Source organism: Rhea pennata, chromosome 3 (genome assembly GCF_028389875.1).
Source record: "Rhea pennata isolate bPtePen1 chromosome 3, bPtePen1.pri, whole genome shotgun sequence".
NCBI classification, from domain to species: domain Eukaryota; kingdom Metazoa; phylum Chordata; class Aves; order Rheiformes; family Rheidae; genus Rhea; species Rhea pennata.
Genome location: NC_084665.1, coordinates 29,152,992 through 29,225,080, shown reverse-complemented (window position 1 = coordinate 29,225,080; position 72,089 = coordinate 29,152,992).

The window sequence follows — 72,089 nt, the reverse complement described above, 5'->3', positions numbered from 1 at the left end:
CATTCAATATGCTACATTGCTCTTTATCTAACTTGCGAACTTATGTGGCTAGGAGGAATTTCCTACTTTGGATAAGTGTCTGGCTACCAGTATTAATTCGTATAAAGTTCATTCGTTCATCAGACTGAAAGGTGGTGCTTAACTTACTGCTTAGGCCCTATAGAAACACAGATATACACTTATCAGAGGGGGATTAAAGTAGAATAGCTAGAGCATATAGGCAGCTCTTTCTGGATTCACATCCATCAATTAGATTTAGAATTAATGTAAGTAAGTAAGTTTTTTTATATAGATGAGAAAATGCTAGAAATTTTATACCACACTTTGAAGAAAGACTAGTGGGCCTGGAAGTTTTTTCTGGCTATATCAGCTGACTGAAAAAGCTAATCTCTTATCTTGCAAACACTGCCTCAGAAATAGATTATCACAGATTTCCAAATTCTCTTTTCAGTGTAGCACATGCATTTCAATATTATTTAGCCCCGGAAAGACTCAGTTTTGAGTGGGATCCATAATCAACACTACTGCTACCAAATCTCAGCAGCTTTCTGCATCAGGGAATCCAACCACTGTCTTCAGTTCGCTCTTGATCCCTGTGCCTAAATCATTGGCTAACATTAATTCAGATCTAGACTGGACACTCTTATGTTACCCTCATCAATAAATTCCCAACAATAACTGGTCTGCTTTACTTTCCTGGGCAACCTTACCTACAGCCTTCATATTAATTTATCATTTGTCTCAGAAACATAAGAGGAAGAAGTTAAACAGGGTTCTATGCAGTCTGAAGCACTGCGCTCCAAGTGATAAAACAGGTTGTCTATTTGTGGTGTGAGCTTGAAAAGTGTTATCTGTATGGTTTATTTATAAAAAGCAGGTCAGACTACAGATGTGTTACCTGGAAGAAACATAAAGTTCTGAAAAGGTGCAAAGGCTGCCCATAAAGTGCTTGTTCTAAAGTAACAGATCTGGGATCTTCAGAGGCAGTATGTTCTAGCATTTTTTTGTGTATTTTGTAGATTTCTTTGTTCAATTAAAGGAAATTATTTAGCTAATTGCAGTTTTTCTTACTATTAGAGCTGCAGCTATCACACAAGAATTGCTATGTAATGGTTATTTTAAGCAGGTGTTGAATTATATTGTGTTCTTAATGCCCTTACTTCAGGGTAGGAGGGCTTTTTCTTTTGGTTGTTTTTTTAGGAGTAATTAGACCAGTGGTAGCATTGTATTTATCACTACTTTAAAAATTTGTGTTAATTGAATTATCATAATCTCATAGGAATTATCACAGTGATTTACACTGCTTTATATCCTGTAACTAGTAACAAACTCTGGCATCCATCTCCCTTTTGCGCTCTGACCATTTGATATGTGATGCTCTTTTAGTTGGCTCAGTTCTGTAATGTCCTGAACAGATAGTTCCACAAAGTTATTTATCACTGGAATTAATACCAGCAGTGTAGAACCTGACGTTCTCCTGATTTGCAAGGATCACTTTCAAGGCTTAGAGTTTCTGAATGTTGTGCTCTCACTGCTGGCCATTTTTGTGATATAGGCCCTGAAAACTAGTCTGGAACCATCAAGTTATTTTCAGACACTTTTGTAGTCACAGCAATGAGACATCACATTGTGCAATAGAAAATTTGTCCAGAAGGTCCATCTGAAAAAATGAGTATTTTAAAGAACCCTTTCTCCTGTGCCCTGGTCATATCAGATTGGCTACACCACCGTAATCTAATGAAAATATATTGAGTGTTTGCAATGAATAATCCATGCCTCTCTGAATTCCCCAGCTCTGTACTTCCCCACAAATTTCAAAGTGTTTTAAAGAAATAGATTTACCCCACTGTAGTGCTTAACAATATAGATCCAGCAATTTAAAGTTGAAGTGATCATGTTTTGGGAGGAATGTAACTTCTGGAAGTACACTATTCATCCTTTAAGTAAGCATCCTTATTTCATTCAGGATGAAGAGATTAAATTTGGGCCTATATTTTGACTTATCTATAAGCCTTATAAGTTAGCAGGGAAGGCTGGGAGTCCGGTTAGTATCATAGTTTCTAAAATCTCTTTATCAGGATTTTTTCAAGCTAGTCATTGCTAATATTACTGTGATGTTCATTACCCTTCTCTTCTAGCTTTGCTATATCTTTGAGCATAATAATAATAGGTTAACAACTGCATGCCATTTTGCATTGCGTTTCCTCATCGCCTAATGTCTGCCACTTTCTGCTTCCCTTAAAAGATATGTGAAAGAATTTTTGGTCTGTTTATGTAACTTAATAAACACGTTTCATCACCAAAAACTCTTTCCTGTTTACAGATCTAAGGCATACAACACAGCACACAAATTGCTACCCATAAAATAAATTTAGGCATGTATGTTGTATAATTAACTCTGAGAGTTCCATATTATGTGTTATACTAATTACTTATAAAGAAACTAATTACATGGTAGACCTACTGGTTGCCACTTGTGCAAGTTCTCAAAGCACAGAAGCTCTTTTATCTGCAATTCGGTTCTTCAGCTATCAAGCCCCTGAGGTTTCATGATTCAGAAGCAACTTTTCCTCAGGTCAAAAGAGGTCATTGGAGTATCCTCTGAGATTTAAGTTGTGGCTTTCTTATATCCTGACTCAGCTAGCTTTCTGCTGAAAGATCATACTCACGACCTCCCTTTGTTTTCCTGATTAGACCACGGAAGTTGCAAAACCCTAATACAGAGTATACATGGGAGGACCACATTTTCTATATAATATTACAGCAGTTGCTAAGATTGTCTTAGCACTTGTTCATCTAATTAAAAGAGGTGTGTATATTTTCTGATAATAAAATAATGGAGTGATATGAATGCAATGAGAAGAAAATCATTATTTTCAACAGGAAATCTTGATGAAACTGAAAAAAAAATTTACGCAATATTTCAGGTGGTAACTTATCCTATTTATTTTCTAACGAACACTTAGCCAAGTTGCAGTCTGGAGTCTGGATATCACAACACCTGAAGGGAGACAGCAAACAACTCTACAGGAATGTCCAGATGAAAGAACAAAAGCAAAAATAATATAAATGTATGCATATCTTCTTGGTCTTAAAGCCACAGAATTTAAATATTTCATATAACCTAAAGCACAACGCCTTTCCAAGGTTTGCCCCAAAGTTGGAGATATTGCAAAAGAATGAACTGCAGAAGATTCTTTCCTTATGTTGTCATTTGCAATCCTGTTCGTTGCAAACTTTGGGCATTTTCCTCAAGGGGAAAGATACTTTGATGTAATGTACCTGTATGCAGCAGAAGATAGATATAGAGCAAAGAAAATCACAGTAAACTGAATATCAGTCTTATATTTTCTTCAAGCAAACAGTAGCACTTTTGGTGGAAAATGAGCAGTATGTAAAGAAGTAATAGGTTGGATAGATGTACATAAAAGAAGAAATCTTCCTGCAATCTTCAACCTGCATTCAAGTCAATCTTCCTAAGCCATTAAACATATGTATGTAATGTATGTGTGAATTTTAGACTATAGTCCAACAATGATCCAAGTCCTCGCTTCTGAAAAAGCCAGCATTATCGTGTTTACATTAGAATATCTCTTCTGTGATTGAAAACACTCATAAGGCGATGCCAGCATGTTGCTGTGTGCATCCAAACAATAATCAAGATCTCACACAGTGATGATTTGTTGTCAGCTATTTTTCCTACGCTAAACAAGTCTGACACTAGCAGCCCACAAGCTAATTAACTCAAGTATCTGGCATGGGAATCTACAATACAGCTATCAGCAGAATATCCACAGAACTGAAATAAACAGCCAGTTGGACAGATGCTCCAGCGAGCTGAAGAGTGTCTCCTTGAGGTAAAGGAGAAGAAAGATGAATATTCATAAACAAGATTTTCTTTTTCCCCAGCAGAAACCTTTTTCTTTAGAAGTTTTGTTAAAAAACTAAGATTGTTTTTTCCGTACTCACTGAGCTGAATGCTTCAAACATGTTATTGGTCACTTGCCCTTTTAACTCCTTCCTACTTTATATTTCCTTTTTCAACCTTTCTTTTAACCTTTAGTCCATTCTTAACACATAGAGCTGGGTTCTGGCATCAGTCTGCTTTTAATACATGTCAAGGTTCCTTAATGAGACAAGACTGTGGGGTGCCTCGCTCTTCAGAAACATTTTATTGCTCTCTAAAGGTACTACGGACATCAGATGCTCATGGGGCAATTAGTATTCACAAATAGCAAAAGTTTTAGGAATTCAGTACTGCTACTGAAGGGTTGCAGGAGGCTGGAAGAGGCAAACTGTCAAAGAGGAAAACAGAAACAAACTGGGAGAACAGGACATAAGTGTTTTGATATCTTGTCGTGTGGCCCATAGATAATATTCTTTTGTACTCCAACACTGAATGTGAAGTTTTCAGTTAAAAAAAAAGCACAGTAATGTGCTTCATAATATATATAAGGACTATACTGAAAACCTTAGTTAGTAACTGTAGACAGAACCTAGGAGAGCCGATGGAGACATATATATTTTTAATTAAAGCAGATTAGATCCCTTCTGAGCAGAGAGACAAGAGTAGTTGGCTGGGTTAATATCCATTAAAGGAGCTAAGCACTTGGCTCACAGGATCATATTTACACACCAAAATTAAATACTTATGAGCACTATTCGATAGAGAGTTGTTTCACTCAGTAGGAGGCTCTTGAGAATCACAGGTCAGCCAGAAAATATGCAGACAAGAGAGCTACTTCTGAAAACTTGCCACTTTGCTAAATGTGTCTATGCAAAGTCAGGGGTTTCAGCCTATATTCACTCCACTGTGGCACAGTGACCTGTTCCCAGCTGTACAGACAATGGGTGAGCACTTGCCTGAGGAACTGGATAGCTTTATTGAATTCATTCCAAACATAAGAGAATTCAAACATACATTTCTTACCTTCCTAGACAGAAGAGCTAGAGGTGAGCCCTTCTATTAAAACTGAGTTTATCATGTAGAAAAAGCTTATAAGATTCATTAATTTCCAAAAGAGTGTGAGAAGAGAGATCATAGAATCATAGAATCAGTAAGGTTGGAAGGGACCTCTGGAGATCATCTAGTCCAACCTCCGTGCTCAGCAGGGTCACCTAGAGCATGTTAGACAGGGTTGCAGCCAGGTGGGCCTTGAAGATCTCCAGAGAAGGAGAATTCACAACCTCTCTGGGCAACCTGTGCCAGGGCTCCGTCACTCCCACAGGGAAGAAATTCCCCCTCACGGTCAGGCGGAACTTCCTGTGCTTCAGTTTCTGCCCATTGCCTCTTGTCCTGTCACATGGGACAACTGAAAAGAGTTTGTCCCCGTCCCCTTCACACCCTCCCTTCAGGTACTTATTCACACTGATAATCATGACTCCCTCATCCTGTAAGGAACATACTCCCTTGGAGCAGAGGGAGCCTGAGTTCTTGCTATTTCAATCATTAACAAGCATCTCCACAATTATAATACTATTGACTGGGATAAGAATTCTGTTTTGAGGCTCGAGCCAGTCTTCAGTTACTAAAGAGGAACTCTACACTGTGTTCAAAAGCACCTACAGCAAATCAGCTGTCAATTAAACTAACTCCACTCTCAGTAATAATGTAACTGCAGTAGCATTAATCTCATCTCAAGACCTGAGCATGTTTTGCTGAAACTGGCACTGCACTGGGCTGGAAGGAAAGAGAATTCATACCTGTTCAACTTATTGCTTAATTCTTAAACCTCTTTGAATGGCCTGGTATTGATAGCCCCAGGAATCTGGTGATAAACTCTCTGTATTTTAGGTCTGCTCTGTATGGCAAGTCCAGTGTTCCTTCAAAAGCAGCTGGCAGTGAATGGGAATACTCTTTAGGCTGCGTTACCTTGCACCTTTTGCAAGGCGGAAGGAAACACAGAGCAGGCTTTACCGATTTGCCCCATCTAGATTCAAAACCATCTCAGCTTCTTAGCCAATTTCAAACAATGACTAAACAAAGAAAACAAAACAGAACAAACCACCATAAACTTGAACTCTTGTTGTCTTGCTACTGTTTAATTGGGGGTTGACATGAAAATTTAGCTGTACATCTGTGGCAGTGTTAAATTACATTTATTAAGAAATAACTTGCAGCAATGTGTACCCTTTCTCTTCTGCACTGTGCTATAAGGTTTCACTGCAGCATTCTTTCCAGGTTGCCTCTGTGCTCTCTCAGCATTAAGCGCTGAGTGAATTTCTGCTTCTACTGGTCTTTCCATGGTATTTTCATTTTTTTTTTTTGTTTTTATTTCCCAAGCATTGCTTTCATCCTGCCTTGGGTCATTTACTATTATTCAGTTAATCCAGTCTAGCAGAGTGGCAAATGAGACTGGCACCATAGGTATTCCTGCTGATTCCAAGCATTTTTTTATGTCATAACTGTGCCAGAGGACATTGTGAAAATATAGTTGGTCCTTGTAACATAGTGTGTTTGCGAGCTATGTGACAAAATGATCACAAATGAGCCTGTATCTCTTTGCAACTTGTATGATGTGGATTAAATTAAAGGAAATAAGTGAAAGGAAGGGAATTTATATAGAGTCTGTTAGTTACATGTGTCAAAACTAAAATGATCATGTTCGACAAAGGCTGGTACTCTGCTACATTTTTATAGTTAATTTTCATTATAGGAAAATTTCTGAAAACAACATATGCAAGAAATGCTGTGAACAACAGTGATTTTAGAAGTTAAATTGATTCCTATTTGCACTTGCTCTTGTTCTCTCCTTTATATACCATAGTCTACACATTTTAAAGTTCCTAACTAAATTCTGCAAGCCCAGCTGGAGGGAAAGCAAAGGCAAATGATTATAGGTGCAAGTGTCCTAAAACTCAGAGGCATAAAATCCTCCAAAAGACATGCCACATATGGTAACTATTCAGGCTAAGTCTATTAAAGCCTCCAAAAAAATGTCTTCGTGAATTGCACATCCTGATTGCAGTGTGGACGTACCGCGAGCCATTCATGAGCCACTCTCCTTGTCTTGTGAAACTACACAAAGATTCAGAGCAGCATGCACATCCCTATTTGAAAACAGACTAGTAAGTGCAATCGTGCCTTGATGTATGGCTGCACATTGAGTTGTGTTCTGAAGTGTCATCAACAGAAAGACCACACCAGTATATTTACAGCTTACGTTAAGTTGTCTGACTGGCTGATGAGTGATTTAATGAAGTTTTTTAACGTGACATAAGCATTCTGCAGACTAAGTGCCAGGTACTTGATAGTGAAACATTAAGGAGGGCAAGATGACAAGAGCTTCCCCTTTTATTTTGGTTTAACATTGATTCCCTTTGAGTGGTGTGTTCTGGTAATAAGCTGAAAGCATACTTCTGTCAGAAAGGTTCCCCTTAATTTCCAGAAAAGGCACTTTGTTAGATATCATTTAACTTCACCCAGAGAGAGAGAAACAAAGCCAGTTAGAGCCAGTATGAAACATCGGTATTCTTCTGTGTACTTATGATTGTCATTTTATTTATTGTGTGCCATCATATTCATACAAATACTGATTTGTAGTAATTCCCAGAGGAGAGAGATCAAGGTCTTACATGTGTTGTCATCTGTTATATGTCTACAGGCAGGTTTCTACAAATGCAAGACTCCAGATAGGTGAGCTCCATCAATCTGTTTATTCATGAAAAACAAAGTCAACACTTTTTCAAGAATAGTACTCTGTAGTTGTCCAGTAGCTGTACAGACAAATAGAAATGCCTCTGTCTTGCTAACTTGTTTGTATATAGTACTTATAAACATTTTAAACATGGTATCTTAAAATGAGCAGAAGGTATAGTTCTTCATGTTAACTGCTGCTCAGGAGTAGAGGACTGTGCTCAGCATAGGTAATTTTCATATGGCCCAGTGAGTGAGAGGTGTTGCAATCTCAGCATCAGCTTGCCATACAGGGAAGTCAGTGGGAGCGCAAGCAACTTAAGAATAGTAAAGATCTAAGTGCCAGTAATCATATGATTACTTACAATTACTTAATATAGCTGTGAAATTAAAATTTAAAAATATATTACATTCAGGTACGGATATATAACTCTGGCATAAGGATGTGTGCTTGGCAGTAGTACACTGTAAACATATAGTAAATGGAAAGCCACTGCCGTAAGGAGCAGTCTTGGGTTTATTATAAGATGCAATCAGAGAAGGAAATAAACAAATGGATAGGAGCTGAAACAGAGAAGGATGTGGGAAGAATAGTGCAAGCATGCTTTTTCATAGACTTGCTGCATGCATAGTATCACAGTGAGCAAAGAGGGGACCTGGGAGCCTCCTGCAGCAAGTTGTCGCTTCTTTGGGCTCAACTCCCATAGAAAGGAGAAATTATAGCTCATCACAAAATGATGATCAGCTATGTACAAATGAATCAATGTGCTGGGTTAGTATTGCAAAGAAAAACAAACATAACATAAAAGGAACATAAAGCAGCTTTTTATAATTAGGGTTCTTTTTGAGTTAGCTTGAGCCCTCCCCTTTCCTTCCTTTACCTTCCCCTTCTCCTCCCAAAATAATAGAACATTTTGCCAGTAATTTGGAGCAAGTCTCGGTGGGCCAGATGGAATTTAGAGAGAGGGATGTAACATAGTTTCATTTCATTCTTCTTTCTCCTTCTTTTCCCTCCCCTTCCCCCCCCCGCCCCTGATTTTCTACTCACAAGTTTCTTTCTTCAGCTTATTCCACAACATGGAGGTGGTGAGGCAAAAATAGAAGTTAATGGTACTACCACTGTTTGTTTCTATTAGCGTTTACATGTGAAATGAAGGCATTTTGGAAGAGAACCAGACTGGCCAGTAAAGCCTTTCACCCTCATAAACTGTACATTTGGTTCGACTTTGGCTTAGGTCCCAGAATTTGTCACAAGCTTTATTATAAAGCTGTAGTTCAGCTAGAGTTTTGTTAGTTCTATTACAATGGCTCCTCTCCTTAAAAAAAAAAAAGAAAAAAGAAAAAAAAGAGAAAAAGAAAAGAAAAAGAATAAATTAAAAAAAAAAAGAAGGACAGAAAGAAGGAAAGCTTTTCTTCATTCTGAATGCTCTTAGAATTCTGGAAGAAATGTACTAGAAAATGCAATTAGCCAGATAACTGGTCAGCATCAATCATCAGAAAATAAATGAAGTTTATCTAAAATTTCCAAAAATGATACATCACCTCCTTAAAATAGTCCAAGAGTGACTAATCATATAAACAGTAAGGCAGCCACCAACACTCAAGCATGTTACAACTTCTGAGAAAACACAGGCCTACACTGCCAAAGAAGAGTCTATGGAGCAACTGGAGAATGATAGGACATCTGGAGGGAAGATGCATGCTACACTTCAAGAGATTTTTTTTTTTTTTTTTTTTTTTTTTGTAATAAGCTTTCCCAAAGGGGCAATTTAGCTCTGCGTAAATTCCATCATGGAATATATAAGCAAGAAAAAAAAAAAAAAGAAGCAGAGGAAGAGGAATGTGTTACACAATACCCAGTTATAAAACTATTGGTCTCATCCTGCTTTCATGCATCCTCTGACTTTCATGCACAAGCCCCCTTTCTCCCCTTCCCTTCCCGCAGTGCAGGACCAAGTACAAGTGAAGCTGTGTAGTATTTACCACTGATTTAATGGGACAGCTTTGTCCCGTAAGCAGTAATGAGTTATTAAAACCTGGAGATTACTGGAGATTGAACAGTTACTGAAAGGATATGTAGAACTGCACTTAAAGATCAGTTAGGTCATAGCACTTTGCTGGGATTTGAAATATGGTCTTGTTACCAAGTTACATTGAGGGTCTGATTTGAGGCATAGAAGACAAGTTTATCTCTTGCTCCTGTCATTAAATTTCCATGGGATCTTTGAGCGAGTGACTTAAACAGCCTGTTCTGATTCCCTACTGAGAAACAGAAATTAGTCTGTTTTAGACTAGTGTGAAAAGTTTAGTCTGTTCTTCTAGTGTAGAAATTCTTATTTTGGTCTACTTTGACTGTAAAACTCTTTGGTCAGGAAATTTTAATTTGCTATGAGGCCCTAGATTGAGTTCTATAGGAACCAGATTTTTAAAAAGTCCTAGGATGCCCAAAAATGCAAGCAGGTACATCAACTGGATTTTTTCAAAGCATTTCAAAGCATTTACAACCTTTTCATATTTCAGTGTAACACCACACTGCTGGAGATTCCTTAGTCTTCCCTTGGAAATTACAAATTCACAAAATCTAAATGCTCCCTGAGCACATAGTGATTTGAGTCCCTTGGCTCCTACAGTAGTTGCTTTCCGGGGCTATCTAGAATCTGGAATTGCTACTCTTGGACAGCAAGCAGATTTGGCTCATCAGCAGTTAAGTATGGCTCCTGTGTCAAGGCCGTGGTTGGTGCTGGCTGCAGGCTGCCCTGCTATGATCCGCATCCTCTCTGTGGAGCTTGGCTGAAAACTTTACGTTGCCCAGGACCAAAGGTGGTACATCTTTAGGGGTCTGGGAGAATCATTGTCATTAAATCACTGCCAAAACTTGCCCTCCGCTTCTGGGAGGAGGAAATTCTCTAATAGAGCCTTGCTATGAAAATCTTTAAATGCAGAATGTTAGCCACCTCTGCTACACTAGTGCATTAATGATGTACCACATCAACCATTTGCCATGGTTGATGTACCATGATGTCCCATAGCAACCTATTTAAGCAAGTATTTGTGTAGCAGAGAAATACTGTACGAAAATGATCATTAGTTTTAGTCACAGATGAAAATCAATTATGTAAGCAATGTTGTGTAACATAGTGATACTGGATTTCACAAGAAAGGTGTGTGACTCTCAAAGAGTCTTTGAACATTGATTTAGGAATTTGAATTTGGTAATTGGGAATTACCAAACCTTACTTGAAAGTTTACTTGAACTACATTTAAAATAACTAAAAATGAAATTATAGAGGACATGCGTGTGTCAGTAAGAGGAAATCAAAACGCAGCATGAAACAAAGGGCCCCCTGCTATATGGAGTTGCACATATTCCATGAAGTGTTGAGGACGAGATAGTTTTAAGAATCAGCAGGAGTCACAGCCTCAATACCTTTAAAAATCTGCCTCTTTTTGCTTTACGTTCTTATTGCTTTCTTTGTGGGGGAGGGAGGTTTGAAGGTCACAGAACTGGGGTATTTACATAATCAGAACCAGATGATTAATTACATTTATAGAGGTTTTGTTCCTCTGAAAATTTTGTCCCAGAAAAGCAAGAGGACGCACAAAGTCTGTGGTTGAAAGAAAATTATATTAAGATTGCAGAAGTATTGTACGTCACAGTTCTGTGGGAAGTGGCTTTTCATTGTTTAACATAAGAAAGAGAAATCTAGCAACTCAGGCTATGCAGCTGGGGTCTGTGCTGTGTAATAAATTCCAAATAAAGGAGTTCTATAACAAACCCTTATATATTACACCCAAGTTGAAAGTATACATATCGTAAAGTCTCAGACTGAAAAGAAATCAGTTAGCACAATGAACATTCTAACCAGATTAGCTGTCATTTTAGCTTAAAAAAAACCTACCACCCCAATTCTTTCATGCCCTCCTCTCCAAAAAATTTGGAACTCATCAGTGGAAATATCGCCTCAAAAATCTTTTGTGCTTTCTATTATTTAAACCAGAGACATATGCACTCATTTGGGCAAAATAAGAATGAATCTAATTTTTTCTTAAATCAGAAACAGACACAGATGAGGGTTTCAAAATTATGAGAACACTTTTTTGTTTAGATTTCTGTGTGTTTAAGTGGTATGTTCTAGGGAAAATGCTGATTATTCTCAAATGTTGAAGACTGGGTCTCAAAGCCCCTCAAAACCACTGGGAAAACTGAAAACAATTTTGATGTGCTTTGAATCAGTCCCTCTCTGGAACAATCCCCAAACATAACACGTGGGATGGGAAACATGTCTCATGATGCTGCTTCAAAGACTATGTTTATCATAGGAAATTAAATTGCTTGGGGTGCAGGTTTGAGCACTCTCATGCAGTCATCTGTTTCCTTCCTTGCACTTTCTGGGGACAGTTTTGGCCTGGCTGACCACCTTCTCCCAGACAATGACTGGACATCGTTTGAGGAACTCTTACAGATCACAGACCCTTCTGAAGAGGTGGCATGGACGTGATAACTTGTTTTAAGGACAAAGAGGAGGGCTTGTTGTGTGGGCCCAGGCTGTGCTATATTGTTCACCCTCAGGGCCAGAGAATGGGTCTGAACACCCATTCACAGGGCAAAGGTTTAGCACATGGGAGACCTCTTTGTCAACTCCTATCTGAAAATCACTTTTTTTTTTTTTTTTTTTTTTTTTTTTCCTAAAGAGGTTTCATTGTATTCAGCTTGGTTTACTCTAGAAAACTATTTCTATAAATTCTCCTTTCTCTTCTCATTTGCACTGACCTTCTTAGGCATGAGAGTTGATCACAGCAGTAAATGGGTATGGAGAGAGTGAAACAATATATCGACATAAAAAATTAAGAGTATAAAGAGTTCATGCCAGGCCCTTTTCTGTATCTGCAAAGTCTTATACCCATCAGTGGTACTGCAGGAATATGATCTCAGGTGTCAGCCATGCTGAGTCTGTATGAGGAGCTGGTGCTACACTAGGCTTTTATTTCTCCAGAGCTTGGCTGGCCTGTGTCAAGTGCTGCTTTGCAGTTTACCAACAGGGTTTAGGGGAGAAGAGAGGAGTAGCAGGGCCAGCTCTTCCAGGCTGAACCATTCCAGACTCCCTCATGAGGAAGGAAATCCTCAGCTACCTTTTTTTCTGGCTGTTTTGTCTTGCCTTTCCTCAGCATGAGGAGCTGACTGAGCCCAGTAGGTCTAATAGCCACATTCTTGATGAATGCACCTGAATGGGCCTTTTACAAGGTAAAGTTGGACCTATCACTTTTGATATTCTGAATGAAATTTCTTTTACCATGATGTTACATTGAAAGGCCAGTTACGTTCTCTCACTGGAATAAGTGAGATCTGAATTTGGCCTTCTGCAATTTTCTGTCAGTTGTAGCTGAACTGTAGCTTTGATATACCACAACCCCCCTGATATTTTTGGTGTTGATAAATGTAAGTATTTTTATGTTGTGCTCTTACATTCTTGGTATTAACTGAGGAAACAGAACAATAACATACTCTTGTCAATACAAGCAGTGCCCTGGGAATTGGCTAATTAACATAAAACTCAGCCCTGCAGGGGCATTTCCAGGTTCATTTTTTGCTGCCTCAGCAAACTATAGGGTTTGAGCTGTTAACTACTTTCAGATGCTCTTTGTCTTTCAAGAAAGAAATAAAGTACATCCATGTTGCTTTAGGCAAGTTAATGATTCTGTAGAACACTTACCTTTTTACCATATGCTTCACCGTGGATCGAAATCTGGAAGGAGCTAAGGATTATATACAACATACAGTCTTTTGGCAGAAAAATATTTTTTCTAAACTAAAGGTGAATGGCTAAATGTGGCATTAATGTTCGTTGTTTTTACAGAACTGTATACTGAGGATGTTTAATTTTACTCAAAATAATTCTTCCAGTAATCTCAAAGTAGAGGGTATGTAGGTGCTTTGATTTCTCATGGTCTCTTAAGGTCATTACAAACAGTAATGTTACTAGGAAAACTGGAGAGACTTGCATAACCACCTCTGTTAAGTTAGAAGGAAATCTGGCCTAACTTGCAAAGGGGACACGTCTGTAAAATTTTGAGGAACTCCAAATAATTGGGTTTTGTGTGTGGGAATGTGTGTTTGTGTGAATTACTTACTTTTCATTCACATTCTTTCCTTTAGAAAACAAAATAAAAGTTTCATGTTCACAGGGGAAAAAATGATAGAAAAGTGAAAGAAATTCAAGTCAAATGAAATTTTCTCTAACTGTGAGATTCAGATTTTACTGCCTGGATTCGTTTTGCTACATATATTCGTTGCTATAACTCTGGATGTTATAGCAAATTGTCTCTCCTTGTCGTGTTTGCCTATAATACGTATTACTGTTACTTATGAATGAACACAATCACATTCTGCAGTTCACAGAAATCATCTGTAGAAAGTAACAATAGAATAATTTTCAGCTGAAATGTTGAAAACTATTTGACAGGTCCTCAAGTGCTAATGAATAGGACTTAGCAGTTACATTTTGAATGAGCATAGCTACTCTCAAAGTATTTTGTAAGAGCAGAAAAATAAGCACACGTGCAAAGTGCAAATTTGAGAAAGCCCACGTCACAGCACATGCAAATACATGTACTATTCATAGTTCTGTTTTGTACACACATTTTCTTGTTCATGCATGTATTTGCTTATTTTGTGAGGGCACTTTAGGAGTGATTATCAAAAGACTGTGTGTGTATATGTGACTGTGTGCCTATCAGCATAGTTTGTTAAGATTGCCCAACCCTCTCTATTCTTGCTCAAATATATAATCTTCTCAAACTATACCCCTCTGGAATAAGACTTTACATATTGTGTGTCTGCCTGCATTTTTGGTGCAGTTTTGGTGCAGTTCAACGTTTGCTAGGAAAGGAAATAAAAAAAAAGGGAAAGACATAGTTTTACCCTTAATCAGACATCTTGGAAAGATTTCAGTGTCACTGTATCTCTGATTTGAGAACTGCAAAATGGGATTGAGGGCTTAGGCTGAGGGGAGCTTCAAACTGCACTAGGAGAACTTAGAGAAATCAGGAAGAAGGGAGAAGGTGATATCTGCTAAGGAGTGCTCAGGTACCCAGGATTATCTGGACAGGGTGACTCCTAAGAAAAGAAAAAGATTCATTGCAAGGGAGGAGTGGCCATGGGATGAGGAGCCAGTGTTAGGGGAAAAGAAAGATTGCTACAGCAGTATTTTGAAGGAGATTTGGCAGCAAGCATCAGGCTTGGGGTGATCAGACAGAAAACAGCTTTTGCTCCTGTCTAGTGCTTGGACTGGAGCCAAGTGCCTGTCAAACTCACTGACAAGATTTTCAATTCCCCTTATCCTCATCCACATCAATACTGACAATTTATTACTGCCATCATTTACTGTAACAACTGTCATGCCAATTGCAGAGACCCGTGCAATGGATTTCAGTATTTTCAATGTTACTGATTCTTGGAGTTAGTAATTGGAAAGATGCTAGAAATATCCCAGTGAAATTTTAGTATTCTTGTTTATTTGCATGCATTAGATGATCAGTATCATAAATTATGATATTAGATGAATTAGATGATCAGTATCATAACTTTTCATTAGTTTAGTATAGTATACCTTTAGTGTCCTGAAAGGCTTAAGGAAAGCTAGGCATCTAGGCAACTAGGTTTTATTTAATCTTTCCCTGGAGATTTCTTCCCTGTGAATAGCAACACTGGCTGTCTATCATACATCTACAGTATGCTGAAACAGAGGGAACATTGCATTTTGCCTTTATTTTCAGGAAGTGTCAAAAGTATTAATAGCATAAATTCTGCTAGCTAGCTAGAATTCTCACACTGCAATCTTATGCATCAGCACTTTTTTTTTTTTTTTTTTTTTAACCACAGATGGCCATTTATGTAACACTGTTGGAAATTGTGGCTGTGTTCCACAGCAACAGGAAAATGGGATACATCTGCACTGTGTGGGGAAAAATACAAATGAACTAGAAGCCATGCAAACATTTAAATTACAGGGAAACAGGACTGCGATAAGCCCTGAACTGCATGAGCAGGAAGAGAGTGTCAGCCTCACCCATGCCCTGAAAAAATGGCCACATTTACGGGCTACTCTATTGTACTAAGTGGAAGTTTGTTTATGCGGGACCTTCCTTCCCTCAGGACTTCCTCTGAGAGGAAATGTCGTCACTGTTCGGTAGGGGTCAATTGTTATGCATTCAAAACTCAAACATAAAATAGTATCCTGGAATGCAAAAAAGTGGAAAGGAAGAAATAAGATTTCTCCATTTGTATCTTTAGAAACATTTGCTACAGTTATTCTTGATCACTAATACTTTCAGAGAGCTGAGTAAAATCAAACAAGACTCAAATAGCTAATATAGTATTGTTTTTGAGGTATCACAAAACACTCCTCATTATTTGAAGCAGCCCATCACTTTTGTCAGCTCTAGTATGGGTAAGGTGGGAATATATTTAAACAGAAAAAGACTAAAAACTAGTTTGCAGCTTTATAACCAGGGCCATGCTCTTGTGGGAATACCTGGCTAGGTCTGGTCTGTGCTTTTGTCTGGACTGTCCTGGATCCACTGGATACGCACTTTTCTGAGACCGTATTTGTGGCTTGGATGTCCTGAGTTTTGTTTTGTTTTGGTTTGTTTTTTTTACCCCACTGGTAAAACAGGAATATTGTTTGAGATGAAAAGTGCTATGGAAGAGCTAATATCATTACTGTTTGATCAGACTATTGCTGTTGTCTTTTTGTTGTCAGTCAAATGAAATAAACTGGAGGATCCTCATCGGGGGGAATTCACTGAGCTCTTGGAAACACAGAATCACAGAATAGTTGAGGCTGGAAGGCACCTCTGGAGGTCATCTAGTTCAAACCCCTAGGCAATACCCTAGGGCAGGTTACTTAGGGCCATGCTTAGTTGGATTTTGAATATCTCTGTGAATGGAGATTCCAAAACCCCTGTGGGCAACCTGTTCTGATGTTTAACGACCCTCATAGTAAAAAACAAGTTTCTTCCTATGTTTAAACGGAATTTTTATATTTCAATTTGTGGCCATTGTCCATATGCTTTTGTCGTGCTATTTGGACGTCAACCATGCTGGAATGCTATCGACCACTGACTGGATAAATGCACAGCTGAAGACTTTTGTTTTCTCCACTTGTAAGAGGCAGTTAATGAACTCTCTCTGGCAAATGGACTTTGCCTCTCTACATTTACCAATTTTGATTTTAAAAGTTCCTACTGAGTGGATTACACTTTTATATCCACTTTGCATTAGGCTGTGGAATACCTGGCAGCAAAGAAATGTGGAAAACTGACAGGGGCCCACATTAGTCTGCAGGGGACATTTGTGTCCCAAAGAGGCAGCGCAGCCATGAATAATGTTGACTCAGGAGGCACTATGGGAAGTCTCCTCACTATCTGTCTCTTGAAGATTCAGCATCAATGGAGGTCTTGCTTCTTCCCCATTGCATGATCTATACCAAAAATATGTTGCTCATCTTTTCCCAGACTAACGTTCCTTGGGATACAGTAAGCTAATCAAGGGGGCAAGAAGATGTGGTTTGATCTTTCCTGTGGAACACTAATCAATAATTTTTCTCCAAGGACAATATATTAAATAAAGCACAGCACAAGATCATAAACTGTTGTAAATCTGATTAAAGCACTGTTAGGCAAAGCACCACAGCCTACAAGCTGATTTTCTCCTGACTAGACATCTGGTCCAACATGCTTGGACACCAGTCCTCCCTCCCTTCTTTCTTTCCTTCCTGCTTTCTTTCATTTTCCTCTTTCACTTACTTTTTCTCTTTTTTTCTCTCTCCTTTTCTCTCTCTCTCTCTCTCACACACACACACACACATACATATACACGCTGGGATTATTCAAATTTTCAGTCTCTCAGTTAAGAAATAAGTGGAAGACTTTCATTTTCTATACGTATATGTCACTTTTCTAAGAAGCAATGCAGTATTTTCCAGGCTCAGTTTCTCGCTCCCTGCCTGGGCCGTTAGCAAGTTGCCTCACATCTGAAAGAATGCCGCTTGTGCGGCAGAAATTCCCACCGTTAGAATCACCCCTCTGTGTTACACAACAAAGGCCAATGTATTGTCTCAATGTTAAGCGGGTGTTAAAATGTGCATATGTTGCCAGGGCTATTGCATCTGAGGGTCCATTTAGGAAGCAGTGGTTTTTCGCTACTGTTGGCTGCTCTGAATCCCCTCATATTAGCACATTAGCACACATGCAGGCCTTCTTATCAGATTAGCTACAGTTGTCACAGATTAGTTCACTCTGTAAAGGAGCCGCAAAGGTACCTTTGACCAGTCATTCAAAAGAGCTAGATTTTTTTTTTTTTATGTCTACCCTTCAAGCATCAGAGTGCAAAGCAAATTAAAGAGAAAGTCAGCTTCTCTCTCTCTCTCTCTTTTTGGTACCAGGATAACTGAAGGATAGATGTTAGGGTAGAATAAATGGATAGAAGTTAATGGATATTTAATATTCACCTAGAAAATTAAATCTTTTAACCTGTTAAAAGTATTGTGTATTTTCTTTCTTCACAAATGGCAACACTTTCTTGTTGAGATATAACCTTTCTGAAGCTCAGAAGTAGCTCTTTTATATTTTATTCGTAGAATCATAGAATCAGTAAGGTTGGAAGGGACCTCTGGAGATCATCTAGTCCAACCCCCCTGCTCAGCAGGGTCACCTACAGCATGTTAGACAGGGTTGCAGCCAGGCGGGCCTTGAAGATCTCCAGGGAAGGAGACTCCACAACCTCTCTGGGCAACCTGTGCCAGTGCTCCGTCACTCTCACAGGGAAGAAATTCCCCCTCACGGTCAGGCAGAACTTCCTGTGCTTCAGTTTCTGCCCATTGCCTCTTGTCCTGTCACACGGGACAACTGAAAAGAGCTTGTCCCCATCCCATTGACACCCTCCCTTCAGGTACTTGTACACATTGATAAGATCCCCCCTCAGGCTTCTCTTCCCCAGGCTGAACAGGCCCAGCTCTCGCAGCCGTTCCTCACAGGGCAGGTGCTCCAGCCCTCTGATCATCTTCGTAGCCCTGCGCTGGACTCTCTCCAGTAGCACCATGTCTCTCTTGTAGTGGGGAGCCCAGAACTGGACACAGCACTCCAGATGAGGCCTCCCCAGGGCTGAGTAGAGGGGCAGGATCACCTCCCTCGACCTACTGGCAACACTCTTCCCAATGCACCCCAGGATACCATTGGCCTTCCTGGCCACAAGGGCACATTGCTGGCTCATGGTCAACTTGTCATCCACCAGCACTCCCAGGTCCTTCTCTGCAGAGCTGCTCTCCAGAAGGTCAGCCCCCAACCTGTACTGGTGCATGGGGTTATTTTTCCGTAGGTGCAGGACTCTGCACTTGCCCTTGTTGAACCTCATGAGGTTCCTCTCCGCTCAGCTCTCCAGCCTGTCCAGGTCTCTCTGTATGGCAGCACAGCCCTGAGGTGTGTCAGCCACTCCTCCCAGCTTGGTATCATCAGCAAACCTGCTGAGGAGGCACTCTGTCCCTTCATCCAGGTCATTGATGAAGAAGTTGAACAGGATGGGACCCAGTACTGAGCCCTGGGGGACTCCACTAGCCACAGGCCTCCAGCTAGACTCCATGTCACTGATGACGACCCTCTGAGCTCTGCCTTTCAGCCAGTTCTCAATCCACCTCACTGTCCACTCGTCTAACCCACACTTCCTGAGCTTCTCTAGGAGGATGTTATGGGAGCCAGTCAAAAGCCTTGCTGAAGTCAAGGTACACAATGTCCACTGCTCTCCCCTCATCTACCCAGCCAGTCATTCCATCACAGAAGGCTATCAGATTGGTTAAGCAGGATTTCCCCCTGGTGAATCCATGCTGGCTACTCCTGATCACCTTCTTTTCCTCCATATGCCTGGAGATGACATCCAGAATGAGCTGTTCCATCACCTTTCCAGGGATAGAGGTGAGGCTGACCAGCCTATAGTTGCCTGGGTCCTCCTTCTTGCCGTATTGGAAGACTGGAGTGACATTGGCTTTCTTCCAGTCCTCAGGCACCTCTCCAGTTCTCCACGACTTTTCAGAGATGATGGAGAGCGGCCTGGCAACAACATCCGCCAGCTCCCTCAGTACCCATGGGTGCATCCCATCCGGGCCCATGGATTCGTGGATGTCTAGCCTGCCCAGAAGGTCTCTAATCCTTTCCTCCTCAACTAAAGGAAAGTCTTCCCTTCTCCAGACTTTCTCCCTTACGTCCAGGTTCCAGGATTCCTGAGGACTGCCCTTAGGAGTGAAGACTTCTAATCCTGCCTTCTCTGTATCCCTTGTCACCAGGGCCCCTGCCCCATTCAGTAGCTGGCCCACATTTTCCCTAGACCTCCTCTTGCTTCTCTTGCTTATTCTCTTCTTTCTCTTTCTGTTTCCTTCACCCCCAACTAATTTATAGTATGATTTGATTGGCAGTGTTCTGAAGATTGAGGTGAGGAAAAGTTTTCCTAGTACCCTTTTTACATTATTTCTTTATCTTATCTTGCTCCTTAAAAATTGTGATAGCTAAGTTAAACAATATCTCAAAACACCTTCAGTGCAGCTTGCAGTCTATGCAGACATCAAGACTGAACCTAGAGAAGAACCTAACACTTTGGAAATGCTGTCTTCTTCATTCACATTAGTTATGTGCCAAGTTTGGTGAATGCTGCCCAATGGCTAAGCCACTCCAAACAGGGTTTGGTGAACCTGATTCAAAGGAAACAATGTTCAGTTCAAGTTTTTGGTTACTGCCTTGATTGATCTTAAAGCACTGGACATTAGATAAAGCTTAGTTACTGTTTACTCCATTCTGATAGCATTTTTCAGTACTTGTCTCTGACTTAACATGGTTATTAAGACAGGCTAGAAAGGTATAAAAACATATTGCTGTAACTACTGGTTCATATTCGCTCCTTTGGCACAAAAAAAAAAAAAAAAAAAAAAAAAAAAAACCGGAGAGGGAACCTCTGGCTGGGAAGCAGAAATTCCATACAACTTGGTGCTTTCTAGGGGAGGTGTTCTTGCACATCCTCACTGCTGGGAACAGCATTACTATGCTCAATTTGAACTTGTCTATGGGGCAAAGAAAAAGAATCAGAGGGCTGTTTTGCTCTTTAATGTCCTCTTTAGGTTAGCTATGGTGCCAGCATATGGAAGACAGAGCGGACAAACCCAAGGTAAAATCATGACTTCGGAACTGATGGTCCCTTTGCTGTATAGCTGGGCTATGAGAGTAGAACATAGTGCAGAATATTTTCTCTGTACAATGAAGAAGAAATCAAGGACTGGACTGAGACCTTTTCTAATTGCATCATCATCACTTTAATTGGTAGTTCTTCATTCAGCTTCTCCTAGGAACACAATCAGAGGAATATTGTTCACCAGTCTGTTTCTCCACATGAGCTTAAACCTGGCTCATTTGCAATGTGCTCTATTGGCAAAAAGGTAGAAAGTACAATAGATCATTTGTAAAGGAACTAGCGCATTGACAGAGGCTAGAGTGAGTTTGGTGCTTCTAAACAAACAGCTTGACTGCGTATTCTCAAAGGCATGCAATTCTGGAATTGAGTCTAATAATGAAAATATGAAATATTCCCAACTTAGTTCTGGCCCACTTCATAGATTCTGTTAAAATACGACAGTGTTTCTACTGCAGTTCTTTTTTCAGAAGTCAATATTTTATTGTTTCAAATCTTAGTGCCACATCTGTAACAGAAGACTGGGAAGTGATGTAGCAAAATCATTCCTTAGAGCCCAGTGAGAAGACAGCTTATATCACTGATGGTTGTTACCAGCTGTAAGTTATAAACAACTTCAATTTATGATCAAGATAGTGAGGCAAGAGCAGTAGTAGCAAAGCAAGGCATATAAAGAAGAAATCAAGTAATTGCACCTTGCTTTTGCCTTAAGTGATTGCCTTGTTCTAATCAACGAAACAGCTTCAATACTGTAAGGCTATCAGAAGAGTTCATTATAGCATCTGCTTCTTCTTTTGTCACATTGGATAGTAAACCATTTACATTATTAATTTCTGGTGTTGGTTTGTGCATCCAGTGTTTACATTTTTATATCTCCACATGTAGCTCAGTATGGTCATTTAAAGAGTCTATATTTTGTGATACACATACATATCTGATGTAAACTGATCTGCTCCAGGTTTGAATTTATTTTTTAAAGGGACATACCATGAAAAGTGGTTGTGAAAGTAGAACTGTAGTTTTCCAGTTGATTATTTCCCTATTAATCCAGAAATGATTTTCTACATTTATGTTCTGTGAACAACGGATTTTTCACTCACCACTACGAGACTTCAAATGCACTCTGTAACCTTAACTGTGTGTCTGTGTGGCTTATGCATCAACTTCAGTCATTAGTCTCAATTTAGTGAAGCCATTTTGTTGATGATACTTCTTTCTTTATCCCAAAGCAGGGAAAAAGCTGCAGAGCTAAAGGCCTACATACGGAGTATTTACATTTTTGTTTCTCTCTTAAATAAGCACATAGGAGTCTGGGTCAGAGTGTGAATCTTCTGTTTCCATAACTTACTGTTGTTATATTGTCTCAAGCATCACCTGCCTCATTGTAGGGGTAGAGAGTCTCAACCCAAGAGACCTTGTTGAGTATGAAAGTGCTAATTTTTACAGTCACCCTTCACTTGAGGAGGAAAATTAATGAAGCTAGGTGAATGTTGTCTGCAGCAATGCATTTTGGTTCTGAGGATGTAAATGAACATTTTCCAGAACCCTGATTTTAAATCCAAACGCTAATCTTCCATGCCCAAAGCAAAATTTGGCTCTAGTCTACTCAATGATTGATTTTGAATATAAACAATGAAACAGTCTATTTGGTTTGCTTTAGGCAATAGAAACTAGAATTTAGGCATGTGACATTCCATACTTTGAGAGTGAGATTCACAAAACGCACATAATCCCGGCAGCTAAACATGCCACATGACACTATAGCTTTCTCCTGTTCTGTAATGCCAGGCAGTGGGGCTGCACGATCTGTGAGCTGCTGATGGGGTCACAGCAAAGAGCACACGGGGCCAGAGGGTGGAGGGGAGGCAATGCCACTGCACTGGGGAAGGGCTGCTGCCTGCTGCGATCTGTGCATGAAGAAAGAGCAGAGACTCGCAGCACGCACCCTAGCAGGAGCGGAGCATCGCTGCCTCCCTCCCCTGGTTCTGTGACCTGCAAGCAGGCTCACACAGCAGGAGAGAAGCAACATGAGATGTTTGCATGACATATAGCTTTGACCTTTCTTCAGTTCATTGATGCAGGATGGGAACTCAGTTTTATTGAACTTCTTGGCTTTGGTCATTTTACGATCAAGTCACAAACAAAATGCATTTTTTTCATGAACTTTCCTAAACTCATTTCCATCAAAATAGCAACAACATGTTATTCAATATTTGAAGTTGCACTTGTTTATTTGGTCAAGCATTTTTTTTATTATTTTAACATATTGGATTAAACTTGAGCTTGATCAGGCATGAACAGTAAGTCAATTATTTCAAATACAGGGGAGTTGGTTCTGTTACACCAATTCTTTCGCATGCTTATGAACTCTTGCAAACTCCATGATTGCTGCGGTAGTCTGGGGAGCCTTGTTCTGATTTACAAAGTTGCTTTTTGTAAGAATACTGGATGTGCAACTTCTGACGCTTGATGTGCAGAATCTCTGAATGCTCTGTAAGGGTGCACAGGGCTGGTATGCGTGTTCTGGGAACACAATGGGAATTATGGATATGTGTCTCTGTGCCAGCAATTATTTCCATGTGCTTGCTAAATGAGCTCAGAAGAGGGAAGATTTTCCTCTTGTTTAGTCTCTGTCACTGACTTTGGTGCTTTGTTGAATTTTAACATAACCTCCTCCCACCCCACAAACTCAGCCCTGTTAGATATTTGCCTGAATTTCATTAAAACACTAGTGCATAAATAGCTCTAAGTTTGCAAGCCTGGAGGGTATTTTTGCTGAAGCTGGAATCTTTGGTAAATAACTTGCTACAGTTTTGGAAGTGTTAGAAGTAACTAAGCACCTAATGAACGAATATCTAAACAATAGAGTTAGTCAAACTACTCCCAGTATTCTATTTTTGCTAGTAGAAATAAATAAATAGTGAACTACTTTTCAAACACTATATATTGTTGGCAGTGGAGACTCACTGTCATGCACTGTGTAGGTTGACAGAGCCACAGAATATCATCCTAGTGTACGGTACAGCGTCTAGCATCAAAAGGAACAAGTATACTTAGTTTTTTCCTTCTATATGAGAAGATTAGACTACAGAAACAGCAGTATCAGCGCAACAGCTGGCTTTGTCACATAATGCTCTACTATACAGTCTGGACTTCTTGTTTTCATTTCACTTTCCTTTGTTTTAGAGACAAAAAAGGAAACCCTTGGGGGAAAAAGGCTTCCAAGTTTATTGCTTGACCAAAGTTAGCTGGCTTCAACATCAGCGGCCTTTATTAACTGGAGCATTATTATTTTTTTTTTCTGTCTGAATGCAACATTGACACTGGCACCTATGAAGTCATCTGTTCAGCCACAGAACCAGTACCAAATAGGCCTGCCAATGGGTTTGAGTGCCGTCCACCATGCACTCCCGCTAGAGTTAATAGATAAATCACTCTGTATAGTCATAAAAATCTTACACTCTGCCCTTAGACTGCACAATTAAACACTCTGTGCTGTGTGGGTTCTATTTTTAGGAAAGGATTTGAGCTCACCAAACTATACTTCATGTGTGAGTAACAAGTATTTGCCATTGCCAGCTCTACCATAATTTGAAATCTATGCTCTATATCAGGGCCTGATGCAGCTGTAGTATTAACGGGGAAAGGGAAGAGCTGCACTGTGCCATGGCAGCTCATCTATCAAGTGATAAGTACTCCTACTTCTCCAGCTATTACACTGGACCGTGCTAGTGAGGCCAGTCTAGTTACTGATCCAGCTGTACCAATCATCTAATTTCAGAGCATGGTTATTATAAGAAAGTAACACTTAGAGTAACTTAAAACCATTTTTTAGTTAATAGCAGTTGCCCCAAATTAGGCAACTTATTCTTATTCTTATTTTTGCTAACAGGTCCAATTCTATAATTGCTGTCCTTTGGTGGAAGATCATGTAAAAATGGAGTAGAACGGAGTACAGAGTAACACCAGAAATTTTATTCATTGTGTCCATAGTAATGTAAGTTGGTGATGAATGACTAAATAAGTTTGATATAAGTCTTCACAGCATTAGGCAGCTCAGTAGAGTGCAATTTGATGTCTTTTTTTCTGTTGCTTTTTATGTTGAGCTATATGAGCAACTGTCTGGGTTCCTGAAGCAGGAAGTTAAATACTTTGTCTATAGGGTCACTTTTGCTATCACGTGTGGCATTGCAAGAAAATTTCCAACTTAGTTTCAAAATAGTTTAGGCAGAGTCTAAGATTCAAGCCAAGAAAATCTCCTCCTCCTTTTCCCAGTTTCTGTCAACACCCGATCAAGGGTCGGCAATATAAAGCCAGCTCATGTGATGTGAGGTTGGCTTGCTCATTTTTTTGTTTCTCCAGGGACAAAAGCAGACTTCAACACTAAGATAATGGCCCTTCCTTCCTTCAGTGATTGAGGACTAAAAATACTTCTACTTAGGTGCATCTCATAATCTACATTTTTGCTTTCAGTACCTGGGTTAGGCATGCAGCATATATTTCAGTTAAAATAAACACTACTCGCAACATGTCTAGCCTGTTCTTTTGACACAGTTTCTTGAGCAGGATTGTACTTGCCAGCTAGTTGTCAAAAGGCTGGAGAAAACATAAACCTTTATTTGAACAAGCTATGTACTTATAATGGAGCTCGCCTTTTGTAATAACCAGTCTTTCTCATATTATCGCATATGTTTTGCTATAAATTTGTCCTTATAGGTTTTATGTGTCTGAGTCTGTGTCAAAAATAGAAACAGAGATATAAATTGTGTTCTGTGTCCTGTTTTCTGCGTTGAAGAATTGTTACAGAATGAAGGGTCAGTAATATTTAGAAACTGATGGAGAGATACTGTCTGTTCCATCTGTGGGTCTGATAACCAACAAACTGCAGGTAGGACTTCATGCAGAGAAGTCACCCACCACAGGTCAGGCTCCTCTTCCCCTCTCAGTGGACAGCTGTATTTGGATCCAAATACTGATCCATGAGCCTCAAAGTTCCCGTGGGTCTGGGCAGGTTCAGCCAGCTGACTCTGGCCTTTTAGAGATTTCTTGATTTCTACTTGCTAAGTGTTTCTTCTTTTCTCTTGGAAATTTTCCACCATTCCTTCGGCAGACAAGCTGGGAAGATCTGCTCTCTCCACTCCTCCAACATCAGTCAAGCTCCTTTTTAAGATGTTCTCTTTTGAGAGGAGGGTTGTTTAGTGATTTTCAGTTTTTCTCTCCTCTGAGAGAAATATGAAATGAGCTCTAATACGAATGGGCTGATTAATTTTACTCTGACACCTTCAGTAATACAGCACTTTCATCATATGAATTTTATATATTTTGTAGAGTACATCCTTTTCATCCACAACTGTGCTACCAATCAGCTAAGGGGTTGAAAAGTCAAAGTTTAATTTTCAGAGAAACTGACTATCAAAGTGATCCAGAAGAACCCAGGATTTTTTAATTTGACAATTTACTGCTATTGCAATATAAAGAGCTCCAGGTTCCTGCCTTTGCTCAGTACTGTCAAAACAACTGCATATACAAACTAAAGTGCAGAAACCAAACACTGCATAAAACTGAACTGAAATAGGCTGGAATAGTGGGGAAGGTTTAGGAAGAAAACAGAATAGAAGGTGCTTGGGAAGATAATACAAAGTGGCAGAGCTAAATTAGAAAGCTTTTTTTCTTTTTTTCTTTTTTCTTTTCTTCTTCTTCCTTTTTTTTTTTTTTTTTTTTTTTTTTTTTAGAAAAAAGGATTGGTGTGGAGAGAGTTGCTATAGTGAGAGTAATCTTATGACCTAATGTGTGAGTGCTCTCAAAAGACTGGATGTTCCAGTTCAGTGAAGCAAGATGGCCCCCTGCAGTATTGTTAGCCCCCTCACAAAGAAATTTTGCCTCTAATCTTGGAACATCACTGTACAATGCACCAACAAATCTGTTGGTGGTTTACCATTAGTTTCCCTCAAAATGCAAGGTAAACATTCTTTACTTTAAAATAGCAGTCAAAAATAAAGCCCTCATTTACCAGCTTTGTCCCCTCTGCTTCCAAACACTATCTGCACGATTCTGATGACAAAATTGATTTTAAGAGTCATATCTCTGAACCTTCAGGAAAAAAAAAAGAAAAAACAGTCTCTCAAGATCCCTTAGTAAAGGTTGCAATAGGCTAATAGTAAAAGCTGAAAAAAAAGTCTTGCCATAAAGTTGTGAAGCCCGGAGAGAAGTAGAACTTTTTCATGAATGAGAAAGTAAAGCACTGTGCCCTAAATGCATTCTGAATAGGAACTTTGAAGTGTATTGTGTGCATACAAAGCTTTTTATTTCTCCCACCCTATTACATTTCCCTGACAGTAGTGAGAACAGGATAGTATACATTTTGGGGGGAAAAAAAATAAGGCTTGATATTATATTGGTCTTTTAGCAACATCTGGGGCTTTCAGCATATCACAATTTTGACACAGAAATCACTGTAAATTATGGGCCTTGTAACAGCAGGACAATTTCATGCTTTTAGTACTTATACGTATACACACATTAGATATACATACATATTAGACATATATATCACGCACTTACATGTGTATAATCAATATACATGTGTAACCTGCACATGTTGAACTTGCTTATTTAGTAATTATTCAAGAATATGCAATTAGCTTTCTGCTAAAGTCCATGATACTTCCCTGAGTGGCATTTGCAACTTAAAGCATTCTTCCAGGTCTCACCCAGCAAAAGGAGAAGAGCAACAGATAAAATAGGATTCAAATATTTTCTTAGCAATTAAATACAACGGTGCATAAGGTACATGAAGTCAAATATATTCCCTTCCTCTTTCTATTTCTCCTTCTTCCCTTCTCTTCACTTTGTATAGCTCTATGTTTGCTATTAATCTTACTTGCAAGGAACTAACACTAGAGTCGATGCGTGATGGAGACATGTGCCAGATGACCAGAAGTGAAAGCATTAGAAAGGAAAGCTGTCTCATAGTATTTTTAACTCATGCTTTAGCTTGTTCCCACAAGATTTCCAGCACAACTTAGAAAATCAAAAACGGACTTGGGAAATTTGAAAGAGTGTAAACTTTAATAAAAATTAATTTCCTCCATACTTCCCAATGTTGAACGAAACACATCACTCACAGAAACCCACCCAAGCTCTAAAGAGCCAGTGTTGTGAGGTCTGTGTGGCCTTCCTTCTGCAGACTTCTTTGGTGTGGGAGCTCGGATTGCTCCTGACCCTGTGTCACTGAATGGCCAAGAGCTTCCATGCAAGCACAATGGTGCTGTTAGTGCCCATTACTAAAAGCCTTCTTGTTTCTTTCAACTGCTCACAGGCCTCCTAAACAATGAAAGAAATCCATACATCATTAATAAGGAGATTTAATTTAAATTCTGCTCTAAGAGATTTCTCAGATATGCTCCTCATTTTTTTAAAGTGAAAATTGCTGAAGTCTGATGTAAGAAAGAATCTCAGTGCAGAAAAGCTTGGTCCTTATTTAGGGAAACTAATGGGAATTGCAAGCATGGAGCAAACTGGAAAGGAATATCGGCACATCAGTGAGCAGCTCCCATGGAATGAAAGTTTGTTGCATTTGGGGATATGTCAGCTAGTGAAAAGTCTTTGAATCTTCCTGTAAAATGATCTCTTTTGACTTAGTAATTTAGTGTCCTTACAACTTTTACATTTCTAATGATGGTAACTTTATTTTTATTGGGACTACATGTATGCAGAATTTCTAACAGCCATTTGTCACTCAAAATTAGTTCATTTTCACTAGAAAGGGGAACCTTTAAACTCCAACAAACAGCTGATGTGAAAGAAAAGGGAGCAGGATAGCCCATATTCACCTTTGTAGCAAGAAGTCATGAATCTATACATCAGTAATTTTACTTCTAGTTGTGAACACTTGACAAAGTTAAATACCAGCCAGTACAAAAGAATCACTGTTATTTGTCACATGTAAATAATGTGAGCTAGCCTTACCTCAGCTCTATCTCTACTCTTTCCAGTGGAATTACATGAGAGATGAATACTGATCAGAGATCTCAAAAGATCTACTCTGCCCTCACTTGGAAGTTGAGACAATTTTCTCATTATGATATTTTTGACAACAGAAGATTTCCGAGAAACCTGTAAATAGGAGTATAGTGCATGACAGGTAAGCTTATATTGCAAATATCAGCCAATCCGCTAGAGTGGATCCACTAATTCTACCTTCAGTGTAGGCATATGTAAAATGTTTTAAACAGTTTATAGTGTATATGGTACTCCAGGATGAGCAAGCATACTAATGATTAAATGGTGAATGACGTGTTCCAATAACCATGTGTGACTTTTCACTGTGTGTCTTGGTAACATATCAGGCACATATATCTACATGTAATATGTGTATATATGTGTATATACATATTTAAGTGTGTATGTATGTGTGTGTGTGTGTGTGTACACGAAGAGAAAGAGAGCAAAAGAAAACTTAGAACTCAAATTCTTCTCATCACATCTAATCTAAATGAATGTCATCACTGAATTCAATGGAGTTATTCTGTGGTTGCACTAGACTAACTCAGAGCAGAGTTTGTATTTTGGCCTATAGTGATTTTGTTATTATATTAAAGCATAAACAGAATTCTCCTTCTAAATGAACTTTTTGCTGATATATAATTCCTTAAATTAGGTTAATAAAACTGGCTCATAAAAAGGTTATATACATATTTTTTTATAAACATACATACATATATACATATATATATATATCTCCAGATCTGCTCTCTGACTTGTATTATGGCTCCCAAAGAAGCTAGCTGCAAAAAGCTTCAGAGACCTCTTTAAAGCACAGTCAGTGCTTCTTTTAGCTCAGCCCCCCCAGCCTCTGTAAACCTAAGCAGAGTCTTGTGAAAGGCGTCACGTCCAGTTTGGAGATTCTTAAAGTTCTTTTTCATCTAATCTCCCGAATGGCTTGAGGAAGACAGCGCCTCCCACGGCCTATGGGGCAACCTTTCCATTTTGAGGGGACTCTGGGGCTTGTCTCTACCTCAGGATCTGACACCATAGTTAGCAAGTACACGATCGCTTTACAGAGCAGTGAAATAAAACTTCGTCAGGGTGAAATGCCATGATTGTTTAAACAGCAATTCCAAACATCAGCTTGGAACAGGAAATTAAGGGTACTTTTTTTCAACTGAAACTGCTTTTGAAATTTAGGATAGGAAACAGGAAAAAGTATACATGCTCTGAGGATGAAAGAATTCTTCAGAGTTTGGGTATGTCTGCATTAGCATTTCAGAGTGACTCAGGACTGTGCTTTTGAAGTAAGTGAATCTCCTGCTTGTCCTCAGTTACTATGCATTGGTTCACGTCATAGACGACACAAACTGGATTCTTTTCAGATGTCATTAAGCTAGAAGATGCCAACCTAATGTACTCCAAACCACCAACTGTCAAATCAGTTCACACTTGAATATTCCTTTGAATGTGTAAATAAGTTCCCGTTGAGCATGTACAAGTTCTTGATATATTTGTTTTCACAAATACTTGAATAACTGAGCCTCATTATTTAGAACACTATCAGAACACCTATCACAAAGTCGCTTGAATGAATATGCATGAAATCACCATTAGTTTTGCATTTAGAGTAATTATTCTATACACATTTTTAATGAGGAAATGGAAAGCAAAGAAAGCACTCAACTCATCCGCTTGATCTCAAGCAAAAAGACATTTCAAGCCTGATTCTCTACTGCTTTGCCTGTTGTATACTTCTGCAAAGTGAGTGTGAAACATTATCCGTTCTGTTTTGAAAACATTTCACAACAAAGAATAATGTTGTTTAAGTAATTATGTTATTTGTCTGTCTGTATCTAGTTCCTGCTTATGCTTAGAATGTAAACTTTCGCGGACAGGGACACACCATACTGGTACGATGCCGAGCAGAATGTCTCGTCTAGTGCCTGAAACTCCTTTACGCTTCCACAGTATTGCAGTACTAGTTGTGCCATGTTCAAAGACGCTGGAGACACAATCATCTCACATTTAGAATCTTGTACACCATATAGAGGATATATATAGTCAAGCTATATGTTAATATAAGAATCAAGAGAATGCTAATCACCATTTTGCAGGAACTGCTATCACAGATATTCCATAAGCAGAAAGAAAGGCAAAATTTACTGAATAAGACAGTAGTGAGGAATTATTCTCTCTGCTCTACTAAATACATATAAGGGACAACATTATGATCATGTCATACCATGACCAAAAATGGAGATTCTAGTATGGGAAACATTATTTTCTGCTCCCTCCCTTCCTCCTCCCCTCCTCCGCCCCCACTCTTTTGTTCTTTGCCATTCAGTGTTTTGGTTCAAGTTAATTAAAGATTCCTGTTGCAGCCTCCTGGAGTGAAATTCTGGCAGTATGCCCAGTGCAGCCATAGTCATCTGTAAGCAGCCCCTCCAGTGAGCTCCATAATGTCTCTAAGAAACTATACAAAGAGGAAGAAAGAAACTGAATCCAGATGGAGTGGGAAATCAGATATTTCTTCCATTTGTGCTGAAATCTGTGAAGGCTGCCTCATAGGTTGAAAGAGAAGGGAATTCACATATTCAGTCTCCGGGAAAAAGCATGTTTTCTCCCCCACCCCTCCACTGAAGATAAATCTGTGAGAAAGCTTACAGTGAGATTGCGAACTCAGTAATGCAGAACATGTTTTCCCAACTCTGCTTTACTCTACTGGCTATAGAAAGGTGTAGGATAGACCTGTCAGGGGAACACAAAAACAAAACAAAAGAATCACAAGAGTGATCCAGTCAGACAAAGAATCTTCCTAATGACAGGGTTACAAGAGCTAGAATTTGATATCCAAACCAACATTTTGACACACAATTTATAGTGAAAAGAGGACTTAATGCATTTTAAATGCCTGACAAGAGAGTAAAACAGGTCTAATGCACTAACCAATAACCATATCCTGAACTGACTTGTTCAGTGACACATTAAAAAGATTACAGAAATTTCTAGTACATATTCATTTGTTAGCTCTCACATGCATAACAAAAATCAGGAATATTCCCGCGGGAGCACAGATCTGGTGTATTTTCTGCTTGCGGCCTTTGTCAACTCCAGAACTGGGTTCCTAAAGGTGACACTACACTCACTTGGTGATTGCTGAAGAATTCTCCTGTAGCTTGTCTGATTTACAGGCCGTGTCATTAGAAGTTAAAACTCTGGATATTTGCAAGTGCATTTTATATACAAATTACTGTTTGCTTCATGGCAAATTCTATACTTATTCGGGATACTCTGGAATTCAGTGGAGGAAAGGAATAAATCATGACACTATCTGCAGTATCACTTAGTTTCTGTGTGCATTTTATTTTACTGCCTAACCAGTGCTAACCCAAGACATGCACATTTGAGGTGCAAACCTTGAGCAGAAATTATCGTTCCAGGTAGTGAAGTTTCAGCTGACAGATTAGACCAATGCTTTGGGAGAAACGAAATAGATAATTGCAGTGCAGGTTTCCCCAAATAGCAGGTTGCCTGGAAAGGCTTGGTTTCTCTGTGAGTAATTGGATGTTTTGGTTCCACTTTTTTTAAAAACAACAAAAGTGGTCCAAAACGCCGGCCAGGTGAAAGGGGTAATAGATGTATGCTGATATAGATACGTGTGTTTCTTGCCCTTTTGAACCTTTGAAGACAGACTGGGGTCAAATTGCTCAAGCAGAACAGCTCTGTTGACAAACATGCGCTCTTCAAAAAACAATCTCAGGACGAGAGGCGCTGCTGATTTAAAATATCAGAGGGAGGGGAGAAAAAAACAGAAAGGAAAGAGAAAACCAGCACCAGACTACATGAAACTCAACCCAACTGCCACCTTCCCTGCGAGCCTTCTTTTGTCAGCCTGCCTTCCCGCAGAGGGAATCAGCCATGGTTGGGGTTAAATGGGTAGCTTTTGTCTCCTTATAATGGCACGGAGTGACAGGTTGAGCTAAATGATTTACTGGTGGAGATGATTTGAAGGACAGAGCAGTGCAGCCTTGGGAACACACACACAAGAAAAGGACAGTAGCAAATCAGCCTCTTCTCCCCCCTCCCTCTTCCATGGTTTTGAGTGAAAGATCACAGAGTGAGACTCTGACAGACACAAGGACCATTGAGAAGCTATTTTTATTACTTAGCCATGGCAGCCGTGCTTTGCTGAGAGCAGACCTGAGGTTAATTAACCTTTACTTTTTTTTTTTTTTAATGTTGTTTTTTTTATTGAGGATGCAAGCCCGTAAGCTGGCAGGGTGACACACCACGGGCAAAGGGAAAGTTGCTGTGCGAGCCTGCAGCACAGGGAAGCTCAACAGATCCATCTCTTGCCAAAGCAAAGCTTCACACAGTAAAAAAAGATGCAGTCGGGGCTGCGCTGGAAGCAGCTGTTCAGAGCGGAGCCTTCCCAGCTGCTGTGACCTAGAATTTGCTGGAAGTGAAGCCTTCCCTGCGGTAACACGTCCCGCGCGGGGACGGCACCAAGCGCTAGCAGGGAGGCGGCAGGGCACGGAGCAGCCGGAGAGCAGCTCCCGTCCCGAGAGCAGCCCGCGGGCTGGGGCAGGGCGCCGCGGCCCCCCGTTCCTGCGGGAAGCAGGCTGACGGGGTGAGACCTCCGTCCCCGTCCGCTTTCCCCAGCCGAGCCACGTGTGCCTGCTTCCGCGCTGGCTCGTTCCCACCTCCCGGCTTGGCACTCGACAGCCCCGAGCGCCGTCCGTGGGAGCTCTTGCTCCCCGCTGCGCCGCGGGTTGCTGCTCGCATTAGCTCTGCCGCTGCAACTGATGCGATGCCACGATGCCTTGCACATAAATGGAAGCAGAAAATGGCAGCTCGGTGACCTCTCAGTAAATTACTCGGACATTTCCTTCAGAAACTTCTCCAAACATTTGTGAGGAAAGTCAAAACTTTTTTTTTTTTTTTTTTTTTTTTTTTTTTTAATAGGAAAAGGACCTTTTCAGACGGTTGCTATGAATTAGTCTGGAAAAATAGAGGACAGACAAAAAAAAATACATTACAATTTGGTTTATGAATAAATCAGAACTCATAATAAGAACTGTATTACTCAGAAAAGGCAATGCTTTCCTTCTATTCCATCTTTCATTTGGTCTGTAATTTGTGAGCTGTTACTCCACCACAGTGGAATAATATGTCCTGTCACAGGTTATAACATGTGCAATTGTCATGTCATTATTTGGTTCTGAGAAACAAACAACAACAACAAAAATTCTTCAAGTACTCCTGCAAGAATGCATTTTTTGTAGTGCCTAACTCTTCATGACATGAGAACATTGTGAATCAATTTAGAAAAAGTGCAGCAAAGTTTTATTCCAATATATTCTGCTAACTTCAAAAGCTCAAAGAATATCTCAGATTTCTTTACTAGATAGAGAAGAAGTTTGAACAGTAAAACCGCTGTGTCTAATAAATAACACATAGCATTTTCCTGGCTAGATTTCAATATTTCTCGTTTTAATAATAATTTTTCATGAGATCTTGTAGTTATTCAAAAGAAACAATACGAATGTGAATATGATGGCTAAGCAGTATTTCATATCAGTGAGTTTGAAAGACATGACTTAATCTAATGGAAAAGTAAAGAGGTCTATAAAATGGCAACTTTAGTTAGAGAACAGACGTGTTTACTGTTAGTTGATCTGTAGCACTATAGAGTTACATGCAGTATGATATCACATGATATGTTTCTGATGGCCTTTTGAATGCTCAGTTGCGAATAAACACTTCTGTTTTCAAATACAAATGCTAAGCCTAAAAATACAAGGAGGAACTATGGTATTTTCTTCTGTGAAAGAGAGCAGTGTTTGAAAAAGATGAAGCAACTCTAAAAAAACTCACTTGACAGGGTTCCAAATACGTATTTGCCACTGCAGATATTGTGGCAGGTGAAAATGGGAGACACCCTTCTCTTGCATATTCTTCCAGTCATAGTCACTGTTGTTGTCCCATTGGCACAAGCATTGAGATTACTTTATTTTGAACTCTCAGAGTGTACTTTAGGACATGCTAAAAGGAATGAGTTTCATGCATCTTATTCTTGACTGGCTCTGTCTTAACAAAGCTGGTTACAGAGAAAGTGCAATTGCACTTTGCATCTATTTGTGTCCAAACTGATTTTCTGGTGCTTCTCCTACCATCTCTGTCTCCATGCTCCAAGTCCTACCAGTACTGCTGTAGAACAACATCCCCTCCAAAGGACTGCTGACTTTCTGATACTTCTCCAAGCACTTCTCTCTCACCATCTCTGTCTCCCTGCTCTAAGTCCTACTGGTGTTGCTGTGGAACAAAATCCTCTCCAAAGGGCTGTTCTTCCTGTTCTACTTATTTGACCCATGAATTAAATCTACAGGAGGAGGCTACCATTCTTTGTACATTGAGCCCTGCTGAAAAGAAGTGTCTCCCAGAAGTGGAGAAGTGTATAGAGGGTTTTCAGGAATACAGAAGAGTATAAAATAACTTAAGCACCGCACAGAATGAAACGCAAGATTTTGAGTGCAAGAATAGCTCCTCTAAATCAAGGAAGGTGCAATAATAGTTGTAGCCAGTTGTGTGCTCTTAGTTAGCCAAGTGTCTTTTGGGTTCAAATTCCTCAGCTCTCTAGTTTGCATGAGATTACTGTAAAAATTCCTAAATCTCTTTATGCTTTTGCTGTGGAAGATGTGTCCTTCTTCCTGTTCTGTAATTTTCTGTATGTGCTTCCTTGTCTTGCAGTCCTTCTTAGTCAATGCAGCTGTAACAGTGTTCACTTGGCTTTGAAGTTGAAGATGGGAAGACTGAGGATGGCAAGGGACAGTATGTAGGACACAGGGTCTACATTCCTTCTTTAGTTGTCATATTTTGTCACTAGCCTCCCAGTTTTGCTGTCTTTCCCCTGTTCTGTTTGTTCCTAATAATTTCCTGGGCTGACCCTAGGTGAGTAGCTGGATATAACCTGCTAGCAAATACACCTGAAGGAGAGGATAGATGATATCCCTGCAGCCACAGGGACTGTGGGCAATATGGGCTGCAGAGACTGTACTGCAGCTTCCCCAGAACAGCCAGGAACATGCTTTCTTCCAGCCACTGGCACTCCATGGTGGCATTTGGTGGCCTCCAATGCTGGTGTGGGACATGTGGGCTGGACTATTCATTCCTGTAGAGTGCAACACATGAAATGCTGTTTGGAGCCAGTACCAAGTGCTTAGAGAACACCCGCCACTTAGTTTCTTCCCAAGCTCAACAATTATTTGCTTCTAGCAGATTTTTCAAAAGCCTTTCTTTACATTACAATTCTTTCATTGCTTTGTAGGAGGTTACATCATATCACAAGACCAAAAAGCACAGTGTGGCTTAGTGTAACTTGACCCTGATCTGGCATTTATTTGTGATGCATCATACCAGAAATGTAAAGAAAACAACACCATCCTTTTCCTATTAGTTTGGGAAGCAGTGGCCATTACAGCTTGTCTTACCTTCTGCCTGGAAGACGTGTAGTTCATGAGATTAATAAGTAGGAAGAAATCATGTTTCTGAAGCAGTACATAGTTTCTGGAGAACCACAGATGAGCTTAATAGAGTGGGCTCTGAGTCAGTGTTGCTGAAGTGGTTGCAGAGAAGCTGGCTTGCAGCGGGAAAGGCAACAGCAATTAAGACTGCTGCGACTTGAGAGGAAGAGTGATGAGAGAAAGTGTGATAATGCACTGCTTTGTAATTTCTGCAGACTGTTTTTTTGTCTACTGAGTTTCAACTCATTTTAATTATGCAGTTTCCCAAAGGGATTTGAGACAGCTAGGAAAGGCTGAAATTACTCTTAAAAATTTGAAGCAGAGTAAGAAATTCTAGAGAATCCCAGACTGAGTTACAAAGTACCTGTTTGTATTGAGCCTAAGCGAGACCTGGCAAACAGCATCTGTTACATCCTAGAGCCAGGCCTGATCATGTAAAAACAAATAAAAAAGTCACATCTGTAATAGTTTTCTCCTGTGTACACAGGAAATGACAATACTGACTCCCCTCGCACAGTGTGCTGACCTATTGTTACTTATTGTGAGGAGTTTGCCTTTCACATCCTCATAACTACAGCCTATATTTGCATTGAAATATCACATTCTCAAGAGCCTTGTTGTTCCCCATGCAAGGATCAAGTACTTCATGTTTTTAAAGGAAGACTTATCGCTTTATTACCTAGGGGATGATGATCATGAAATCTTGATTTAAAAGGCTTAGGTGAGAGTATGGCTTGAGGATGGTTTGCAGACAAAATGCTAGGGAGGCCTCAAATGCTCAGTTTCCAGTCCTGCTACTAATTTGTTGAGTGACCTTTCTCCCTGGAGAAAAGAAGCACTTTGAAGGTAGACTTATTTCGTAAGACATTCCCTGAATTTATTTCAGAACTCTACTCTAGCAGATGAATGGTACCCCAGAAGTACCTATTTATATCCATTCATTCTAAAGGCAGGTGAAAGGCAGGATGGTTGTTCCAGATGTAAATATTAACATTGCAGGTGGCAGTGTTTGATCAGACAAATTGACCAAGGTGCTTATACAGGAGCTTCAGACAACAAATACCCAAGAGATGTGTGATAAATTAAATGGAGGCTTAATTCAAAAGTCTATTTTTGTAGTATATGAAGAGATTTAGTAGTCTCCCTTTATTATCTCTGAAAATGTCTATTTTTTAAGTCAAGCAAAATAGAAGTGGAGATTTGTTGATGTTTGTTATCTGCTATCTTTTCTCATGGTACATTTCTGTCTCCTTTATATGTGGAACCAGGTCCTGTTTTCCTCATCTGTGAGTGTGTGTGTGTGTGTGCGCATGCACATGAATAGGCAGTGCTGGCTCAAAGTCTGCTCAGGACTGTAGACAGAATTGATTTTTTTTTTATATTCCATGGATTGTGCAGAAAGATGGGCTGGAGGTCAGGCCAAAACAGAAGGCGCGCTGGCGACAGGTAGCCAGGGCGAGGGGTTCCCTTGCCTTCCTCAGGTGGAGATAAAAGTACACCTTTACGCATCCCTCCGTGGCAGCAACAGTGCGGCGGCCCAGAACGTTTATCCAGACTGGAGCTCGCCTCCTGCGTGTGCGTGTGCACGTGGCTTTGGCATACAGCCACGCACATGTTTCTGAGATACTTCTAACATACTGCCCTCTCTGCTACCCTCAAAATAAATAAAGACTATTTCACATTTATTAACATTATGTGATTTTAACATTCATTTTCTTCTACATCAAATTATTTAACTTTCAAATTCAGGCTGTCTGTTTAGGTGCCAATGATAGCAATAGGTCAACACATCCAAATTCTGCTAGGAGATAAACAAACTGCATATTACTCAGGGCTACCTGGTCTTAGAAGGTCCTAAGTTTCCATCTTAGCCCACAGAGTTCCCAGGATGTCTAAATATAGATTTACTCTCATGTTCAGAGATGTCCCATGCTGAGCTGGCAGCCACATAAATACTTCCCCCTCCTGTCCAAGCCAATCCCCTCTGCAGACAGCAGAGAGTTTGGCCCAGCATTGCAAGGAAGGGAGACAGCCTGCAGCACGTTTTCTGTGGATCAGACTGCCTGAAGTGGGGAGCCTACACATGCTGAAAAGTAACAAACAGTTCCATGATCCTGGCCTTCAGTTTCCAAGCTGTAATGAAATCCTTGTTGCATGAATGTGCTATAAAGCCCTGCAATCTATTTCAGCTGGATTACCAGAGGCAATTCTTTAAAAACTACACAGCCAACTGTGAAAATTCATCTGAAGTTACGTCAGCAATAACAACAGCATATGAATGAGTGCCTTAAGGTTACTGTCATTAGAACTAACAGGGTAAACAAACAATAAATTATGTTATTCTTAGTGGGATTAGAATATCTTTTAATTTTTAAATATATGCATAAATGTTATGCACAAATATACAGCAGCAATTTTCAGGACACTTCCAGTTAGAAGTTAAAAGCTTTTTTCATATTTTTAAATGTTAAAAAATACAGACAGCAGGAGAAAACTGTCCAAAGACTTCCAAGTGGTGCCCTTCTCGGCACAGTTTGAACTCTCCCTATATTTATCTGAAGCAGATGTTCCAGGCAGGATGCACGCTGCAGCCAGAGGTGAGGACGGAGGTGTATAGGACTTTTTAATACATTTCAGTACAGCTCCCACATCCTGTTTACACATAGCTGCTGGCCTGAGAACAACACAGGAAAAAAAAAATACAGTGATAGGAAGGGATGGTTGATTGGAGTCATGATAGTAGCAGCACAGCTAAGGATGCATATCGAGAGTGCTGTAGCTCTCTGGTTCCCTTCTCCACAACTCCCACCGCCAGCAACATTTTCTCTGCTGCTTTGGCAGATGTTAACAGGCATGCTGTCTCCTGTCATATCATAGGGAAGGGGAAAGGAAGAGAGGGGGCACAATTAATTTTCATCAAAAAAAGGGAGGACAGTTTACCTGTAGAGAAACAGTACTTTCTGCTATTCTGCAGTGCTGCACAAACTCAAGAAAACCCACAGCTGGGATTTACTGAATCAACTTTTGTGTCTTGTTAAAAACATGGACTGATTTTTGATGGTAGAAAGGCACTTAGTGAATCACTGATGGGAGATGAGAAATATTAATAATGTTGAGCCCCAATTGCACAGTCATTTTGCCGGATTTTTTTCAAGCTAGTTACTGGCAGTTTGATTTCTGCAGGCACACAGCAATGGATGGCCTGTTTTTCTATGCACTGGACAAGCACTTTCATTTCATGCCTCATTCCCAACTTACTGCAGTGATTCCACATCATCCACACATCTTCCTGATTAATGCTGAGGAGATAAGGAAGAGGAGTATATATGCTTTCTATCTCTATTTTGACATTTAAACAAGCTTGCTGAGGGCCCAGATTTTACTTGTCAGAGATATATAGAGCTGCTAATGGCAAAATTCCCATAAGGCAGAAATGAAAGAAGCAGTTTTTCAAGATTGTTTTTGACAAAGTTCTTAACGCAGGCTGGGAACACTCTGTATCTCTGGGTGTCCCTGTAATATTATATTCCATAGAGACTGACTACTGGCTACACATCTACAGGGTCATGCACACATACGACATGGGGTAGTTTGAAGGACATGTATTTTCCTGTGCTTAAATAGTATGAACTTATCAACACCACAGACCAACTGATGTCTCATCAGCTCATATTTTAAAATACTTGGGAGCCAGAATGTATGTATGTGAGACGTGTTTAATGCCAAAAATAATTAACTAATTTGTTTTATAAGGACAATATAAAAGAAGCTCAAACTTATTTTAAAAAATCTGAAAATCTAGATTATTATGAATTATTATAATCTGTTTATTTTATCTCCTACTAATTGGAATGTAAAAATAATAAAAGGCACAATGAAAGTTCTTACTTTTTCTAGCCCAGACCATGTTAACTGTTTTACCACTGGATTTTTTTTTCCTCCCAAAGGAAAGGAACTATTTTAATGCTCGTGACTCCTCTTTTTTTAATTCATGAAGTTCCAGCTGGAGACAGAAATTTCCAAAATATGTGCTGAGATAAGCTTAATTTCCCCAAATGCCTTGCTTTTCTTTGCCCTATTTTATTCTGACTCTTTCATTATCCAAGCAGCTAACATGGTATTGGACTTTGATTTTCTTACCTGAAATCCTCTAAAAGACCAGAGATTTGGGATCAGATTGGAAGGAAAAGGGAAAACTTAGATTCGGCTTTATTTTTAGGCCTCTCTTCTAAGCTTCTGTCTATTCAGTACTTGAAACTCAATCTTCAAATAAGGAACAGCAGTGAATCTCTGCTGTTTCCCATTTGTTTTTGTATAAAACAGACTATCAAGTTCCTGTTTCCCTGAAAAGGCTATAAAAAAGGCCAATTAAGACATTACTGTATTATTACTAGTAATCCCATCTCACATTTACATGGCTTTGTAATTAAAATGTTTGTAAAAAGCTTTTCAAGCTGCATATGGAAAAGCACCACATCCATGCTAAAAAGCCTTCATCTTCAGGTCAAGCACAAGCTGTTCAAAAAGTGTTTACCTTTCTGTTATGATAAGATTTAGAACAGGATGAGGTACTCTAATTGGAAATGCACAGACAGTTTGGGGAAGAAGGTTATTTTTTCACTCACAGTATTTTCTATTTCTGTATTTTTTTACAGTATTTCACTGAAGAATTGAATCTTTTGTGACAGTTTTTGTGGCAGTGTCTTCTGTATTCTGCCATAAAACTCAATGTTAAAGTTCATGAAAATAAACTAAAAAGTCATTAAGGAAAAAAGATTACTAGTAAACAAACAGTAACATAGCTTTTTCTGACTTAAGCCTTTGGCCTTCATCCAGAAGGTATGCTTGGCAGCCTCATGGATTACTGTTGCCACTGGGAAATATTGCCAGAATGGTCCCTAAGACAAAGATCTTGTGAGTAACAGCATAACACCAAAGATGTGTAGCAAATGGAGAATGACAGTCACATTAGTGGCATAATACTGTTTCCCTTTTTAGTCAAAAAGACACTAAGAGATGAAAAAGCTCTGGAACCAGTATCAGCTCATTGTCATAACACAGGTATCAGTTATGAACCAGACTCCACACTGGTTCTTCTTTTACTGGCATCTCCAAAAAGATCATTAAATAACATCCTTAAGTATATGCGAAATAGTGTTCCTTCTGTTAGTCAGAAAATACATGAGATAATAAAAACACTCAACTAGAGAGCATGAATATTGCATATGGACATTTCATAAAGGCCTACAGCAACTGAATATCCAAAATAATGCTCCTTTTTTGGAGTAAAATTATAAGTCATAGCAAGGTCAGAATAGAAGGTGTGTGGTCTGTAAGCAGGTAGGATTTCTGTAGAATTCATTTATGATAAATAATGAAGATAGTAACGGTAAAAAACCAATGGCTCTTTACTGTTTCCCACTTCTACACTGCATGTCCTGAAGTCATGATTCACAAAGTGAAAATGGAAAGAATTTCAGTATTGGCATCTAACTGTTACTGTTACCATTTTTATTTTTGTCTATCTATACTGGAATCACGCACAATGGTCAGGATTGGTACCTCACTGCAATGACAGTTATATGAGATGACACAGTTTTTGTTCCTAGAGGCCTGTGGCTGGAATGGACACTGAAATGTTTCCGTAATCATCCTATCCTGATAATTCTGTGAAAGTTTTTTAATTCCAAGTGGCTTCATTTTGTGTTTTGAATTATGGGAAAGAATATATATATTCATATATACTTGGAGATGTCTTTTACTTTTGTCTGTTATTTATCTGGCTTCCTTTGAGCTGTCTCTAAATAATTTTCTGTCCTTGGTTTTATATCCATGTTGATGCCTGCCCTGCTACTGATTCTGTGTCCTCTCTAGTTTCCTTTACATTCTTTATTACTGATGAATGTCATGGACAGCAATATTTTCTTCCTCCTGGTGTCCTCTTTTCTCTTTGCAACTCGATATTCTTTTTTTTTTCACATGAAAAGTCTTCCAGTCCCTTTTTTGACCATGATATCTTTTTCTTTTTCCACTGAACATAGCTCCAGGGTTTCATGTCAGAAGTCTTTCATTTCTCTTTCTTACAAAATTAAAAATATAAAAGGGATGTGGGAAAGTTTTACTGCTAGCCTGTGCAAAGTGAGAATGAAATCTTGAACGAGTCAAGCATCAAACTGAAGACAATTCTGTCTGCAGGGTCTGACTGGCCTATGCTTATGGCCAACTGGTTATGTACATCCACAGGAAGAAGACATTCTTCTAGGCAATTTTTTTGTGACATAGCAAGGAAGAAGTCTGAATTTCCATGGCTACCTGAGTTCTTTGACTCACTTTGTTCAATAGCCTAACCTGAGTACAGGATAAATACTGTCAAACTGATTAAATTTATATTTAAGATATATAATAAATAATACTTTTGATTCCAGAACTTTTGAATACTCTATTTATAAAAACAAAAGCCACCGGCAGAGACTTACTTAATCTGAGAAAGTATTAACGGTTTTACCAAACTGAAATACACTCAAAAATGTTTCATGGATAAATGCTAGCTAATTATTAACTCTTACATATCAACATACACATGTTCTTAATGATGTTCATCGGTATCTGATAATGCTGCTGAGGTGGAACATGAACATGTTAGTAGCCAAAATGCCCTCAGGAGCAGCTGAAAATCTGAGGTGGCGGCTGACTCTTGCCGTTGGCATCTGTACCCTGGGTTCACTCTTGAATTCCTATGGCGCTTTCTTCAGTAGCTGAAATGATGAGGCTGAACAGAGTTAGCTACCACTTTGGTGACAGATTAGTAACAAATTATGTAGAAAACGGATTAAAAGCACTTGGCATTCATAGCAGTCTGCAATAATACTGAATAGTGTCCACTCTTGTGAAGGGAATAAATGCTCCAAAAATGCTTAACGTTCAGTCTGCAGTCATTCTCCTGGAATAAGAGTAAATCAGAAATACAATTATGAATCTAATGTGTCTGATGACAGTTTTAATTCCATTAATACTGAGCTTAGCCACTGTGAGAATTTCTTACTCTTACTGCACTTTTTCTGCAGTGATAACTATAGACCGTGAACATTACTCAGCTTAAGTTATGAGCAATACATTATTCATCTTGCTCACACTCTGCTTGGGAACTTTACTTGTAGACTTAATTTCATGGTTAGTGACTTCATTGTGAGAATAGTAAGGACAGATAGACAAAAGACAGAATAATTTCAGTTTATTTTGCCTTGAACAGCATTGTAAAATATGAAGCAAGGCAAGTTAGCAAAGCCACTGCTGCAAATAGAAGATTACAAGCCATATAACTGCCTGCAATGTTTTCATGTGTGATTGTCTTGTGATTTTGGTGCAGAATAGACTTTTTATGAAAAGTCTTCCAGAAAGTTTTACTTTTAAATTCCAAAAACCAAAGAATAATTATTATTATTTCTGATGAGTAACCAGTATTTACACTTCATAAAACCTGGATGAGGGAATGATCTCAGAAGATTACCTGTTACTAGCCCATTTTCTACTACTTTAATTCCAATCTTCTGTTCCAAATGCAGGAAAACTAAATTTAGCTGATCACTTATTTATTTAATGAGAAACTTTTGAACTATGTGCTAAGAACTGTTTTCTCTTCTCAGCTGATAAAGTAAGTATATCCTTTAAAATATCTTAAGGTAAAACTGTTAATAGAGCAAATTAAATTTACTGAGGCTGTCAAACCCTGCACACAAACCCACTCTTTCGCCAACTGAAACCAACTACAGGGACCTAAGAGAGAAATAAATGCGTAAAGATTTGAATGCATCATACTCTGATTCCTAAAAATGTGAGGATGTTGATCAACCAGGTACCATTACACACATGATAAAAATATTTTAGAAGTTTATTTTAATAGATAACGTTTATAAAACTGCAACAATTAGAATGCATCAATGGTTATACAATTTTAACAAGATTGATGTAAGTAATATTTAAAACCAGAGAAAACTGTCATAGCTAATGATATTGTATTATTTCGGCTTTTAACTGGGAAAGAAAAACCTGTCAGTGACCTTTGTAGAATACGTGTGGTAGGAAAGAAGAAAGCAACAAATACCTTCTGTAGTGAAAAGTTAAAATACCATGAAGAGGTCTACTTTATATTTCTGAATTGAAAAATTACTGTATGTCATATCAACCAAACTGTCTAACAGGGGATTTTATTTTGGGGAATGTAGAGATCATTATTCAGAAACTGTCTGTTAATTACAGAACTGTTCATGAAGGTATCAGACTCCTTTTATAACATATTTTGCAGTACAGTTTTCCAATGTATGTCCTTCATGTGTTCCATAGCATTTGCATATTCAGAGGAGATTCGGCCGTGTTGTTTTTCAAGAATAGCTGAACTTGTCTTCTGAAGTTGTTTATATGCATTACACGTACACACCTATCTAAATCTGTATCTGTATAGATATGTATATCTGTATGCATATCTTTATCTATATCTGTTTCTGTATCTCTATCTGTATTATCTATCCACCTTAGCTTTCCTTTTGATACCTTACTCCAGTTTGACTGATAAGCTGACTCTATCAGGTTGACATCAGACCCCGGGAGCAATAAAACAGGACGAAAGGAGGCCAACCTCAAGTGGGTGTACACAAATGCATGCAGTCTAGGGAAAAAGGCAGACTCCGTGTGCAGTCACAGAATTATTACTTTATTGGAGTAATTGAGATGTGGTGGTGCAGCTCGCAGGACTGAAGTGCTGGGGATTGCCAGATATATGCTATTCAGTAAAAGCAGGATAAGGCTGGGGGCAGTCACCCTTTATGTAAAAGTAGAAGCTTGGGTGTATGAAGCTCTTCTAAGGAACAGACCTCACTCTGTTTGAGAACCTGTGGGCCAGAATCAGAGAGGCCGGTAAGAGTGACTCCTACAAGCAAGGTGGGAGTGTGCTATTGACCAGTCACTCAGGATGAAGAAATGGATGAAGCCTTCTTTAAACAACTCAGAAAATAACGTGGACCTTGGTTCTTATGGGGCCCTTTAACAGGCCCTTCCCTCTTATCCGTTAGGAGGGCAACACAGCAGGACACAAGTAATTGAAGAGGGTACCAGAGATATTTTCTTAATACAGGTACAGATATTGGATGGACAAACCATGTGTGATGTACAGCTGGACCTGCTCTAGCTAGGACTAATAAGCATGAACTGGTTGGGGATGTGATAATCAACAGATCAACAGTGGTAGCCTTGGCTGTAGTGACCATGAAATGGGAGTTCAACATCGTGAGGAAGGAGAGTAGCAGACTAATGACTCTGGACTTCAGGAGAGCAGATTTAAGCTTATTCTGGAAACTGATAGATGTGATCCTATGTAAGGAAGCTTTGAAGTGCAAAGGAGATCAGAAAAGCTGTCACACCTTCATTGACAATGTCCTCCAAGCACACGAATGGTCTATCCCAATACACTGGAAGACAAGTAGATATATTAAGAGACTGGCTTTGGTAAGCAGGAACTTACGAAGGAACTCCAGCGCAAAAAGCTCAGATGGAGTTGGGGCTTGCAAGAGATGCCAAGGGAAACAAGAGTACCCTATACCATTTTGCTAGTAGTAAGAGGCTGAACAAGGAAAATGTGGGTCTGTTGCAGAATGGTGTGAGTGATTTAAGGACAGTGGACAAAGATAAGGCTGAGATACTCAATGCCTTGAGAAAGTCAGATGTTGCACCTATCTTCAAAAAAGGCCAGAAGGGACAATCTAAACTGCAAGGAAACTATAGGCCAGTCAACTTCTTCAGTTCCTGGGAAAATTCATGAAGTCCTGTTGGAGCACATTTCTGGGCACATTAAGGAGAAGGAGGTGATTGGGAACAGTCAGCATGGATTTGCCAAGTGTAAATCACGCCTGATCAATTGATTGTCTTCTGTGTTAAAACTACTGCATTTGTGGATGAAGGGAGAACAAAGGATATAATTCTCTTCAGCATTAGCAAGGCTTTTGACACTTTCACAATGTGGATGAGTGGACAACTAGATGGGAAAATACTGGTTGGATGATCGAGTTCATAGGGTAGTGGCTAATGGATTGATTCTACCTGGAGGCCAGTAACAAGTGGAGCACAACAGGGGTCTGTCCTGCATCTGTCTTGTTTAGTATATTTATCAAAGACCTGGAAGATGCGACAGAGTACATTTCATCAAGTTTGCAAATAACACCAAACTGGGAGGATCAGCTGATATACTCAAGGGCAGAGCTGCCATCCAGAGAGACCTAGACAAGCTGGAAGAATGAGCCATACGAAACTGAGTGAGGACAAATACAAAGTCTTACATCTGGAAATGAACAAACTGAGCCAGCAATGTGCCTTGCACATGAACAAGGTGCCTTTGCCTATCAGCAAAGGAGACCAACAGTTGTCCTGAGCTATTTCACCAAAAGATCAAGGACATTCCTTATCCACCTTTACTCAGTGCTCATTAGACCACATCTACAGTATTGTGTCCAGTTTTGGGCCCCCTAGTACAAGAAAGACATTGACAGACAGGAGCGACTCCAGTGGAGGCCACCAAGATGGCTGGTGGCCTGGACCACTCGCCTTATGAGGAGAGGCTGAGGGAACTGGGCTTGTGCGGCCTAGAGAGGAGGCAGCTTTTAGGAGGAACCTAGAAGCAGCCTCCCAGTATCTGTGGGGAGGTCACTGAGTAGATGGAGCTAAGCTAGGCACAGAGGTGTGTAGTAAGGGGACAAGAAAAAACAAGCATAGATTGAAACAAGACAGGTTCAGACTAGATACAACGGAAACTTGTTTCTCCATAAGGACAATCAGGCATTGGAGCAGGTTGCCCAGAGAGGTTGCGCAGGCTTATCCTTGGAAGTTTTCAAGAGCAGGCCGGATAAAACCCCTGAGCAATCTGGCCTGACCTCATAGCTGACCCTGCTTTGAGCAGAAGATTGGGCTAGAGACCTCTCAAGGTCCATTCCATCATGAATTATCAACTAATCCTATGATTAGGAAGAACAAAAAGAAAGAAAGAAGGGACACAAAGAAGGATAAAGACTCAGAAAAAGAAAGGATAGCGTTCAGATCCAGAAGCAAAGCACCCTTATTTCATGACCCTGGCTCGTATCCTCTGCACCCTAAAAAAAAAGAGGACGAAAGTAATTTCCCCAGCTAGATAAACATACAAGGCAGCCTCCTAGCCAAAGGCAGACCTGCCAACCTGAATCACTTCAGTACTCAGGAGCTCCCTCAAGCATAAGGAAATCCAGCCACAATCCCCATGCTGGCGAAAGGGAAACGGGTGGAAGTAAAAGCCAACTACTTTGGCTTTGCACTCTGGAAAGGTGAAAATAGTCATTAGGAAAGTATTTCTTCCTCAGACTTTTGCATATTAACACCTTGGTGATACCACATCTGTCTTTCCTATAAAGGAAATGTAAAAGGTTTCAAAATGCTATTTATTTTTAAAATACTGTTTTATTTCGATTTTAGGCTCTCCCTGGAACTATACTATCTAACAGTTTTCCCTTAGTTTGTCTCTCTCAGTTTTGCAGAACAGCTAATACGAACCCAGAGGCATCTGGCATAATTCTACCAAATGTAGCCTACTGATAGAAAAGAGAAATGCAGAGTGTTGCTGTATCTCAGACTTTCTGGGGAGAGACCTTCAGCTTTATTTAGCCCTTTAAGTAAATAGTGAGGGGGTGAATAAGTGCAATCTCAGATTTTAACAGAGGTAGATTTATCCTAATATTAGCTGATTTGCCGATACTAGCACTATATGTTGGAGGACGTTCTACATCCCCATTGTTTGAAAAAATATTTTATACAGCCGAGGTTCAACGGCATAAAATGGAATAGATAAAAGAGCAGCAGAAGGTAATGTCTGGTCAGCCATGTCGCATAAACAATATAGTTGCTTGTAATTTGGCTAGGTATTTACAGTAACTTCCTCCATGAGAAGGGCTGTTGATATATGCTACTAATAAAACCTTACAATAACAGTAATAATATCTTTAATTTTTAATATTCTCTTTGATTCTGAAGGGACACCTGGTTTACTGTGTGTTTTCCTATTAAAAAGGGCACTTATTTTATGGCCATCATCCTATTTATCCTGCTTACTTTTTGTTTAAGGAGATGGAATAAACCTGAAGCTTTGGAAAATCTACAACTACTTTGCATTTATGTACCCCTCTTCATTGCAGAGTCTCTGCAGGCTCTCCAAACAGAGTCTTGTCGGGTGACTCCATTTAGCTCCAATCACTGATATGATATGCCATGGTATTATCGTTCCTAGTATTTATATTTAGATCCTTTTATTATAATCTAAAGGCAGGTAATCAGACCCTATTGTGCTAGATACTTTGCAGAGATTTATCAGAGAAAGCAGTTCATGGTACAGATAGTTTATAGTCTAGGTCAGACAGGGCATTGGAAAATTTAGACATTTGATCCAGTGAGGTCCCCAAACACAGGAACAGACTTTAAACAACTTGCCCAAATGCATACAGGAAGTCTGCAGAAGAATAGGAAACAAATAATCTCTGGGCTCAGTTCTTCTTTCACACAGGATAAATTTGGTAAAGCTCAGTTCTGTACTTGGGTGATGAACCTGTAGAGAGAAAGGTTCCCTGAACGTTAGGATCATTTGAGATTTATAAATGCTTAGTATTGGATCAGAATATTCTTGACTATAACAATCTGTTTACTAAAATAAGTTGAGGAATCAAAAGATCTTTCCCTGAGTTGAATCTTTCCTCTAGATGCTAGTTTCTTGTCAGGCTGAAGTCTATCTAGTAAATATAGTACCTTTATCAGAACAGAACTCCAAATTAAATGCTATTCTTTACCTTTTTTAGATTATAAGGCAAAATTTTAGACAAACGTAAATATAGAATTAAAGGAAATCAGAGACAAATATCATAGCACCCTATAGAATTAAAAGTATCTGCAATACTTCTCTTACGTGCAGCATGGTCCTGCCTGTATCAGCCAGTCCTCTGATATCTTTAACTACTCTTCTGTCCCTTCTCCTCTCCTTCTGAGAGTTAGTGTGGTGCTACCTCAAGAGCCTTTCTTCTTCAAAATCACTTCCACTTTGCTTCCTTTCTCCCTGCCCACCTTGTCCTCCTGCTGGCACTTTAGAGCAGATCTGCTAGATATGTAAGTGTAATCAAGGGTCTGAGCTTCTGAGGGAGAACAAAAAAGGATAATCATCTCATACTCCAGGGCCACATTACACTGCAGGCTTATATTGCATCCCCCACACAGAGGTGGATCTCCCTCTGGAACTGTCTCCATTTCCCCTTCCCTAGTACAGTGAGGTCTGATCGGCTGTGAAGTACAAGAGGTTAGAGGGAGTAAAACAGTGACACCCCTCGAGACCTCACTGCACCCCTTTTCCAAGGGAAAATTGGGGACTGAGCCTGGGGTTTGATTTCTTGGTTTCAATATCATGAAAAACTCAAACGCTGGTGCCTATTTCTCTCTACAAGGAGACTATAACAAGAGTGCACTAAAACAGTGTGACTCTGCCCAGTGCTGATTCACCTAAGCAAGTAACAGCTTGAAAGTCAGAAGGGGGTTCTGAAACAAAGCTGATTTTTCAAATATGACATATGCTTAAAAATAAATGGCCTGATTCTCTTGCTCAGGCTATCTAAGACCTTCAGGGAACAGGAATTTCTTGAATTTGGATGGATACAACAGGTCAGCTATCTCAGTTGTTATGGCCCATGCAGACTAGTTAGGTTAGGTGGAAACTAATACAGCACAAGCCACCCCAACAAGGGTTGTCAGAACCATAGCACTACTGCTGCAGAATGGCATTGCACGGAGCCAGTCCCACTCTCCATGCAATGAAAAGCCCCCACAGTATGCTCTTGAAATCAACATTATCACTCTTGCACTCTGGAGGAAGGCAGATGATACATATTGTAGACTAGGTTCAGATACCTATATAGAATTTTAATTCTTACCCAGACTTCATCCATTGTACCTGAGCTTCATGGCTTCATGCAGCATTTTGGTGTTGGACTAGGTGAGGAATATAAAAAAGGAAGAAATTTAAGTTGAATTGCACAGGTGTTTTAATCAGTTTTGAACTCTGCTGAGTTCCAACATTGAATTTCAACATCGCTATTAATATTAGTTCAAAACTCTTCCCAGTAGTGTCTGTAAAGGTGATACATGTCTTACTTGTGTTCAAAAAAAGAAGTCTTTGTTTGCTAGTGCTTCTATTATTTTGGCCTTCAGAACAGGAAGTAATACCTTCTCGAATATTCATGAGAAATAGACCTGTATATTTATAAATGTCTACATATGTGTGTGTATATATATATATATATATATATGTGTATATATATATACTGTAATGGATATTTTTTAGATCAGATTTAATACTTGCTCCATCCAAAAGAAAACTCTCTTAAGTCTTAAGAAGCTTTTGAATTCTTCGAAAGTGGAGTGGAGTGATTTATAAACCCACAGCTGGAATGTAATGAATTGCAAACCTTAAAGGACAGATTATGTTTCCAAAACATGAGGACAAGTATGACCATACTGTGAAACTATGTGTTTTAGCCTATGGGTAAAAGTGGTATATGAGGGGATTATTTGTGTTTAGGTGTGTAAATAAATAGTAAGCCTTTGGACACCCATCTCATATTTCCATGGAGTCTGCCAGCAATCTTTTATTTTTGTTATGGCTTTGGGACATTAAGACCACAGGAACACAGCTAAATTAGATGTTGCAAATGCAAAAGTATTTGTGGCACCTCTCACCTTCACATCTAAGGGTCCCGATTCACCTGACCATGTGCTTTACTTAAATATAGCGACGGTATCATGACTTTCCGGTATGCTGTTCCCAGATTAAACTGTTGCTCTATGTAAGGGTAGCAGAATTCAGGCTTTCATACTGCATCTGTCTGATGATAAGAAAAGTTTAACCTAACACTGATTAGGATTGTTGTTGTGAGATAATTCCAGGGATGTTGACTGCATTTATACAAATACTTTGCTTTGTTTTATCTGTCTGTAAAAGGAATAAAACTATGTTGGTCGCAGAGTGATATGCTTAGTAGATTTTGTACAGGCAAAAAAACTTCTGAAATAATTAAAGGTAAGCCATAAAGACAATCAGTTCTCAGAAACTCATATCCTTTTAAAAACTTATCCCAATTCCATTTTTTCCCTGAAATTTTGTTCTGTTTCCTAAAAAAAATGTTAGAACATCAACAGCAAAATGCCAGACTATTATAGCGCATGAAATGACCATAAGCAATCACATGCCATTACTGTTTTAACATCTCCTGCAAGGATTTGTTTTTTTAACATGTGGACAAGACTAACACTGTCTGATACGCCACCTCTGTGCTTAGCCTGGAAGCTCCTGGAATGATTGAAAATGCCTGTTTGGGAGAGGCAACCCTATACTATATCATGTATCATGATCTGCTGTAGTTCAGATTTAGGCAAATAGCCATAAAAAAATCTACTTCGATCTGTGAAGAAGTTAGATGTGACAATATATAAGTGGTATGGAGAAGCTTCAGCACCTATACTTTTGCATAATACTCCATTAACTCATCTAGGAATTAGGAGTTTTGTGTTTTCAACAAGCTAATTACGCTTGAACCTGTATCTTTCACAGTTAGTGAAGTACCCAAGCTGTGAAGTGCTCTGGTTAAGTTGTTTCCACCCTTTCTCTTGAAGTGCAGCCAGAAATACTAGCATCATGGGCCAGGAGGACAGCCAGGAAGAAACCTGACTCTGGCATAAGGGTCCAGGCATTTGGTTAGAAAAGGTAAAACACAAGGATGCCAGACCTTCCACCTTAGAACGTGTGCACGTTTTACATGATTGTTAGAATAGTCCTGGGAGCAGAGAGAAAAGCCCGACAGCATATTACTATTAAGCACCCACCCCAGAAGAATACTAAGCAGCATGCACTTTCTCTACTTGGAAAAGACCAGAGAAATACAGTTTCCATGAGCCTTCATCTGTCCTTTCTCAAGTCTATGGGTTAGATTGTTGCACCATTCATCACTTTCCTCCTTTTCTTTTAATTCCTGCCTGATTCCTGTTCAGGGCTTTTGAACAAGCTCTGTGTGCCCAGTTGCCAAGCAGATCATCACCTTCTAGCCGCTGTGTATTTGGAAGGTAGTTTACTTGGGCTATTTATTAAAGAAACACAGGAACAGTCATGTTTTAATCTGCCAACACCAAGCATGATGTAACATCAAGGGCTATGATGAGAGACTGAGGAAACAGTTGTGTAAGATGTTTGAGTATAGTTATCAGGGTACTCACAGGCCTTCACCGCAAGTGCTGTGTGCTGTTCAAACACATAATTGAATATAATCCTTGCCCTGAAAGGAAGACATCCTAACATAAATGAGGAAGATCAAAAATTGAGTAGAAAATAAATATACAGAAGAGCAAACTGACCTACCTAAGATTAAAAAAAACCAGCAATGGAGCTGGCAAGACATTCCTAGCAAATCACATTTCCTTTCTTGGGTGTATGTTTTTGTTTGAAATAGATAAACTACTAAAATCTCTACACAGACAAAGCCTACTCTTTAATGTGATTAAGCAATGTCTCTCAAGGCATCTGTTGTATATCTTGATGCTTGTGGTCCCATTCATTATTTCTTCCAATGAGAATCGCAAGTCTTATTAGAACTGAAAAGAGGTTTGAGAATTTAGCCTTAAAATCAGTAAGAATCTCTGTTTATGAGAGAATTTTGAGTGTCCTGAAAGTAAACAAAATAACTGCTGATTTCATTTTCTAAACAGTTCGTTACAATGAACTTTTACACAGACTTGCAGAGCACAGTCTGTGCACATACCTACATGCATATATGCAAATATACATATGTATTTTTGTATGTATATATGGGCAAATTTGGCTGTTCCTAGATAAATATTCCTGTTGAATAACATAGAATCTGGTCCTGTTTGAGAATACTATTTTGTATGAAAGAAGTTAAATCCTCTTTGAAGTGTAGAATATATTTTTGGATCTTCTTCAGCTTTACTGTATATGCAATCAATAATTCAAGATTCAGAAATAGAAACAAAGAAGAAGAAACTCATCAAACATAGTTTTACCTGACCAACACAGAGAAAAATCTGCTTATGGTATTATTAACACTGAAATTCTTGATCTTTCAGTGATCAGGATTATCATTAGACTATACTGCATATGATATGATCTCTTAGCAGGGCATCTTTTTGGGGGTCAGTTGCTCAAAGAAAAGGTTAATGTTTACTGGCAGTTATGAAATGGTCCCTACAAAACCTCAGCCAACCGGAAACCCTTATCAGCTGGAAGTCTAATTAGATTAATTCAACTTAATTGTGTATAACATTTAATAACAGTTAAATAGAGGCTAATAATATACTTTAAACATCCTAATGCCAAAATGATGCTTTGCCTAGAGCAATCTATAAGTCATATGCACCTGTTTGAATATTGCTTAGTTTCCATAAAATACGTTAATATTACTGCCTTATATCAAAGCAGTCTTTTCTAGCATGTAAAATATCACTTTCATTTAATTTTTGAACAAGAGCAAAAAGTTGAGATATCAACTGTTGCAGAGTGTTTGTAATACTCTGATAATTCAGAACAATAATTGCTGAGGTTTTAAGTATTTTTGTCACCTGTGGAGGTAAGAGCAGGGGAGAGTATACTGAAATTTTGAAAACTGCAGTCTTCCTGTCAACAGATGATTTGAAATTGAGTTCTAGAATGATATAAAATTTTCTGAACTATTTTTCAAATTGAGTTGCCAAAAAATAAATGATACAGAAAGAAAGAATTAAATACACTTAGGAAGTATAGTCAAGTTTAGGCTCTTCTTTAAGCTGTTTATTACAGCTGTGTGAAAATGCGGTTCTTCTCAGTTCAACAGTGGATGTACAAGCTCTTCCCAGAACACTGGTACTTTATGGATGTACGACTCTAAAGGGTCCAATGAGAATAAAATGTGTAGCAGCCTTTTGATTCCCTCTGTATTGTGCCACACAAGTTTGGTGTAGTCCTTTACAGCACATTGGACTTAGGTGGAGAAAGCTGGCAAAACTACTATGTTTTGCCAGCTGATTCAGAAACAGAGAGGAGAATCTTCACTAATCACTTGTGAATAATCTAACTGATCTATTCAGTTTCAACCATCGAAGAGATCTGGACCATAGCTTAAAACAGTGGATTCTTGTCAGAAGCTTCTTCATCTTTTGTGTTCACTTTTCATGTGGATCTTAACAACTAAGTTTATTGGTATGCAGTTGGCATTTACAAATTTAAATTTACACAAGCCAGGTTGCCTGTATAGGGTAAGACAATGCTTGGCAGAGTTTTCTGTCAAGCATTTATGAGGATTTTGGCACGAGTGGAAGCTAATGAGGTACTGAACAAACCCCAGTACAACAGTATGGTAAAGAAGAGCCTGCAGAACAGCAAACAAGTCTTTGGACAACATTTGGGCACATTGATTACAATGGGACAGGAGCAGTGGAAAATTAAGTTGCCTTGAATGAAAAGTTAGCTTCTGAGGAGCAGGTAGACCCTATAAGTTATTGTTCATTTGGGAATCATCAGGTAAAAGGGGAAGGCTCTAGTAGATTTGAGGGCAACACAGGTATTTAGTGCACAGTGCTGCTCTCTGGAAAGTCCACAGGACTGTTCTGCTAAGTCTGCCATAAAATGGTTTATTTACTCTGAACTATCAACAAGTAACACCTGTGAAATGTTACTAAGATTCCGCTTACATCCTCTTCTACTGGAAGATGCACTTGTGGTCATCAGGAAACTGAGGGAGACTGCAAGACAAAACATGATTTTCTGGCCATCACACAAGATAGTGAAGGGGAAACAGTTCAACACATGCAGACTGCCGAAAAGAATAGATCTTCAACTTTTTTCTCTTTCTATTCAATATTTAATTGACTAAATTAGATATTTCATGTCATATCTGCATATAGGAAGAATATTTTTCCATTTTCATTTGTTTACATTTAAGATTGGACCTTATTTGTGCTCTGGAAACATGCACGATAATATAGCAGAGGAAAGTGCAAGAAGAAATGAAAGTATTGAAATCTCATAAATAGATTAACCTTCTTCTTTCTCACTCTTCCAGTTTTTGTTCAGTCAGTTCATTTCCGTTCCCTGTGAAGTTCCTTACAACACGACCATGAATCTGATCAATGTATTCAGCTCACAGGAAATACGAAGTGGAAACGATTGAAAGTGATTTCTTGACTAAAGGAGCTATTTGTCTATGACCCATCCCTAGATATCTTGCCTTCAGCCCAGTTGAATTCACTTAGGAGTGGCAATATGAATGTTTCAAATTACTGCAATTGCTGCAGTAAAAAGGGAGAAGGATAATAGAAAAGCATACACCCCTGACCTATATGGGGCTTATCCAAAATAACTCAGTTGCATGTTATAAAAATAACTGTATTACCTATAATACTATGTAGTGGTGATAGCCATGTGGTAAATGGCATTTATAAAGCATCTTTGACCACTTCACCTGAACCCAGATCACTAATCCAGTTGGCCTGGGACAATTTCCAACACTCCCAATCTGTCAACAGTTCAAAACAGCTGCCATTTCTAAAATACAGCCAACCTTTCAGACAAACGTCTTCTTCTTTCCCCCAAGACATGGAATTACTCTTTTATTTGCTCCTCCCCTCATAAATTCCCCTGACGTGATGTAGGATTAGTGACCGGTCCCTGGAAAAGTGAGTGAAGAAGTGACAGATCCCATATCTGACAAGCCATCTTAACTCGAGATAAGAGATGAATCACACTCGTAGTCTGGTTCTAAAGAAATATGGGCATCCTTTCTGCCCCAAATAAATAATGAATTTTTGAACTTAAAACTGCAAAATGGTTTTGACTATTTTTTCAGAAATTTTAAGACATTTTTGTTTATATGCCTGTGAAAACTCCTATGGGATGACTTTTTGTCTTTTTTATAGTACTGCAGTCAGTGGAGATTAAATTAACTTTTATAAATGAGAAGAATTAATGACAGGGGTCTGTTTGAGGGAAGAAGGGGCAAGAAGCTCCATTGGTCCCATCTTTTCCAAGTTTCCACCCACAAATTTTTCATCATTTCAATCCAGCCAGGATTATGCCTTTGGAAGTCAGCTGGAAGAAAAACAAGAGCATCTATAGGTGTGGCATATAAGGAGGCTGCATGAACAGGCACCTCCTATAAGAAGCAGCAGGATTTTTTCAGTTGAAGACTTCTTCCCTTACGATGAGTTCGTCTAGTGCTTCCCCCTTGAACGAGGAGAAAGCTCTTGCAGCTCCTAAGATTGTACAAAATCCTTCCTCAGCATGCCACCACAGGTTTGACCATCTTGTCACTTTATGCTTAGGAAAGAAAAAATTCTGATAAAAAAATCTGCAGTAGGACCCTTCCTTTGCCTTCACCTTCTGCTCCTCCCACACCTCAGAGGTACAGATAGTTATGAAGGCAAATGCAGCAACAGCATATTAATTACCCTGAACTTAATCATACCAGCTATGCTTAAAATGCATTTTCCTGCATCTGTATGTTATCCTTTAGATTTTGCATCTGTGCCTCACGTAGAAACATGCCTGAAACTGTTGTTGGAACCAGTCTTACCTACTTCTGTTGTATCGCACATAGGAGCCTTAAAAAAAAGCCATTGCAAAGCATATAGTATGTATAAAATCCCCAAATGTTTTATGTTAGTTTATGTAGGATCATATTAAATGTTAATGCAAATGTGAGTTTCATTAATTCTGTCTTCTATCAGATTTTTTTAATCCCATGAGACATTATTTAGAAAGATTGATTTTTCTTCATGAACCTCCCATTACAGCAAACAAAATAGACTTCAAGACTTTCTTGGGAATGATCTTTACCCTCCCTTAAAGAGCAATTGGTAATACCAGTGATTCCAGATAATTTCCTTTCTCACTCTTTCTTAAGTAGAAAGTCTAGCAGCTTAGAAAACCCACTAAATATAATCCAGATATTGTGGATGCAGTTTGCCTTTTTTTTTTTTAAGCTAGTTGTGGATTAGAAAACTTTCTTTTTTAATTTGAGTACTAGGCAATTTTATTTTTCCTTTATCAAATCCTGTTTTATTGTATTAAACAGCAGAATCCATTATCCATCAATTAAGTGAGGTTACTTTAACCTTGAGACATTCCACTTTCAGAAAGATTTGGTTTATGCCTAAAGCTTTGATACATGTAATGGCACAATTTGTGTCAAGGAGTGAGAAGTGCATTAATTCACAACCAGAAGTAGTGAAAACTTGTCACTACTTTTTTATGCAACTACTATGACAAAATAATAAACTGTTTTTATTTTTTTCAATGTTAAATTTGGTGCTGCACCAGCTGCAGTAAAAATAGCCAAATTTCTACTCGCTAGTATTCCATGACTTAATTTTCGTAGTAGTATTTCAAGACTTTAAAAATACAGAAAGTGTGTTGTTATTCGTATGGTGTGACAAAGTTGGCACGGATTGCTTCTTCATGAGCAGAGCTGGTTGCTCAGAATTTGGAAAGCTTTGTATGCAGCAGTGCTCAGTGAGACACTAATATGTGACCAATTTTTGAGAACTCGGCAGCACTCAGAAAGCCTCCTGAGAATTTATTCCCGTGTCTGGTGCCAAAAACGTATTGAAATTTTGTCTCTACCACTTTGCTTCCACTTTCAGTTGCAGAGCTGTGACTGAAGAGGTTTGTAAGGACTGGCCGCTGGAATTTCTTATGTGTGAAGACCCATGCCACCCTCCCCCTTCCCTTGCTAAAATGGAAGGCTGTGGGATGAGTAACAGTAAGGTTTGGTGATGATAGCCCAGATAGGATCAAAACATCTTTACCTTTAGAAAGTCCTAGGTGACGGGAATAAAGAGCTGAAGAATGCAGTAATCCAACACAATTCTTACACCTCTCTAAAAATATAAGCACAGTCATTGTGGATTCATGATGAAAACTTTATAATACCACAAAACCAAACAACATTAAATCACCTACCTGGTCACCCCTTTTAACCTCTAGATAGAACTAATGTATGATTAATAGACTCTAACTATAGCACTATTTCATAAGGAGCAGAAAAGTAAGGTTTTCCATGGGACTTATTGTTTTCAGAAAATATCTTGGCTCCATAAATAACTCTGGTTCAAGGAAATGCAGAGGATGCTCTGTAGCTATTTATCTCTGTGCTGTAATCTGGGGAGGCTGCTGGCTAGCCTGACTATGCTCCCACACATGCTGCATAGGAAAAAAAATGCATAATAGGAGTCCCTAAGTGAGAAAGGCCCTCCGAGGAGGAAGGGAGCTCCATGAGTTTTCCCACTCACCTTTTTTGCTCCTGGATTTGAGAGTGTTAACTTGGAAAACAGCAGGAAAGGCAGTTCAGCGCCTGGTACTGTTGCAGGATGCCAGCACCTCAGAAGTGAGCAAACCCACATTTGCAGAGTCAGCAGATGCTTTATCTGGGTGATTTTAGACATGGATGGGATTACGATGAGGGCACACTAATGTTTCCTACCCGCAAGAGAGCAGCTCAGATTGGCCCCATGTGTATTGATGAGACAGCAAAAATTCCTTGGAGTCTTTCTGGAAAATAGCTTCCTGTTTTAATTTTGTTCTAGGGTTGGTTATTGCTTTGTACTTTTTCCTTTTTCCCCAGAAGACACTCACTGATTTTGTTCACTTTTCTGTGCAGCTTGTAAACCAGAGTTTACTTTCTGTTAGCAGAGTAATACCACAATGTCATGTGAGAACTCAGAGCTTTATATATTAATAGTGCCTGCAGAAAGCCTATTAGTATTTACCATGGCTCACATTGTCATATCTTTTTTCCTAGCCTTAGATCCAGAGAAACAACTGTATGGCTGCCCTACTAAATAAAAGTGCCTGACTTTAGGAAGAGAATTAAAACAGCTCTTGTAGATTCTGTGTTTATAGCCTGCCATATGATAGAACTTGCTCAGAATATCTTTGAAGTTAAATAACATTTAGAGAAGTTACAAAAAGCAAAAAGCAATCCAAGAAAAAAAATGAAATAAAACATTTCTGATTTGTAGAATGTTGCCAGTTCTGCTTCCTTTGAGTAAGGCTGAATCTACACAAAATGGCTTTGTGCAACTTTGGTGTAGGGGATTGATTTAATTTTGTTTTTCAGCTGAAATAATTGCACTTGAACAGTCAGGCAAATACAGTGCTGCCTTATTTCAGATCAATCTATCTCATTTGGGAGGATAAAAGTTTGCATTGCAATGTGTGGATGCACAAGGACATATACCCTACTCCCCTGCCCACCACAGAAAATCCTCTGGGTGCTGAATTAGATACTAAAATACCTCTACGTCCAGAGAGATTAGTTGAGTATGTATCTCTAACCTTCAGGCGTGCCACATGTCAGCACAGGCTTTAGAAGACCAAATATCCTCAGAAAGAGTACTATGATCTTTGTACTCCTCATGTCCAACACTAAACTAAACTAAAAACGAGCATCCCAGTTCAGTGACTTTTAGTAATCTGTCTGGGAATGTGACGGTCACTAAGCACAGATTTATAGCTTTTTCTCTCTATCTCTCTCCCAATTAATTTATTTATTTGTTAGACTGAATGTTATGTTAAGTAATTTTTTAAGCTACAGACTCCAAAACAGGCCTCTGATTAACCGCTGCCTAAGCATAAGACATACCAGTTGTGTCCAACTTCCCCAGTCAGACCACAACTCACACTGACTTCTGTGTCTCTCCTCTAGCGGGGCTTTCAGGAATTTCCATTTGTCTGAGGAAAGGTTATTTATCTTGCCTGTGATCCTGCTTCACCTGAGTCTCATGACAGCATCTTCCAGAGATAACTGAAAGGTCAAATGTTGATTTCATTATAAGTGAAATAAAGGGCAATTAATCCCAAAACTGCAACAGCTACCAAGACCTTCCCAAAAAAGAAGTAAGGTCAATGCCATAATATCTGAGCCACGAAAGAGGGACAGTGACTCCTTCCCTGTAGCTGCTCATGACAGTCTGAAAGAAAAGGCTAGGATGAAACCCTAAGAGGAGACACAGCCTGACTGACGGTGTGCCTAGAGTTTGGTGGATCTGAGGAATTTGCAGTGCATGGGTCAAACTAACTGTTTTCCTCCTAATATTCACAGAGGGATGCAAGAAGCTTTCCTTTTCCCTCTTACAAAGAATCCCATAGCCTGAAGATAAGGGTTTGATGCTGGACAGCAAGGCTATGTGTTTCTTGTTTAATTGTTAGCTCCTTACCTGTATAATCTTTGCTGAGAGTATCGGTCCCTTCCCCTTCCCTCTTCCCCCTTCCCCTTTCCCCTTCCCTTCCCCCTTTCCCCTTCCCTTCCCCTTCCCCTTCCCTTCCCCTCCCTTTTCCCTTCCCTTCCCCTCCCTTTTCCCTTCCCTTCCCCCTTCCCCCTTCCTTTTCCCTTCCCTTTCCCTCCCTTCCCTTCCCTTCCCTTTCCCTCCCTTTTCCCTTTCCCTTTCCCTTTCCCTTTCCCTTTCCCTTTCCCTTTCCCTTTCCCTTTCCCTTTCCCTTCCCCTTCCCCTTCCCCTTCCCCTTTCCCTTTCCCTTCCCTTCCCTTTCCCTTCCTTTTCCCTTCCCTTCCCTTCCCCCTTCCCTTCCCCCTTCCCCCTTCCCCCTTCCCCCTTCCCCCTTCCCCCTTCCCCCTTTCCTTTCCTTTCCTTTCCTTTCCTTTCCTTTCCTTTCCTTTCCTTTCCTTTCCTTTCCTTTCCTTTCCTTTCCTTTCCTTTCCATTCCATTCCATTCCATTCCATCAGTGGAAACAAAATATCAGAAGTATGGGAATACTGGAATGAGTGGAAAGAGTGAAAACAGCCATTATCCTGGAATATAGTATTATGCCATGAGGGTCAGAAGCAGATGAAGCTAAAAAATGACAAAAGAGCATGCCTTTATACATACATTTCTTCTTGTTCCTCTTTCAGTCATAAAATATTTTGGTTTTAAGTTTTTAATTTTAATGTAAAAACAATTATTTTTCTAGCCTGTAGGCAGCTTGCTTAAGATTTAAGTTACTATTGAATGATTGCTTTTTTTCTGTTTTATTTGTATTTTAGTTCCATCAGTATATTTAGTGCTAGTTTAAGTAAGGCTCATGTTGCTCAAGAAAGATTGCAACAGAGTTTTGGACACACAAGAAACTTCTTCTTGCAGCTAGCAGGAAAGATGTGAAGGACTGAGAAGAGAACTCACTGACGTGCATTTAACAGTACTATTTTGAAAAACACATTTCAAGAAAGAGTTATTTACGGAGTTTACTGGGGTCAAGGAATTCTAAAATTAAAAAGGTTTCAAAGAAAACAAGTCATCCTCAGAGCCCACTGGGAATCTTTTGCCTGAACTCACCCAAGAAAAATTACTTTTAAGTTATTTACAATACCAGATTCTCGAGTTACAACTTTGACATATTTCTTTAGCAAACAAATTTTCTCTTTTTTTTTTCCATTTTATTTTATCATTTTCCAGCTTTCATTTTACAATCACAGATCTCTTTTCTGATGAAAAAGATTCTTACAGGTGTAGTGAAAAAAAATTAGATTAGTTTATGGAGGAGAGTAGGATGAATGTGTTTGAAATAATTATTCACTAGGCAAGTTTTGTTTTGTATGAAGTGATGTAATCATTCCTGATTAATTATAAAGCCTAATGAAATCAATAGGTCTGCTCACGTTTCAAATTAAGTATATGATCAAGTGCTCTGCTGAATTTGACGTGATGTACTCTTCAGTATATCCAAACATTTTTAACATATTTTTTTTTCTGAGAAAAGATCTAAAACCCAGTGAACTGAAACATTTCATTAATTCATTTCAATCTTATCTTTTTGTTAATATAAAAGACTAATATTAATGAGATAAAAATGTTCTGTCCCTTTTACTTTTTTTTAACATTCTTTTATATAGAAATCTTGTTCAGTTGTAATTTTGGAGAATTAAATAAGCAGTACTTGAAGATGTAGCACTTTGGATCATAGGAACTTTTTATCTTACTGTGTTAGGCATGAAATGAAATTTTCCAGACTCTTTGGTTCCTACAATTGTTTAGCAACCCAAAATGGCTTTTCCACTTCAGTTGTACAGAGCAATCAGGAAATTTGTTGTTTTCCTTTTTCCAGTCTTCCTCTTTATCTTGAAAGTCTTCAGCTGTCTTTGAATATTAGGAAATTGATGATTTTTAACAGTGTTAATAATTTAAACTTCTTGGATCTTGTTCAGTTAATTCAGGCCTTGAGAAAACAAGCATCAGCACTATTACAAATATATTCCAGCTGACTCACTTTCTCCAACTTTAGTATCTGCCATTAAACTAAGTATTGCATAGAAGCGTAATTTTTTATTTACTCTACCTTCCACTGTTTTGAAAGAGGCAATAGTTACTGCCCTACACTCCAGAGTAGTAACCAAGTTCAGCATTAACAACTTCAAAAAATAAGGCTGTAGGCTACAGTAAAGAATTTACAGTACTTCCTACTGATAATGTTCTTCACTTCACAAGCTGTTTGGGCCTGGCAGGGTGCCCTAGTCGCCAGCCCAGTGTATTCACAGACACTTATTCCTACTACCACCGAGTAATTTAACTGTTTTAGTTTGGCTGAGAAGAGTGGTTTTCCAGCTGGACAACAGTCCGTAGCACTTTACATTTACAGGAAGATGCCACATAACAATGTAAGAAAAAAAAGAAGCTACTGAAACTTTGGCTCAGTACCCGTAACTTACAGTAGCTTGCTTCACTGGTTATAATACTTCTTGGAGAGAAATATATTATACATGAGAAACACGACTACATGAGGCAAATTACGTGATGTTTTTTGAAAACTGAACAAGAAATTGCTCAGAATGAACATGGTTTACACAAAAACACTAGACCTTTCTGTTGCTGCCCAGGAGGGTCCTTGTTGCTCATCTCTGTATAACAACAGAGTCACCATCTGACGATCACCACAACTCATACTCAATGATCTTCACCTTATTCCTTATTCAGAGCCTGCCTGGCCTCTCTGGAAACCCCTGCATAGGCATCCTGTCAAGTTCGGCTTTTTGCCCTCCTGCGGTTTATGACACCTCTTCTTCAATTTCCAGCTTTGTCATACGCTTCCTTTGTGCCAAGTTTATTATTTATAAGTTACAGATTTTACATGCTTCAACTAAAAGGCCCACTATTCCTTTTTCCAGTCCTAGTCCTTATTGTTTCATCCTATGGACTAAATATGTTAAAAGGCATCCCTGACAAAGCACTCATTTCTCATTACTTTTTTGTCTTCATAATCCTAAACTGCTGCTGTTGCTGTTGTTGCTGATCCTTTCCAGTCCCACTCCCAGAATGTCCCACTCCGCAGGCGGAGAACACTGATGGACTTTTTCTGGTAATACTACGAATAGTTTTTCAGGTTTTGTTTTTATTTTCCAAAGGCAAGAGCACTGTCCTCTCAAGTATAAGCATTTAAAGATAATTTCAGTGCTCTTTTGTGCCCACACATCTGTAGATTTATAAGATTGTGGTTCCACCCTTCATCCTTTTTTTTTTTTTTTTTTTTTTTTAATTAGATAGCATTGCAATGGCTAGCACGGCTGATAGTATCACTATTATTTTAGAGGTAGATGTAACAATATGCAGAATCATTCAGCTCTGGATGTCCTAAGTATACGCTAAAAAAAATGTTGACTGCAAGAAACCTAAACAACTCTTTTCCTCTAGCAATTTTCTTTATGGCCAAGGTGAAGGGACTCATACGTCTGTAAAATGTTGAAGTTGTACCTGTCTGACTCTGAAATGTCCCTGCAGAGCTATTTTGAACTTCCTTGAAAAAAAGAGAGGATATGAGTATGAATTAACATGTTGCTTCATTTGGCATTTCATGGAAAACAGATACCTGGGGAACAGTAATTATCGAGGCTGAAAATAAAAGCCCAGTCTTGTTTATAGTACAAGCCAGTTTATATCATTGCTTCCATGTTATGACGTTACATACAGTAATGAATTGCCTGTCACATAATAACTTTGATTGTCTTTCCCTTAGGTTGGTCTTGCAACTGCATAAAAGCAAACTGCCTGAGCAGTTTGACGCTGTATTTCTCTCGTCCTTGGATATTTGGGAAGTTTCCATTTACCAAGACTTTCAGTTCCTTCTCAAAGAAAGGCAGTACATTTCTTGGGTGAGAGGGTTAGAAAACAGCAATAATTATATCACCATTGTGGTCACCGTGGAACACACATCCAACATGCCACCAAGCTGGGAAATACAGAACTTTGACTGAGAATGAAAGCAATGACTCACAACTGATTCTACTCTGCTGTGTTATGCTGTTTACAAAACATGTTTCAAAATCTGCTAAAAAAGCAGATTAAATAATGTTTTGTAAGTGTTCATACTGTGAAAACCAAGGAGCTCAATTACTTTCTATCTTCAAAACAGAAAAACAAATAAAGATCCAAATAAGCAGATATAATGGCTCTAAGATTTAGATCCTCCTTTTTCTTTTGTACCACTTCACTAACGACTCTTACAGCTTCAAATGTCTGTTTTTTATTAATCTGTACTCTGCAGAGGTAGGATTTAGGCCTGTGAATTGACAGCAGTTAAGGTCTGATTTTCTGAGAAGGTGATGGTCGTCTTTACCTTGGGAAATCTGTAATACTTCTTAGCTGGAGTAACAGCTAGAATTTTGAAAACTTCTGTGATTCGTTAATAACCATGTGTGACTCTGACATGAGCTAAAAATGATAGTATGTCTAAGTAGCGCTGAAGGGGACAGAAGCAAGACCCAGAAGAAGGTTACTACAGGGCTAAAGCCAAGCAGGCCTTAATATATGCCTTATTGCATGAAAATAGTATTGTTTCTAAATCAGAAAAATTCACTACACATACAAAACAAGAAAAACACAGCAAAAAAGTATTATCTTTGTTAGCAATGCTTTTACTCCTTCTTTCCTATTATTAGGTTAAAGGGTCTTTAGATTTCAACTGCTGCAGCAGAAATAATACAGCAGGTTTGGAAGTGAATGTTGAATATACTGAGCTAAACCATTTCAGACCAAGGCACTGTTACAAAAAGATTGCTGAAGCTTACAACGGGAGTGTTTGTCCACATCATTTTGTTTCATACCATGTAAAAGCAAACACCAAGGCTGAACTGGAACAAGCTCAATCAACTGAGTGCAAGTGGCTTCATGACAATACTCTATCAACAAATTGTTTTTTCTTTTCTTTTTTTAAGTTTGGTATATTTCTGTCTGACAGCTGACCCATTCCTTAAGCATATATACAAATCATCTGAAGATTTAACGCTCAAAGACACTGAGAGAATGTCCAGATCCTTGTTTGACAGTTTAAGATCTGTATCCAAGAGGCTGAAATCCTACTGGGATTTGAAATAGCATGTCCAAAACAATCTCTGTTTCTTCAGCTAGGTAAAGTGGTTTTGTTTCTATAATTTTATGTGCATTAAAAATAAATGTATAGCAAGTAATATTTTAAAATAACTTTCTGTTATACTGCTGGCATTGTCTCCAAAACAGTCATATGTCTTAATGACATTCCATTTATTTAACTGCTTCTCTCATAAGAACGCTGCCCTGGTGGTACTAATTACTGTTCTCTTGACTCTCTAGATTGTGCAGATCTGCCTGTTCTGAAGAGACAAAACCCATGGCAGAGCAGCAACCCTAGAGAAGGGAATTTCCTTGCTAAGAGTTTATCTGGTTGAGGAACAATGTGCATTGCCTGATGCACTTAATATCCAGGAAGTTACTCATCACTGTTAGTTATTCTTACTGAAAATACTAAAAAAAATTCCAGTACTTCATCCAAGAAACTGTGTCCTTCAGCTGACTGTGGATCCACTATTATTAAACTGATTATGCATGGTTCTGCACATGGTATTTCTGTAAATCAAGTTAAATGCAACAGCTGATGAGGTGTCTTTCAGGCCATTTTATTCTATTTAGCTGGAGAGTAGATCGTACCTAGTCCCTAAACAGATATGTTAGATCACAGTCCAGACCTAGGCTAGGCACTTTGAAACCCTATGTCCTTGTGTTTCCTCTCTTTGTATAGCTGGTGTAACTGAGGCTTTCTCCTGTGAGGGCCGGCACCTGAGCTAAGAAAACACAGGAAAAAGTGTTGCAGTTTTCTTCAGCTCCCTGTATAAGAAAGCTGTTTGTGTGTAAGCACTTCTCTTGTATCTCCCTGGAGCTGTGAGGATGCAGCTGACCTGAGGCTCAAGGGGAAGAAAAGGTGCAGTCAGCTCTTCCTCATACCTGCTCTGAGCGTGTTGAAGTGGCACCCGGAATTGCTCGGTCTCCGCAGCATTTTGCGGACGTGCACCCCGAGGAAGGCATACTCAGCAGCGCGCTCCTAAAGGACACAGTGCGCGTCTGGTTTCTTGTGTCCTGGCTTCAGGAGGCTCTGCTGCATTACGCAAGACCAGATGTTATGCGACACAAAGTCACAGCATCGCGTACGCTCTGTGAAACTGTCTGCTGATGATATAAAGAAATTCTAAGAGTTAATTAAGAAGTAGATAATATAGATTAATACATCATTTTTTACCTTTATGTTGTTCACAGATCACTAGTGTGCAAAGATCAAAATCAAAATCTGGTTCAATAGATTGCTATTTGGTTTCAGTAATCTGTGGACCAGAAAGACATGAATTACTCACAGAAATCGAAGCAGTGATGTACCAGGTGTTGCCTGAAGGCACCAGCTTTCAGACGAGGCCTTCAGCACTTTATCTGAGCTCCAGTGCTTTGAAGATAAATGACCACATTGCACTTTTGAAAAGAGCACAGGGACAACCCCAGGTTTCTAACTAACATTCACTTTCTTAGCACATAATATAACATGTGGCGCTGTTCCTGACTGAAGCTTGGCTGTTAATGTTTGCCTACATAGTCACTATACTTACCAGCACCTAATTCATCTGAAAGTGGTCTTCAGGATTCCGAGAGAGACATTAAACAAAACTAAATTACATTTTTCCATTCTGTCTCACATATAAATCTCTATAAACATAAACCAATCCTGTGGGTGCAGTTTGCACATAAGGTTTGTAACTTACTTGTTTTAAATAAGAGTTTTTCATATCCTTATTTAGATGCAGTATCATTTCTCCTCTCAATGTTAATAACATGCTGAAAGGGACTGGAAGTTTTGCAAAAATTAAAGCTCTGTATCTAAATAAGTTATGCAACACACAGGTGCACAGTAAATCCTGATTCTCTTTTAACACTTTCCAGAATGCATCTGTTTGTGCGCAAAGCAAAACTCATTCTGGCAGCAGAGCTTTTGATACCAGTACATCCCTGTTTGTTATCACCAGACCCAAATGTTACTTCCGCAAGCAGCAGTTAACAACCAGCGGCCTAATTCCACTGGAGCCTGTAGGCCGTTCCCTGCAGAATGCAATCTCACGTTAGGACTTAATTATTTTAAGGGTCTGGACAACAAAAAGACCTTGAAAGGAAGATAAGAGCTCAGGAAACTGGGGGTTGCAATCCAAGTCACTTCCCTCTGTTCAGCATGGATTTGGTGAAAACCACGTTTAATATCTGTGTGTGAGAAGACCTGACAGAGAGAGATTCCTCTGAAAGCAAAATCAAATGAAAAGGATCATATGCTGAGTTAATAGTTTGCTGGAAAAATTAATATAAATTAATGAGGCCACCAAATGCCTGTGCAAAAGTGCAGCAATATACAGAAAGGGATAAGAGAGACTGCTTAGAGAATGAGAGAGGTGCTTTTCATATATCCAACCATTTATCATGGGGATGGTTTCATTTTGTTATGTTTTCTTCCCCAACCAGACCATTTATTCTCCCGAAAAAAATCCAAATCATGTACATCATATAAATTTGTATAATATACCAAATGATCATTAACTGCAAATCTAACTTGTGCAAAATTTTATGGGTCAATTGATTTTAACAGTCACACTCTTTCTTTTTTCTAATAGAAATAAAAAAATAATGAAGATAAGCATTCAGTACAAATGCAGAGCATTATAAAAGCTCAGGCTTTTCCACGTGGCAATATAGTCGGCATGGTGTTTCACTGTTCAATTATTATTTTTTCCAAACAATTGCAGGAGATAAAGATAGGCAGAAGCTAATGTCAAATGCATCTGCAGCCTAAAATCTCAGATTATCTTTGGTAGTCACTTGAAGTTTAAAGGTTAAAAAAACAAGATGAGACATTCATAGCGTGCTTATTGATTTTCCTAGGAATATAGAATATATACGTAGATTATAAAATAAAAATAATAAATTGTAGTATATGATTGGTTATAAATCTTAGTGCAGAAATACATAGAAATTCCTGATAAATTACTTATAAACACTGTGAACTTTTCAATAAAATGACTTCCTATGTGAGAAATGTTCAAAGTAACTAAATTCTTAAAGAGATGAAAAAGAACAAAGAGATTCTGTAGAAACAATGGCCCAAATACATCTCAAGAATAACCCCACTGAGATCAGTGGAATTACACTAGGGATATACTTGGCCCAATGACTCCAGAAATGATGTTAATGAGGAACCTTAACACTACTGCTAGAGAAATCTCTATTTAAACCATGCTGTGGCAGTTCATGTGAAAAAGTAAATGGGACCTTCACACGAACTGCACAGCATGCGAGTGTGAATCAACAGGCTATAATAAATTGGTTTGGTTTCCTTCTCCCAGACTTAAGCAAATGTATTATATTGTTGCACTGGAGATGTGATAATGAAGCCTATGTCATTATTCCATTATGTTCAAAAAAAGCCTGACTGTGTTCAAAAAAGAACGCCTAATGATGAAAAATATTTCTTAGTTCTTACAATAATAAAAAAAAATCTCCAGATCAAATTTAATAAGTGATAAACTCCTGCTAAAAATCCTCTGTTTGTCTAAAACTTCATCTGGTAGATGTCAATAAGCTCTGGATGAAGAAATACTTTGCACAATAAAGGCCTCATTTTTTCTGAAGGAAAAGAAACCTGAATGGATTTCTAACAAACTTTTACTTTCTTATAGAAAGAAATAATGATTTAAAAAGTGTGAGGGGATGTAAGACTTGACATTTTATGACATGATACATCCTTAAACTACCTAAAAACACAGAACTTGAGCTACTAGGGAAAGAAGTGACCTTTTCAACTTAAATTCCTGATTGTAAAAAAAAATAAGACAGGCTGAAGATTTTAAGCTTACTTGTACATAAAGAAAAAGAGGATAAAATAATCACACACAATGTAAGCTGTAACTGCCTGGATTCCTCTGGCCTGACTCAGGCTGAAAAATAACTCAACTTTACAGTTGTTATTCCTAGGATACAGTTGGGAAACTGAGGTGCAGAAAGCAGAGGTGGCCAGCCTCACCGAGCCAGCTGGTGGTAGGATCAGGACCATACTGCAACCCCAGCATGTCAAGCAGAGTCTAGCAACAACGTCCCCACCAAAAGTCTCCTCTATAAATTATCACTGACCTTGTAGGTCCTTTTCTACTTGAGGCATCAGCCTCCACCAAAGAGAAAAAACTTGTTTCCTAACCTAGTTTATGTTTTCAGTGAAGTATTTAAACTTTGCAAAAAGAGGGCTGTGAACATGTGAAAGAGATTACAAGATGCAGTGTCTGTGCACTGGGCTGAACTCACTGCACTAGACTCAGTGACCCCAGAGGTCGCTTCCAGTCCTCTAGCCTTATAAACAAGAAAACTATGTTTCATTTCATTCCAGAGATCGCTGAAAAGGAAATGTAGCATTTATAGATTTCATCTTGCACATTCAAAATGACCATGTCCTGACACTTCAGCTGTTGAAAAGAGCCAGTATTTACTACCTAGCATGAAAAAGACCAGAAGACTAAAATGCATAACAAAGTAAAGCCATGATATGAGACAGATGATGAACTCATTTAGATAAAATAAGACAAGACTCAACCTTCATCTGAACTTCACATTGGAACTGGGTTAAAGCTTTCATTGAAGGAAGATAAAGAGGTAGTAATTTACTTATTTTCCAGTTCTGCTTTTTACTTAAGAGTATGCTATTGAAGGGTTTGCTGAGATTTGTAGGAGAGCAGCTCCTGACTTGTATTCCTACTCGAGTGATATTGAGTGAGTCACTTAGCCTCTCTTGCGTATGCATTCATATTCTGATACTCCTCCTCCCTCCCCTTTTGGTCTGTTGCATATATTTTAAACATAAAATTTAGAACAATAATTGCCTTTTATCATATGACTACACAGTGTCTAAGATCATTGTTTCAGCCATTATGTCCAATGTGTTTGCAGTACAAATGATGATTTTGATGAAAATATTTTTCTCTACATATCCCCTATTGTCACCTAGACAGATAAGTGTTTTTGATAAAGATGTATTCTTTGTGTGGTTTCTCTTTGGTTTCACATTCTGAACATAACCTATTTGAATTTAAAAAGAACTTGGAGAAGAGATAGAAATGTTGCACAGGATTTTGCCCATAGTGTATGAACCCTATGGCATCAACAAGCCTTCAGTTAAAAGTTAGAAGCAAGGAAATGTATTGTCTCCATTTTAATCCAAATGTGATAATAAGCAATTCTCGTTCTGCTGTGTGTCATTTCCCTCTATATTCTTACAATAATGCTCTATATTTTTTCATGACTCTTTTGGTTATAAATATCCCACAAAACATAATGAAAAATATTTTTATATAGAAGAAAATGTTATACAACCCAGCATGAGCCTACTCCTCATCATTTGTTCTAGGATTATTCAGGAATGTTAATTTCTCTAGCTGGATTTCATAAACAGCTCAAACACCCCCAGCTGAACATAAAAATTACTTATGCTTGATGGAAACTGGTTTCGGATACTTTAATTGATGTTTTCAAGTTCATTATTTTGATCTTGTTTTGATTTGTCACATATGTGACAGAAGAGGTTGGAGCAATACCTCCTCTATTCCTGTAAGTCTTCGTGTGTGATACAGTCCAACAACCCAACAATCTTTACCATAGCTTAAGATGTTAGGAAAAGTGAGTTCTTGGAGAACTGTTGGATTTTTTCTAAAGAATAAAATAATAATTCAAGCCTCTCAGTTTTTTCATTGTGGTCAAGGGATGTATTTACCTTGCTCTTCTTTTGTAAGTCATGGTCAATTATAAAGTCAAAAACTACCTCTTTTTCCCCTGAGTGAATCGTCGTGGCTCTTTGTTGGACTCACTCCAGTAGCTCCATGTCTCTCTTGTACTGGGAAGCTCAGAAATGGACCCAGGACTCTAGGTGTGGCCTCATCAGAACCGAGTATAGGGGAAAATCACCTCACTGGATGTGCCTGAACCCAGTTCAGCCCAGGGAGCTGCTGGCCTTCTTTGATGCAAGGACTTCTTACTGGCTTGCATTCAACTTGCCCACCAGGACCCCCAGGACTTTTCAGCGAATCTGCTCTCCAACTAGTCATCACCTAGCTCTTACTAATGCATGAGGTTATTCATCTCCAGGTGCAGGACTTTGCACTTCCCTTTGCTGAACTTCATGAGGTTCCTCTCTGTTCATTTCTTCAGCTTGTCAAGGTCCTTCTGAGCAGCACAACCATTTGGTGTATCATCCACTCCTCTCAATTTTGTATCATCTGCAAAGTTGTTGAGAGTGGTATTTGTCCCATCATCCAGGTCATTAATGAA